Source organism: Diabrotica virgifera, chromosome 10 (genome assembly GCF_917563875.1).
Source record: "Diabrotica virgifera virgifera chromosome 10, PGI_DIABVI_V3a".
NCBI classification, from domain to species: domain Eukaryota; kingdom Metazoa; phylum Arthropoda; class Insecta; order Coleoptera; family Chrysomelidae; genus Diabrotica; species Diabrotica virgifera.
In genome coordinates, this window is record NC_065452.1 from 53981073 (window position 1) to 54053161 (window position 72089).

At 34.1% G+C, this 72089-nt stretch overlaps 3 protein-coding genes across 4 annotated transcripts; 1 reads left to right on the top strand and 2 right to left on the bottom strand.

Moving 5' to 3' along the window:
• Positions 1-18203: 18203 nt before the first annotated feature.
• Positions 18204-22532, bottom strand: LOC126878570 (uncharacterized). 2 transcript variants are annotated; one of them, XM_050641360.1, is made up of 2 exons: positions 22451-22532; positions 18204-18478 (listed from the first exon to the last, which is right to left on the bottom strand). In XM_050641360.1, the coding sequence occupies exons 1-2, from the start codon at positions 22505-22507 to the stop codon at positions 18221-18223; spliced, it is 315 nt and encodes a 104-aa protein (XP_050497317.1). In that variant the 5' UTR covers positions 22508-22532; the 3' UTR covers positions 18204-18220. The 2 variants fall into 2 exon arrangements, with proteins under 2 accessions (XP_050497317.1, XP_050497318.1); XM_050641361.1 differs by lacking the exon at positions 22451-22532 and adding an exon at positions 18534-19378.
• Positions 22533-22635: 103 nt separating this feature from the next.
• Positions 22636-23696, top strand: LOC126878559 (uncharacterized). Its single transcript, XM_050641342.1, has 2 exons — positions 22636-23004; positions 23207-23696. The coding sequence occupies exons 1-2, from the start codon at positions 22910-22912 to the stop codon at positions 23691-23693; spliced, it is 582 nt and encodes a 193-aa protein (XP_050497299.1). The 5' UTR covers positions 22636-22909; the 3' UTR covers positions 23694-23696.
• Positions 23697-28311: 4615 nt separating this feature from the next.
• Positions 28312-28920, bottom strand: LOC126893025 (uncharacterized). The gene has a single exon (XM_050662967.1). The coding sequence runs from the start codon at positions 28918-28920 to the stop codon at positions 28312-28314; it is 609 nt and encodes a 202-aa protein (XP_050518924.1).
• Between the last annotated feature and the right edge of the window lie 43169 nt (positions 28921-72089).

The following is a 72089-nucleotide window of genomic DNA, read 5'->3' on the forward strand; positions in this document are numbered from 1 at the left end:
AGAATCATTCTGGTTAAGCGGTTGAATCCCAATTGATTATCAGTTTCCCCTTCTCCATTCCAATGCCATTTATACCGATGCCACTTACACATCGATTGATTATCTTGGTATCTACATATTCTTTCGATAGAATCGATATCGATAATATTGATATCGATTCGAATGGAGTATCGCTAACCAAAGTGCAATGTAAATGTAACATTGTAACCTATGTGTTGGGCTATTGACCAAAAAAAAACTAAAACCGATTTTTCGAATAACCAGTTTTTTGACAGGATATAACCGCCAAGTTAAACCGTAAGAAAAAAAGTAGAACCGAAAACCGGTGGTTTGTCAACAACCGCCATCCTTAGGCTGTCTTTTAACATTTTAGAGATATATTTAAGTATCTATTAATTAAGTATGTAACGGTAGGTTAGAGCTAGATGTAAGGCACTACCTTAAAAATCTTTTATGGAAGAGTAGTTATGCTTCGGGATTCTGACATTTGTTGACCTCCTCGGGCTCCAGATTTTACGCCACTAGTTTTTGTTTTGTGGAATTACCTACAGAAAAGATGTATATCTTCCAAAGGTGGATACTCTAAACTGAGGCTTACAGCATGGACAAGAGACTCACCTGGAAAACACATATATTATGGAAAAAAAGAAAACATCTTGAGACCACAAATACAAAATATTATTGGTTACTCGGAAGGAAGTCCAAGTTGTTGAGAAATATAATGTACTAGCGTACAATGCCATACTCAAGCCAATTTGGACGTACGGAATACAGATGTATCGATGGTAAGACTCTATGGGACAGAGCTAGAAGTACAGATATACGACGGAGATGCAAGATGTATAACATTAATAACTGGGTAAGAAACAGAAGAATAGAATGGAATGACCACATAAACCGAATGACAACAAATAGGGTAGTCACGACAGCGATAGACGGTTCCCCAATAGGAAGACGATCAGTGGTAAGACCACGAAAACGATGGAACGACAACTTACTAGAGGCACACAGACAGAGTCATATTTATACAAAAAGAAGAAGAAGAAGAATGAATATAGATGTGGGGCACTGATTCAAATCCAACCTAGCAATCATGAACAGATTTCAAAACAAGATGTTACGAGCAATAACTGATGCGCCATGGTTTGTAAGCAACAAAGACATAAGTGCCAACCAGTGGCGGATCCAGAAAGTTGGGGGAGGGTCACGGACCGTGAGGGTGATTTAATTACTTTCTCTGATGCAAGGTCACTTAGTCTTACCCCCGTGCCACCCCTTGGATCCGCCCCTGGTGCCAACTGTGAGTGAAGTGATAATATAAAGGTACGTATAGATATGCGCGCCGAACACTTCGCGCCGTGTGTGGGGTACGCGTTCATGGCGGATTCGTTAGATTAGTACGCGTTAGTACGTGTTTTCAAGTGACACACAAACGGTGCGCATACGATCCAACTTCTGTCGGTGACAAGAACGCAAGGCGCGAAGTGCGCGCCCATATCTATACATACCTTAACAGTTTCTCTCTCTCTCTCTCTCCTGTCGTTTCCCCATTACTGAGGATCGTGATTTCTTCCAATATTCCTAACAATGTTTCTCCATTGGTCTCCTCAGCTGCTCTAAGAGCTTCGCAGAATAAGTTTCCAGCTGAATGCTTTATTTGGTCAGACCATCTAGTTGGTGATCGTCCTCTTGATCTTCTCCCCGGAACGTTTCCAGAAACAAATAATCTCTCCAAACTGTCGTCACCTCTGCGAACCACGTGACCAAAGAATTGCAGAATTCGTTGCAGACATATTGTGGACAGGCTTTTTTTTATATTGAGTTGGTTTAGAATGGAAACGTTTGAGAATACAAGGGCATTCACCAGTCTCATCCTAATATTTTGAGAGATAGATCTGTCTTTCCAAACTTTAGTTAGGCGACTCATCGCATTTTTTGCCATACCAATACATCTCCGAACTTCTGTTTCACAGTTACCATCGTTAGTTATACTAGACCCGCGATAGACAAAGGCGTTTACTATCTGGTATTCCTGTAATATGTTAGTCAGTTGAATAGTGTCAAATCTGTCGACCACCATTATTTTTGTTTTAGCTTTATTGATTTTCAGATCAACTTTATTGCTATCGTACTCAACTCTTCGCAGAAGATCAAACATTTCTTGCTCATTTGCTGCTATAAGTATAGTGTCATCAGCAAATCTTAAATTGGAGATTTTCCAACCAGCTACTGTTACTCCACCGGCCCATCCTTCTAAAACCATCCTCATGACATGTTCACCATAAATGTTTATTAAGTCAGGTGACAACAAGCATCCTTGTCTAACACCTCTCTCGGTCTTGAATTGGTTTGAGAACTTCCGATCTAGTCGTACTGTCGCTATATTAGACTGGTACAGATTTTTAATAAGTGTCACCAGGTGCATTGGTGCGCCCATTTCTATTAAAATTGACCACAGATTTATCCAGCTTACACAATCAAATGCCTTTTGGTAGTCAACAAAGCATATAATCATAGGTCTTGAAATTCTCTAGACTTTTCAATAAGTTGTCTTAGGTTCAGGATTTGTTCCCTTGTACCTTTACCCTTTACAAACCCCGCTTGTTCCTGAGGTATTTGGTAATGTAGATAGGTTTTTAATCTGTTTTTGATGATATGCAACAGTGTGCGGTAGTTTTCACATCTGGTAGTAGTTCCTTTTTTGTGTAGTGGGATATAAATTGAGGTACACCAATCAGATGGCCATTTTCCTGAATTCCAAACAGCGACACAGATAGAATGGATGATATGTAATCCTTTGTCACCTAGTAACTGTAGTATTTCACATGGTATTGAATCAATGCCTGGGGATTTATTTCTCTTTAGTGATTTAATTGCATCTTTGACTTCAGCGAGTAAGACAGTAGGTTCTCTAGGGTAGTCAGAAGGCCACTGGTTTTCTGCTGATACCTCGTTATTTTTATATAGCTCGCCACAGTAGTTTCGCAATGTTTCCAATATTTCATCAGTATCGGTCTTTAAATTACCTTCCTTATCTATTACAGACAACGTTTGAGGTTTAAATTCTCTGGTAAGGAGTTTGATCTTCTGGAATCCGGAGGAAGTCCCTCGGTTCATTTCGACAGCCATGTTCCTCTATCTCTCTGCATATTTGAGAGATGTAATCAGCTTTATCTTTGCGGCACTGTTTTCTGATTTCTCTCGATAACGCTTTGTATTCATCGTTTGTTCCGTATCTAGTTTTATGTTCTTTTCTGCGTTGAGTCACAGTTCACGTATTATAGGATATCCATGACTTACGGCCAGTGAAAACCGCTGCCTCACAGTCTTTTGCAGACTCGATTACCTTATCTTTGAGATAGATCCAAGTGCTCTCAGGGTCACTATCTACTTGGTCTAGAGAAAAAGCATCTTCTAGGTTTTGTTGGAAGTCATTGATTTTTGATGGACTTAGAGACATGACTTTTCTCTGGGGTCTTCTTTTGGGGACTTTAAAACGTAGTCGAACGTTCAATACCAGGAGTTGATGATCGCTTCCACAGTCTGCGCCAGGATATGTTTTACAGTTGATGGACGACGACTTCCATCTTGATCTTATTAGGATGTAGTCTATTTGATTCCATGTTCGTCTATCTGGGCTGCGCCATGTGTATAATCTCCGTGGATGATGTTGATATAACGTGTTTGTAATTATAAGATGTTGTTCTACACAGAACTCCACTAGACGGTCGCCATTCTCATTTCTCTGTCCCAGTCCATTTTTGCCCAGCACTCCTTTAATATTTTCATTAGATGACCCCACTTTGGCGTTAAAATCTCCTAAAATTATGACGAGTTCACGATTCAGAATAGCGCGAACAGTTTCTTCTAGACGACCATAGAACCTGTTGATGTCTTCTTCTTGTGCAGCTGTTGTAGGAGCGTATACCTGGACAAGGTGTAGGGTATTGGTGGATATTCTCATTTTAAGGGATATTATCCTGTCATCAATAGTATTATATCCAATTACGCAGTCGTTAAGTTTAGAGGGTACAATTATTGCGACTCCACTTGCACTTTTGTTATATGGGCCTGAAAAATAGACGACGTTGCCAGCAGTTTTTTTAAAATGCCCTTTTCCTTTCCAGTGAGTTTCTGAGAGTCCCAGTACCGAAAAATTGTGGTCTGCCGTTTCTTTTTCAATTATGTGTAACTTTCCAGGGTTTTGGATCAGTCCCTGGACGTTCCATGTACCAATTCGCTGACATTTTCTTAAATTAAATGAAAATTTGGATTCAGTCGCACAATTTCTGCCAGGTGCCTGGTCCCTCAAACCTTGGCAGCCGGTAGCAAATTTCACACCATCCGACCCGGAACCGAGATGGCGCCGAGCGTGAGTCGGGTCGCTGCACATTCCGTCTTCACTTACCAAAATTGTCATCGTTATGGGAAGAAATTCTCTTGGAAAAATAGTGCAGTGGATTCCCTTTGCCTTCTGCACCGCTGTATATCTGCTTTTTCTTTAGCTATTATTCTCGCCGCATGGTCAGTTTTGAACAGCCAGCTGCCACTGTCAAACCTATCACCATGTCTGGCTACCCTCACTTAGTTTAGCCTGCAGACCAATGCAGTTGCCCGGGATGTGGCACGTGGAGCCATAAGTGAGAGTTGAGTGCCTTATGAGGACCGGTTATCAAAAACAATCTCCCGTCTATGACGTTTGATATGGTCGTTCCAATAAAAGGTGCTACCTCTATAAAACACTCGTACACCCCAACAGTTTCATATAGTGATAAATTTAAGGCGGGTATACATATGCGCTCTGCTCGGTGTGCGAGCCGCTCGCGCGCAGCATATAGATTAGTACGTGTTTTCAAGTGGCACACAAACGGCTCGCACACGGCGCACCACGATCTAACTTCTGTCGGCTTTTCAACAAATGCTTTGCTGGTTCGCAGTACGTATTTGGACGGGTTTGCGAGTGGTTTGTTGGTTTTGGGGCGCCTGAGTTGAATATTTGTTAGTAATGGAGTGGTCGGAAGGAAATATCAAACTTATTGATGTTTACCGTGGAAAATGAAAATGAGATGATGACATTGAATATATTTAAACATGTTAGCTTGCAACCCCCAACTTACAACCTACTTGCAACCAACTTACAACCAACTTGCAACCAACTTGCAACCAATTTGCCACCAACTTGCAACCAACTTGCAACTCAACTTGCAACCAATCGGAATGAAACCAAACACTTCTCGATGAGAATAGGAGAAGCTACTCCCGACGTCGGCCGATATCGGATCTGATCTGATCGGAGAAACACAGATCCAATGTAGGCACCCACATTTAATATTAATTATCTACAATTACTAAATGTTCGTAAGTTTCCTCTGGATCGCGGAAGGTTCGTCAAAATGAAAAATTTTAACGAACATTAACCGCGCCACGAACGCGCGGCGCTCACACGGCGCGGATATGTATCTCCGCCTTAACAATAAAACACTGAAAACTTTTGTTTTAAATATTTACTAGAGAACCACCCGAATATGTTAGCGTTAAACTTATTGGACAATAGTCAACAAAATTACCAGTTCCAAAAATTACCATCAGATTTACCATCCTTCAGTTAAAAATCGCTGATTGTAATATTCATGTAGAGTCAATATTTGTTGAGATATTTCTCTTCGCGCCAATAATGCATCATTATTATCCTCATCACTAATGAGTCCACAAATGTGTTTATGTTTTTTTTTTTGACTGATTTCACAGTAAACGAACAATAAAAAACTATTTGTGTATTTGTTTTACAAATATATTAAAAAATTCCAATTTTGAAAACAAAAACTAAGATTTTTTCGCTCTCGCGCTTTTCTAAGACACATTACAAATACACAGACAAAATATATTCAATTTCACGCTATATTTACCTCATATAAATTTTCTTTTCTAGGGAATTTTCACGAATATAAAATTTTGCACAGGTGTTGCAGGACGTTTCCTATAAGAACTTTATTATCTTTCTCCTTTATAGTGTAGAAATATCCTCCTTCATATATATTGGCTAGTTTTATCACAGCATTTATTAAAACCTAAAATTTACATTGTTTTGACTCAATTAATTTTTTTCAAGACGAACTCTATCAACTGTTAAACGTAACTTATTCATAATGCCTAAATGGACGAATGGCGAATTTTATTTTCAGTCTGCAATAAACATGATTTTCGAGAATAACAAGAAAAATTCTTGTAAAATGTCACTGACCAAAATAAATCAATAAATTAAGGAGAGTGATAAGAAAAGTCAGTAAAAAATTATGGAGAACCGATAAGTACACTCTAAAAAGTTTTTAGTAAATAGGCCGATTTAAATACGGTCAGAAATTGCAACCCTGGTAAGTATAACAGGTGGAGGAAGAGATCTCGCCGACTTCATGTAGAGGAGAAGGATTTGTGTACTTTGTGTGCATCCTGGAGATGGATTCAAGTTAATAGTATAGCAAAGAGTCATGGACACATAATGCGCATAATGTGTCAAGAAAGAAAAAATCCTGACTCCGTAACATCAGAGATTTGACCCGCACAACTGGGAGTGGCTTAATTTGTCAAGCCCAGAACAGAGAGAAACTTGCCATATTGATCGCCAACCTCAATAGAGAAGGCACTTAGGAGGAGAAAAGGGTCATGGCAGACATGGTGTAGGCATTATTTTGAACAATAAGTGCAAGGAACATCTTGAAAGGGTAACCAGATGAAATGATAGGATAATGAGTGTTCAAATGAATGCAGGCAATACCAACATGAACATCATATTATGTGCCTACGCGCTAAAGATAGGGTGTCAAGAAAAGGAAAAAGAAGAATTCAGGAGTACTTTTGATTGCGAGATGCTCTAGCTAGATTCCTGAAGCCGGAAAGTGTTTCATTGGAGGTGATTTGGATGGACTTATTGGTAGAGAAAGAATGGGAATAGAAAGAGTTCATAGGCGTTTTTGGAAGGGAACAAGAAATGGTGCAGGAAATAGTGTGAATGGCTTTACAGTGACATGTGATGTGTCTGTGGTTGATACGTTATTTTTGAAGACTGAACACCAGTATGTTACCGATATTAGCTGAGGAAGGAAAAATCAGATAGATTTTATGATGTATAGAAAAAGTTAGCTAGAACAGGTTACCAACTATAAAGTGATAAAGAATGAGTGTATACCTAAACACCGACCGGATATGGAGATATAGATGAGAAAGAAATGAAAGTAGGATACCAGAAACTAACTTGGTGGAAGTTATAGAATAAAAGAAGAAGGAAAAGGAAGAAAAAGATACGGTAAATGATTGGTGGAAACCAAGAGCAAAATTGTGGTACGAGTGGAAGAGGAAATGCTAGGAAAAACATCGGATAAAGAGCCTTCTAAGCACAAGGAAACTTGCAAAGAAAGAGGCTATAAAAAATGCATGACAGGTCCAAAACAGAGAAAATTCAGGAGATACACAAGTTAACAAAGGGATAAGCAAAGCGGGCTACTGCTAGAAAATATCGTCTACACAGCTATCTGAAGAGTTGGAAACACCCTAGGGGATGAAAATGTTAGAGCATTGGTAAAGCAAGGGAGAAGTCATCAAAAGATTAGACTCATAAGACTGATTAAGGGTATGAATACGAAAGTGTTAAAAACCAACGTACAAATAAAGCAACGATTTTATGAATACCTACTTAAAGTTGCTCAACAAAGAACACCAGAAGAGAGAATGTAATACCGGGGGATAGCGAGAGATGAGATGGTCAAAGCGTTAAATAGGATGAAGAATGGTTGAAGAGTAGTAAGGCAGTAGGACCTGATGGAATGCCTGTAAAGGTTTGGCTGACTCTAGGGCAGGAAGGAGTTGATATTTTGTGACAAATGATGAGTAGGATATATATGAGGATAAAGGTATTCCCATTCTACGGAGCTAGATGTGTGATAGTATCATTGTATAAAGGGGGCATTCAGAGATAGTGAGTATTATAAAGGGATAAAGTTAATGTCATACACAGTGAAAGTTTGGGAGAACTATAGAGAGAAGGTTAAGAAGAGATCCATCGATAGGAAAAAACAGGTTGGGTTTATGTCAGGAAGGAGGACACCAGATGTCTTTCTTGCTTTTAAGCAGTTGATATAAAAACACGGCGAGAAGAAAAGAGAGCTGCATATGGTATTTATAGATCTTAAGATGGCGTACGACATACGGAGAAGAAAAATATGTAGAAACTCATAAAGTTCCCATTCGATATATTATGTGGTGGCATTAGAGAAGACGAAATAGATGGGAACTATTATATTAGAACTAAAAGATCGAAATTAGAGGCATATTATTGCAATCAAATAAGAAATAACAGGAGATATAACTACATAGAAAAAAATTAGGAAGGTAGAAGAGCAATTTACGAAGTTCTTATATTAAATAGGATCTGTAATTATGTTGGATTATATCTTTTGCATAATATTAACCATACCTTCAGTGCATAGGAGAACTGAAAAATTGGGGGTTCGAAAAAAACACTGCAGAGAAAATAGTTGCATTTCTGGATTTCCTGTTTTCTTTTTGAAAATTTCTATTGTTGTTAGCTTGGTAAAATTAAGAATTATTTTAACAAAGTAATATTTTCTGCTATTCGTTGTTGTACTCTAATATTTCTAAAGTACACCAAGTGTTGGTAGTTATTTTAAAACATATAGCTGTATCACACGTTTTAAACTAGTTTTATTACAAATTCGATAAATTCTTTTCCCTTTAAAACCATGTTAAACCTGACACTTTTCATTTAGCAGTGAGATTATGTCTGTTTCCATAAACTTTTCACTTTCGGTGTTAATGAAAGTAAGAAACAGGAAAAATTAAAACATTTCGGAGAAAATGAGTAAGGTGGTCCCTTTGTCCTCTGATTAGATTTGTTTTAAGAAAATGAGATAGGCGCCCTTAAATACGGCTTTAAGTAATAATTCCGTTTTATTCAAAGAAGGAAGGTTTTTCATTTCTCGTTGTTTGCGATTTTTTAATTTAGATAATACAGTAGACACGGAACCTTATTATATTTGTTTGATCTTTGGTAAATATGTACTTTCTCTTTTAATTAATTAACTGGAAGCATATAGAAAGTTTACTAGTTTTATTTAAGCTATCGGACAAAATTGTGGACAGCTTTATATGCGTAGTTTTGTCGCCAATCATGTATGCATACGGCTCTAAAATTAATAATACTAGTGTATATAATCCTTTAATTTCCTTTCATATCATATCCTTTCATTCAAAGGAGCTATTGTCTGATGTATTTTACAGTTTACCCTGTATTGACTGCGACAAACAATACATTGGCTAAACCACTAGACAAGTCAAAGATCGTACTACCTCTCATAAAAGTGATTGTAATGCCCTTCAGCTATACATGTTGTAAATGAAAGCCATAATATGGACTTTGAGTCTGTAAAAATTTTAGCAAATGAAAACAACTATCACAAAAGGACTTTTCTTGAAATGGCGTTTATTTATCAGAATGAACAGACAATTAATAAAAGAACAGGACAAAATCGCGGAAAGCTGTATATGCGTAGTTTTGTCGCTAATCATGTTTGAATACAGCTCTAAAATTAATATTACTTGGAAAATTAATACTACCGAGGAATTGCAAAATATTTGACGAGTTTTGTTTCATGAAAATTTGCAATAGCTTTAAAACTTGTTTGAGGAGTTAAATGCATAAATATATATTCGCGAATTTAGATTTTCCAGTTTCTCTGGTGATTGTGGCTATGGTTGCTGCTAAAAAGTTATAACCGGGATTTTATTGCTTAATCTCGCCAATGTCTAAGCAAATCATGAAGGGGTAATATTGTATTTTTTAACAACTCTCTTTAAAATAGTAAAAAGGGAATCCACGTTTTTCGTTTCATTTATATCGAGAACTATTGATTTTAGCATAAAAATTAGTATTTAATAAAATAAAATAAAATAAATTGAGTTTAGGTGCAGGATTAATATACACAAATATATTATCTACCATTTCAACTACATAAATAACACATATATAGGCGGAGAACATAAAGACTTTGCGTCTGATTTGTCCCGTTTTAAAACCAAGGAAAAAGTTTTCTGTTTGGTTTTAAAACTCGCGTTTGAGCAGTAGAGCTTCACGGTACGATACAATATCGATAATGTTTAAGTATTGATTGTTGTGTTGGTTATGCCAATGAAGTATGGTATCGGTATCGATATGGGCAATACTTTCTTATAAAAAATATCATATTGATATTGATTTCGATACGATATCGATAAAATACTCGATAAAATACCGAGATAAAAAGGATTAAATTAATATAAAAAACTATTATTTATTTATTTACTTATCACTATTTTTATTAAAAAATATCTTAAAATATAAAAGAAACAGGATGAATTACATTGTAAGCTCACAAATATTATTCTTTGAAAAGTTCTTCATTTATCTGTTCACGCAAATGAGTTCTTGGATATTTTATCTTTTAAAGATCATCTTTTATTTGTTAGTACGAGCTCTGCTTCAGAAGAAAGCCGCTCGACTGGTACGGACGTAGCTTGGACCCGCAAAATATCTGGTCCAGGTCTTGGAGATTGCAAGTAGTTTTCAGTTTCCTTTTCAAAAATATCGACATTATCTGATGGTTTTAAAAATAAAATAGCGAAATTAATTATTGATTCATTGGGTTCATCCTCCTTCTCTCTCGCACTAATGGAGTATACATGCTTGTGCGTCTTAATATTATTTTAACTGTATAATAGACATCATGCAGCACTCACGTGGCGTTTTATTTTTTTCTCGGTATCGATATTCTCAATAATATCGGGGCAAGCATATCGACAGTACAAGAATATTGTATTGATTTCAAATAATGAGTATCGTATCGACATTAATATTGCTAAGGTATGTATTTTATCGGTATCGTATTGATATTTGATGCGATATTAATACAATATCAATATTTTTATCGAATATCGTGAAGCTTCTTTTGAGCAGTAAAGTAACTATCCGAAACACCTATAAGTTTTAATTCACGTGGTTCACATTATATCCTGTATGAGGTAATTCATTTATTTCAAATCTCATTTTGTTTGAATTTGGGTTTTAGAATTTCGAATGAAAAGCCATACTATGAGTATTTGCCTATATAGTCTTAATTACACCGAATAACGCTTTAACTGCAATAATTGCGTTTTAGAAGCGTTGATTGGAATAAACAAAATTGTATCATTTATTTGCATGGGACACTCTCGCTCAGAGAGTTAAAAGTGATTGTAGGCATTTGACAGATAACTCCTGCCATATTCCTCTGGTCTCATCCAATCGTTTGCTAGGTACAAATCGTCATGAGAGTTTTGTTTTACCCGATAAATATTATACATGTGCATACGCCATTGAAATGTTCTGTTGGAGGCGAATGCTACGAATTTCTTGGACAGACCATAGGACAAATAATTCAATTAATAATTGAAAAATTTGATCTTCTTCTTCTTAACGTGTCCTATCAAGTCCCCTTGACATCAAAACTTTATCGTCACTATCATGACGAAACTGTCTCTGTCTCCAGCTATTCTAAATAGTTGTTCTGCTTTCTTTATTCCTGTCCACTCCCTGATATTAGTGTTGCCCAAAATCAGTCTTGGTCTTGCAGTCTTTGTCTTGTTCTTGCGTTTTCGCAAGACCAAGACCGCCTAATTTGAGCAAGACCAAGACCAAGACTTACCGTGCAAGATTTGAGCAAGAACAAGACTAAGCCTTCAAGACTCCTGGGTCTTGCAATTAGAACTGAGGGTCGTTTTATGAAGTATATTAGTTCGGGTATATAATTCTTAGGTACTCTATGAGAAGCAAAAAATTTGTAAAATTGGACTTATGCACCTTACGAACAATACCATAAACAAACATACATTCTTCGCTCTAAAATTAATTGTCCAGGTTTTGAGAATAGCCGCCCTCTATTCATAAATTAGTGTATCGAAACTTTTTAAAAATATGTCACCTTAGGCCTTAGCTGATAAAAAATATACCTACCTAATAAGTAGTTCATTTTTTCCTTAATTAGTTTTCTAGGAATTTAAACACCACAACTCATATCGATATATAGAATAATAAGACTATTATGTATATTTTCTCTGCTGAGTCTGAGTGCCGGCTATACCGTGTAACCAAATACCTAAATATTTAGTAACGATACGATATAATGTCTACGAGGCATTCATCAAAGGAATCTTTACAGTGAAATACATGGAAAAAAAAAGGACATTTATAGCAGTTTTTTCTGTAGGTAGTTAAATTAAATTGGTCATTTGTTTTATCAATTGAATGTTCTTTTTTTACTCTTTGGTTGATATACACTACTCCAAGAAATTAATGCACCACCTTAAAAACGAGTCATTTTTGGTGTCTCAAATTTCCTAAACTTGTTCGATTTAAGTGGTTGATAATTTGATTTTTTATTTATTTGATTTTAATGTTTCATAATAATATAATATAGCCTTATTCTGTATAAATATCGCTGTAATAATATTGTTTCTAGAAATTGTCAATGTATACCGGGTGTACCAATCAAAATGTATTTTTTTCTCTCAAAGTCCGCATCACCCTGTGGAATATTCTAGCATTTATAAAATATTGAAATTAAAACCCAACTATAGCCTCATATTTTTTAACATTTTGTTTTTTGATTCATTCACTTATGTTGGATAATAAAAAGTTAGGTATTTTTTAACTAGCCATGTTTTTCATCAATACAGAGTGTTTTTAAATAAGTATGACAAACTTTAAGGGGCAATTCTGCACGAAAAATAATTTGACAGTTTGCGTTATAAATGTATTTTCGCAAATGCTTCGTTTCCGAAATAGGGGGTGTTAAAATTTTTCTTATAAACTGACGATTTATTTATTGCTCTAAAACCGGTTGAGATACGCAAATGAAATTTGGTGGGTTTTAAGAGGTAGTTATTACGCATTTTTGACATACAATTAAGAATTTAATATTCACCATTGGCGGGCACACGGGAAACATGACCCGTTTGTTTAGAATTACCCCTTAAAATTTGCCATACTTATTTAGAAACACCCTGTATTTATGAAAAACATGGCTAGTTGTTAAAATACCTAACTTTACTATTACCCAACATAAGTGGATGAAAAAACAAAATGTTAAAAAATATCAGACTGTAGTTGGGTTTTCATTTTAGTATTTTATAAATGCCAGAATATTTCACAGGATGATGCTAACTTTGAGAAAAAAACACAGTTTGATTGGTACACTCATTAGTACCGATAAGGTATCCGGTACCTATACAACGACAATTTAACTTCTAGCAACAATATTATTACAGCGATATTGTTAACGAATAATATAATATTAAAAAATCACTTAAATCAGACAACAGGTTTAGGAAATTAGAGACATCAAAAATGACCCATTTTAAGGAGGTGCCTTAATTTCTTGGAGAAGTGTATAATTCTCGGTTTGGTATTCGGTACCAAAATGAGAACTGGCATTGACATATGAAGGGCCAGGGGAAAGAACGATGAATGTCTATCTGCATGCATTTTCGGTAAAATGAGAAACAAAGTTACATATTCATTGTTTTTACCCTTGCGTCCAATCTTGTGACGTGATTTTAAGACGATTATCATATTTATTTCCCCTTGTCCATTCACAGGTTGATAGTACTCTTTCTAAGCTAACAGACTGCACAAAAATCTCAAAATGACCAAAAATTGACATTCATCCTTTTTCCTCTGACCCTTCATATTGTGCACATCTGCCACCGGATTGAATGCTTTTCAAATCACACATTGTAAATGGCAAATACTCGAAAAATTACGTAAGTTCCTAATAAACTTTGGTTAGTTGGAACATAGACACGGATCGCTTAGATCTTAGGTTTAAACCCCACCCGGTGTCAGTTGTTTAGATATTTATTAATTTGGTTGGTCTTTACCATGGCTGTGACATTAAAGTTTAAAATTGACCTAGGTACTCTATTACGTATGTTCTAAGATATGTATTAGGCTAATGGGCAACTGCGAGACTTGCAAGACTCTTGCTGCAAGACCAAGACCAAGACTCTCTAAGTCTCGTCTTGGTCTCGCATTTGGGCAACACTACCTAATATTCTTTAACCAAGAGGCCTGCTTTCTACCAGTTCCTCTGCGTCCTTCGATTTTACCCATCATAATTTGATAAGAGAGTTAAAATTAGCCAACGACTCTCCAGTCAGGTCCATCTCCAACAATTAAAATACTTTGGACATGTTATGAGAGTAAAGACGGAAACATGGAAAGATCCATTATACAAGGAAAGGTGGAAGGCCGAAGATTACGAGGAAGAAATTACAGGATCAGAGACAGAGATCTTTGGAGACGGACAATTCTCGACATCACGTCGACTACTACACTCCCTCCGTGGGTCAGGATTGAAGAGAGAGATTATACATGTGTGGGAAATGAAAGGATTTATGAATGAAATCTTATGGGGACCACACAGCGGTCCGCTACGTGGGGCAGTACCGGCTTTAAAACAAGGGACCTTGTTCCCTATATATGTAAGTAATATACGAAAAGAAATATTCACACCTCGTCTATCTGCCATTCTGTGACACGTGTTTCGCTATTGTTAGCTCATCAAACAGAACTTACTGGTAAAGACGAGATAAAGAAAATATCCTTTCGCATATCACTGGCTACCACAAAACCTTACAGTCATTCGCTGACTAGTGCAATCTGCATTATATCAAAGCAACCTACTATTTGGCTTTCTCTGTCCCTTTTCTTTAAACGACACTAAATGAAGCCTGATATTTATCATAAAATATCTAAAAACATCCGTCAAGTATAAATAAATTGGGACTTTAAGGGACTGCTCAGATGCACTAGAAATAAATAAACCAAGATAAGTTAAATGTTACGAGGAGCACTCCCGAATCATGATTTGCAATGCATAAGCTTTATAAATCATGATTTGGAAGTGCTCCTCATAACATCAAGTGTCTTGGTTTGTCTATTTCTGGTGCATCTTAATTCTGATTGTAGTATAAATGGTTTTTTATTTAAATCAGTGGATATTCCTCAAGTTTTGAAGTTATACTTCTTTGGGCATGAGAGTGAATTTTACATTCCCTGGCGCATGCGCACACCGACAGTACGGTATTAGTCGCTACATTTTTTAAGTTATGTTGAAGCGTTTTGCATGTCTGCTCGGATGGGGTCAGGGCTAAGACTAACTACTTGAATACTGGGAGTCCAAATGGGGCTAAAGTAGAAGAAGCAGACACTCAAAACTTCATTACGAACGGCGCATCAGTTTGTTGTTCGGAGAGCTGAGTCGTGGATTCTTTAGGGGGTAGTAAGAGGGTTTACAGAGGACTAACTACCATAACCAAATAAGCAAAGGATACTTACACAGACTTGAGGACTTTCCTACTATTTAAAATATGGCGCTGTTTGGAACAAATCCTCAAATTCACACATTGGGTACTTACTGGACACATTACGGTACTTACGGATACCAATTGGGGGGACATTCATCTGAGATTCCTCTTTTGGGTAAAACTGGGCTATCTTTAACGTCTTTCTTTGGATTCTATGCCATATTCTTTTTCTTCTACACTAAAACTCAATTTCAGTTGCATTAGAAATCTAGTTAATAATTTTCCAAAGGTTAGAGAAAATAAAAATAGGTACATTTTCAAAATATTTATTTTGAACCTCAAAACTTTATTTTTATTCTTTTGAGAAACCATATTCTCAAAGAAATACAACCTTTACATGACTTACAATCACAAAACTTTACAACTTTATCGGGAAGTGTATTTCAAAACAAGGTTTGACCTATATATTTCAAAGTTATTCAGCTGTCAAATGTCACTGTCATTTTATTTAATTTACAAATTACAGTTTTTTTAATCAAAATAATTTTAGACAGCTACAATAGCCAAAACAGGACTTTTAAATATTAAACAAATGTTACAAAAAACTTTTCCCTTTTGAAAGCAAAATATCTTTACATAAAAAAACATTAAAAAATTTACCAACTGTAAATTTTACTATTTACTCGGGATTTATTCACTTTTAGTAACAAAATAAATACAGTACCTTTTAAAACAAATTTCTTTTTCCTAAAGAAACATCTCATTTGTCCACGGGTCACACTTAAACAAAACAAACGAACTTTCCATCTAACAGGTGGGTGTGGCAGGCATTCAATAATACAAAGGGGCTCTGGGAAACTGGAAACTTGAAAACAGGAGCATGAACTGGAACGAGACTATTAAGACCAAATCAGGCATCTCATCGGGACTTCAATACGGGAACAGGAACAGAACACACACTACCATACCGGCTAGGTACAACGCGTCACGCTATTTGCACTGCGTACCCGTATGGTGGCTCCTGGTTTCTGAGCCACCTTGGATAATTAGGGGTTGGTTACCCCCTACCATAAGGGTTGATGAAATAACTCGTATCACCGTAGATGCATTTATTTTATAAGTTAGAGTACTAACGGTAAATAGCTGGTGGTACGTTAGTTCTCAGTAGCTGTGATGTTTTCCCTTTGGGATCTCAAATATTAATGGCTTACTCTTCGCAATGGAATTAGAAGATAATAACTAGTCTTCTCCTGTTTATTGTTTTGGTATATAATGAAAGTAACATTGTTTTGGTTAAAAGCGCTGAGTCGACTCGGTTATAAAAATAATGAATACTATTGTTATTGCAAACCGACCTTGGTCAAACCTAAACTGTTACACTGATATGTGCTAAGAAGATTACTAAGAGATGCCGTGTATCCCAACACACCCGATTTCCACCGTAAAAATCCAACATTATGGAGTGAAACTTTGCACAGGTTTTCTTCAACGGTTATAGAACAAAGGATGAACCATCCACTTGATCCAACATAGCGACAAAAGACAATTTTAAGCCGGTAGGTAGCGGTCTCTGGAGCTCCACTGCTGGCTGGACAAGTTACTAGCTAAGAGATACTTGTGGAACTAACCTGAACTAACCTCTCCGCGCGGCAAAATCCTTCACCGCTGCGAACTTGCTGCGTACTTGTAAGCAAAATTCGCCCTTAATGATGCAACTCTACAAGTTTGGGACTAGGCCAATATGTTTTTTTTTTTAGGGGAAATGGGTACTCTCTCAATATTATAACATATTTTGAAACATTCTAACAGGGTGGGCTTTAAAATATTTCGGACAGGATATAAAATTAATGGTTGGAGTTTTTTCAAAACTCCTTGCGCTACATTGAAAATCGAAATATTTTCAATGTAGAGCAAATAATGGGTGCGTGAAAAGAATATATTATTAGTGTTTTTAGTAAATATATTTATTATAATTTTTGTGTCTTTGGATTTATCTTCCTCGGGAATAAGATATTTTATAATAATAGTAAGTATATTTAAAGTATTCTTGTATAAAATAAAATAAAAATGTATACCATTTTTATTCAGTTGCAATGCGAAGGCAAAACAATCTTACTTTTCAATTAGAATACGGAGCGCAGTTCAGTCCCTTGAATCGCGATTTTCGGCTCTTATTGGAGCCTTCATCGGAAGGAACGTACGCACTGTTCTCCATATTAGTAGTATAGCAGACGGGGTTCTAACTCACTTTGGTAACCTGTCCATCAGGGTCTCCGAAGCTGATGGACAGAAGAGCCTCCTTTGACCTTGGGGGTGTACAAGAATTACAAGAAGTGATCGTCAATGACCAGAGGGTTGTAAGAAGTGGTCGCTTATCTCTACATCTCTTCTTCTTTCCCGAAGAATTGTCACCTTGTCACCTGTCTCACCTGTATTTTCTTTGTCTTAAATGTTATGAAGAAGTAAAAGAAGCGGTCGGCAATGACCAGAGGGCTGTGTATTTGACCACCTTGTATATCGAGTGCAAAACTCATCGCTTATCGCTTCATCTCCTCTTCTTTTAGTTAAATTTGTACAGGGTGATCGAAATTTGAGACTTTAAAATTGTTTTTGTAGGTGTTGGTGAGTAAAAAAAAGAACTTGTGTGACTTGCTTAGTCGTATCCAACCCAGCCTAGCCTAGCCTAGCCAGATAGAAATGTTTTAAATTTGGAACTTAAAGAAAAAGCAACGTACCAAATCTAAAAGTTTATTATACAAGATCGATCAATTTACATTTTTTTTTTTTGAGGAACTGAAAGAAAAAACAACGTACCAAATCTAAAAGTTTATTATACAAGATAGTTTAATTCATAATAGTGATACACAGCTATGTCGTTCCATAAGGTTGTTTTAATATCCATCCAATACGACCACGTCACCTGATCAATGTACCGGGCCCAAATTAAGTCGTCTCTGTGTAGTGGATGGTCATCTGGTATTTGGGCATTGTAATTTTTTCTATAATTAAAATCTTCATCGGACAAAATCTCTTCTTTAATTTTAAGTACACCCACACCAGAAGCTGGTAATGGTCGATGGATTAAGGGCTGAAATAATAAAAAAAATTAATCACTAATAGATGAATATTTCGTACTAGTGTACCTTTTTATGAATCAGGCATAGTTTCATAACAATACATATTAGTGTCCTTGTGAATTTCTAAGGATCTGTCACAAAAACAAAAAAATCTCTTACAATCAAAACATGGTATTGTTCCATATGTTTTTGTATCCCAGAAGATTGTAGGTAGAGTTTGAGGTATTATGGTTTTTTCAGTCTTAAATTTTAATTTTACAAATCGTTTTTGGTCTATGAAAACTGCCTCCCATTTATTTAATTGAGACTAAAATAAAAAGGAGCTTTATTTAAAAACATATTTTATTCAATGTATAAATACCGTACCAGCTGAGCTTCGTGTTGAGTGGCTGTAGATTAATTAAAAAACGATTTACAAAATTTTATAAAATAATAATAATAAATTATTTATCATTGAAACCCCATGGAAGAGTGTCAGGGGATAAATAATTTATTATTCTCTTATCATCGTATGGACTGAGTGCTACCTTTATTTGAGACATTGTATAAACATCATGCTTTTTCGAAATGATTGAATTTTGGTAAATTTCCACTATTACTTTATTAAATAAACTTGCATAATAATCATCATATGACAGTTCTTTTAATGCAGATTTTTTGATTCCTTTAGCCTTTTTTATTTCCGCTTGCTGATTTAAAATTTTCATAGTGTACATTTTCGAACGTAATCCTATGAAGTGTGTCATCAATTCCCCTTGGTTCTCATCTTTCATGAGACCTAATACTTTTTTATTCCGTAATGGAATACTATATACATTATCCTCTTTGTAGTCTGATGTGTCAAATTTGTCAATATCTTCTTTAATATGTTTATATAAATCATCAACAAAAAACTGATATATTAAACTATCTGTATCGGTATATAACAATTTTGCTTGATCTTTAAATTTTTTTATGACATAATTATAATGAAAGTCATATAAAATGGTTTTGGAAATATCCAAAATACACATCCCTATATATATTGGTTTATTAAAATTGACTTTTTGTTTTGTCATTTCAATTATTACAGTCTGTTCATCGAAAATAGTACAACTATGAAAATTAGGTTGTGAGATATAGAAATTTGCTCCATATCTTCCATTATATTTGTTAACAATTTTTATTTCTCTATGTTTTCTTACATTTTCAATACTTTTTCCGTAAGGGGCATTGATAAAAAGTTTAAATAAGTTTTTTTCAAATTCATTTTTGCTTTTCTTTCGCAAGTCAATGTTTAGATCAATATATTTTTTTAACCAAGGGGATTGTTTAAATTTCAAACATCGATGAATTTTTATTATTTTCAAACCTAAGCTAACAATCTGTTTCAAATATATATAATGAATAACATATTTTTTTTTATCGTACAATGTGGTTAATAATTTAGGAATTGTTGAATTAGAAGATGGTGGGATTATGTGTTCAGGACAAAGAGGCAAATCTTTATGTAAATTAAAAAGTTCTTTTGGATATTCGATGTCTATCTCAAGTATGTATCCATATTCTCCATCATTGGGACAATCTAATATGTTTTCCTTATAAATATCAGTCAAATTAATCCATTCAAAGCCTGCATATGGCAACGCGTAACTCATCGCTGTACCATAAAGATTATTAAAATCCCAATATATTAGATAAGAGACTTCTTTATCAGGATTGTATTTATCTTTCATATATTTATTATTAGCTTCTCCATATCTATTACTACATTGTGAAACTCCTCCTCGTTTTGCTTTTTCAAAAAACAAAACCATCTCACTCTCTCTTAATAATTCCAATTCGATATTGGTTACTTTTAACATAGCATCAAAGGCTAATCCTGGTAAAGTATAATAATGAAGACTATCCAATCCATAAGTTTTTAAACACATAGATCGAAAATTCTCAAAAATATCAGTCAAAAGTAGTACGTCTGTTTTTAAATACAATTCTGCATATTCCTGCAGGTTTTTTATCTGAAATCTAGTCCAAACGTTGCAGGCATGTTGATAGTCCTCTTTAGTAATTCCCTCGTTATTGACTTTACTATAAAAATCGTCAATAGATGGAAGACAAGTGACCTGTAACTTCTCCCAACTGTCTAAATACTCATAAGGGAAAATACCCTTTCTTTTAACCAAATTAAACTTCGAATCATCATTAAAATATCTGCGTGTAATATTTTTTTGGTTATCATCTAGATATGAGGAAAGTTGATCTAATGAACAAGACATAAATCTAAAGGAATCAATAAATCTAAAACTAATATTAGTGCCATGGATAAATTTGGTAAATGATATATACCTCTCTTTGTTTATCGGTAATAGTGATAGATGTCCTTTTATATCAGAGTTAAGACTTTTAATTAAAAAATGGGCGTCGTAGCCAGAGAGATTATGAAATGTGACAGGAATTGTGTACGAAGTCCTATAATTACTGGAATTAAAATCTTTCTGTTCTTTATCAGTTAATGTTATAACTTTTTGAAATTTTTGAAATAAATTTTCTCTATATATTTTCCAAGCAATCTCTTCCAGTTCTTTTACAAACCATGTTTGACAATCACGACCCGTATATATTTTAAAATAGGATAAAGAATCATCATAAGAACATTTAAAATAATAAGCTATACTGAAAGCTTCATGCTTTTCAGTGAAACAAGTTTTCAAATTAATATTATTATTACATTTGGTAAGAATACTTTCAAGATCTGCATATATAACGAACGGAACACGTTCTTTGTGATTAAAATTTTTAAATTTCATTATATAATTTTTTTCGGTAGGTAAAACCATTTTAACAGAATTTAGCTTAAAACAATCGTCTAAATGATTTTGTAAATATGTCTCACTACTAAAATGATTAAAACATCGCTCACAAAACCATTTTTTATTTCGAATGTTCCCAATGTTTTTACCACATAATCTTGAAAAATGTTTAATATAAGCAAAATGAAATACCCTCTGTTTTATGTCCTCCTCCTCATCATTATCATCACTTACACTATTCTCCATGGCATTTAATACAAGTAGATTTATACGAGGAGAAAAATTTGTCTGGCTAAATATCAAAGGTAGAATTTCGTTTCTTGTTCCTAATGTAAAGACATTTATAGCAAGTTTATTTAATTTTTCAAATTTTGGAATATCTTTAAGATCAATGGGAAAACTGATGTTATTAAAGTTTAATATTTTACTAAAGTGAGGATAGGATGATGTTCGGTCAACATTTTTTGTGGCAGGATGTAAGGCAGCAACAACGGACCAAAGAAAACAATAAGGATCAGAATTCCTAACATTAATTACACTTCTAGTATTTTTTATAGACTTAGGTAGCTCAACGTATGTTGAAATACCACCAAGTAATGGATCATATTTGTTTATATTAACTTTTAAGTTTAAAATGTGAGATAGTGCCCATCCACTGTCTTTTTCTTGAAAATCTTCAAACTTTCTTAAAACTCGATCTATACAATTGATTTTATACCAATCCTTTATGTTTGTATTTTGATCAATTATTTCATTTTTCGTGGAAAAATGTTTAACAGACGTTTCCCCATCTTGAGGTTTGATGAAAAGTCCATAAAAAATTACATTAACTTTTAACATACATGAAACTAAATTTTTCTTAATTTGAACTGAAAAACTTTTAAAAGCCTTTTCCATAAATAGTTTGGGGTCTTTATATTTTAAATTTATAATAACGCCTGTCTTAACTCTGCTATTAAAACAAGATTCCAAATCCTGCCACAATAACCCTCTATTACTATTTTTTCTAACATGTAATCTGTTTTTAAAATTTTCTACATAGGTTTTAAGGATGGACATGTTCGCCTCTACACAATGAAAATTTCTAATACAGGTAGCCCTATTTTTTATACATTTTTTTAAAAGTAAAATTTGTTTTTTCAAATATTTTATATATTTTTGTAAATCAGTTTTAGTTTTAATTAATCTACTTACTGTTTCAATCTTCTTCACCATTTCAGTGGAAATTTCATCGATCACTTTAGCACTCATGTTGACCAAAACGTTATACAGACCAAACCGTTATACCAATAAAATCCTGTATTTATGCATTTCAGAAAAAAAAATACAGTGACGCATTTCTACAACACGCTATTCAACGTGATTATATTATCGAAAACACATTGAAGGTTAACGCTGACGTTAATACATTTTTAAGTCAAATAGTTCACGAAAATACATTATATGCAGATAAGCACATTTTATTCAAAATAAGCAAAGTTTGTAATAATAAACGTTTTAATGATAAACATGTTTTCTGCATTTCAATAAAGATCAAATAGGTCAATGATATCACTGACGTTAATTTATTTTTTTATTCTTACTACTTAAACTCGTGTAATTTTAAATGAATCCATCAGTTAGTCAGTAAACGAATAACTAAACACTAGCAAAATGACCGGAGTACCTTGTCAATTAGTGATTATTTCCGAGGATCCAGATAACTTACCAATAAAGGACGCCTTTGTTATTGTAAAGCAGTTATTTATGTAAGTATTTTACTTATTTAATTTTTTATTTGTTCTACATGATTTTATTTCGTCTGACTGTTTAATTTTTTTTTATTATGAATATTTTATTGGAGCATTATAAGTTATTCCAGATCATTACATTTGTAAATTTTATGTTCTGATTTGATTTCTGATTTTCTTTGAAAGACTGTTGGTTGATTCTGTTTTTTTTTTATTTCAGATATGGTGTAGAGGATGTGTCACTTAAGGGAGATAAAATATTTGTCAAACTATCGTACTCACCTAATAATAAGACATTAAAAAAGAAGTTTGGATACCTTCCAATAAGGTATATGAGAATTAAAATAGACAACGAGGAGGAGTTCCATGTACTGGAAGATATCTGCAAAAGATACCGCTTCAACCTTCTGGACGATGAGGTGGAGGAATTTGAAAGGTACCAAGAAAAAAAACAGCTGGTGGGTATAAAGCGACCATTTCTTTCTCCTCCTCCTCCTCGTCCTCCTTCTCATTTTGGTCACTCTTCTCTTCTACCAATGACTCCAACGAATTCAACTGCTCCACCAACGAATTGGGCAACAACATCAGCAGAATCACCAGCAAAAAAACAAAAACGAAAAATGACGAGGACGACGACATCACAAAACCCAGAGGAGGTACTAGATCTTGACGAACTTAATATAGATCATTTCCTGAGTCAGAAATAGAAAAATTGGAAAAAAGTATGTAGATTTATTAAATAAAATGCGTTTTTAATTATTATCTCTTTTATTTCTCATTTACACCTTTTACTTGATTAAAAAATAGTGATCAATCTTTTTGCGATATCGACCATCATTTATGTCGCTATCTTTGAAAATGGATAAGAATCCGTAATTTTCATTCCAACATATTGAACATATTTTTTTTAAATCTTCAAAAGTCATATCTGTTCCAACGTGATCGTTGTAAATGTGTTTTAGATTTAAATCGTCTTGTTTAAATACAATTAAAATATTTGCATTGTCTCTTATAAGATGCTTAGGTATTTTTGCATAACTCTGACTCAAATAAAATGGATCCACCTGAGAATGTCGAGACATGCTAAAATATTCCCGAATAACATCTTGGTTGTCACACGCAACATCATCAAAGATAAAAATGGAATTGGGCTTCGCTTCAGATGGGTGCATTATATCAGTACTTCCACTGTAAGTATAATATCCTATTCCTTTAATTGGTTCTAATAAAGTTTCTAAATATTTGTACTTTGGTTGCATTAATGATTTTGAGTAAATATACACATTTTCAAATTTTACTCCATTAGCATGTTCCAATAAACTTATCATCACATTGGTCTTACCACAATTTGAAGGACCAACTATAAGACATCTAATAGTTGAAGGAAACAAAACTCCATGCTTTTTAAATTTATTCTCAATTGGCTCCAATAAATTATTCTCCACATCAAGCGTAGTCTTTTGTTTTACAAGCTTCATGTCTGGTATCAATTTGAAAATAAATGTGTTGTGCATCTATTAATAAAAGACCATTTTTAATTTTTATTATTTATTATCAACATTTTCTACAATATTTATACCAATAATGAATATTAAATACATTGTTTAGAGCACATTGCAAATTTTCATTGGTATGTTGAAAACACGTATGAGCTTTAAAAATATGTTTCATAGTTTCATCTGAAAGTATATTAGGTTCATCTTCTACACAATCAATGCGGTTTTCCATGAATTGTTCCAAATATTTCTTTGTTTCATGATTTCTCACCAATATTGTTTCATCCAGTATGTTGTCGTGTAAAAATTTTGAGATGTCTTCATATTTTAGATGAGTATCACAATGCCACGATTGCCAACTTAAACCATGGTTTTGAACAAATTGTTGTTCGATACATTTCATATACGATTTATTTACCATAGCTTCTGTTACTGGTAACACAACCATTCTGTGTATCATCTTTTCTGTAGTAGGATCTAAAATAGCAATTTCCCTGCAAAGAAAGACATCTTCCGCAGGAAAAGAGAAACCTTGGATATCTACAATGAACATGTTTTCACTCTCGATATTCTTTAACAACCAACAAAATCTTGCAAGTGGAATGTCTTTTAAATATTTTTCTATCCCCACTTCTTATATTACATCACTTTTATTTATCCAAGAGTTGTGAGAATCGTCAAAACCTAGCCACTTGACAAAAACTTTGTTTCCTTTTTTCTTCAATATTTTTTCTACTAAATAACTATCTTTGTGTTTAACTTTCTGCAATTGCTCTTTATAAAATCCTCCTAGAATTTCTTCACCTCTATAATCTTTTAACAAGTATGTAATAGGGTTCCCAAGTTTTATTTTATAAACAATGAAAATTTCATTAGACCAATTTGGATTGTATTTCTTGTCAAAAACTCCTCGATATTTTGAAATGCGTACATGATCACCGATATGAAATTTTTGACTTTCCAAATCAACCATTTTAATGTGATTGTATACAGTATTCAACAATAATTTTTCATGTTTCTTTTTAACATCAACCGGTTTCATGCCTATTGTTGTGTGAACTTTGTTATTGTATTCATTAACAACTTGATGTAAATTATTAATCCATTTGTAGTTACCATTGAAACTAAACTGTTTCCAAATCTTTGATTTAATCGTGCGAATAACTCGCTCAGCAATCGCAGCCTTTTTCTCACTGTATACATTGTAATGATTAATGTTATATTTTTTCAACAATGTTTTCATATATGGATTAAAAAATTCCGTTCCCATATCTGTTTGAAGATTATTTGGTGTTTGTTCTTTAAACACATGCTCCATACATTTAGCTACTTCGACACCTGATTTATTTTTCAGAGGTAAAGCCCATAAAAATTTTGAGAAACAATTTATTACAACCAAGATATATTTGAAATCTCTGTTTGTATTTGAATACTTTTGCATATCAATCAAGTCAGCTTGGAATAAATCATTAAGAGATTTTATAATAATTCTTCGTCTTTTAAAGTTAATTCTTGCAGGTTTGTGTAACTCATTAACAATATCTCTTTTAACAGACATGATATTTATTCTATAATGTTTGCCTCTTTTAGTTCTTCAATAATTGAATTTATTTCATTTGTATGTCCTGTATGCCCAGCTAACTGTGATGATAGTAATAACCTCAATCTAGCTACAAGTTCGTTTGGATCATCCCAGTGGACGTAATCTATTTTATTGTTGTTTACTTCCATAAGTAGTCCTTTACCTTCTGTTATTGGTGCAATTATTTTTTTATATTTTTTTAATTTACTACCATCTATCTGTTTACTTGATAAATAATGTCTTCTGTGAGCATTCGTAGCTACAACTATTTTTGCATAGTTATTTACATCTTGATCTGTAAAATTAGCTGGGTGTTTCTTAAACAAAAGCTCATATAATCCAGACGTACCTTTATATCTTTTGTTTTTTAAAAGAACATCAGCACCATCTATGTTGATTTCGGAATTCCCAATCAGCAGCTTTTCAGATGTTTCATCAAATCTAACTCCATATTTATGATCAAATTCTTTATTTAAAAAATCAGCCTGCATCTCTGTAATATATTTCCTAGGTAATGGATCATACTGATCCAAAAAAAGTGTACGTTCCTGGTTAGCTTCAAATCGAGTTTCAGAGTTTTTATCATTTTTAATCTGTTCTTTTATATCATCCACTTCAATGTTTTCTAATATAGAGTTTTTAATATCACTTGTTTCATAAATTTCATCATCATCCACTTCAATGTTGTCTCCTTCTGCTTCATCAATTTCATCATCCACTTCAATGTTGTCTTCTTTGATTTCATCATCCACTTCAATGTTGTCTTCTTTGATTTCATCATCCACTTCAATGTTGTCTTCTTTGATGTCATCATCATTTTTAATGTACCTTAAAGGTTCATATTTGGTTGTTTCATTTTCAGAACCTGAATTCTTATTCAACTTGGTCTCAATATTTTTTAAGTGTTTTGTAATTGGATTAAATAAATCTTCTTGGATTATTTGTCCTTGCTTTAGTTGTCTCAATTTACTTTGAATGTTTTTTCGTTTAGTTATAAGTTGTCTCTTTATATCCTTATTCATTGTAGGGCTCGCAACCTCTGAACAGCTTTGAATCAGGTCTCGAACAGGTCTCGATCAGGTCTCGAACAGGTCTCGATCAGGTCTCGATCAGGTCTCGAACAGGTCTCGATCAGGTCTCGATCAGGTCTTGAACAGCTTTGATCAGGTTTTGATCAGGTCTTGATCAGGTCTTGAACAGGTTTGATCAGGTTTTGATCAGGTCTTGAACAGGTTTGAACAGGTTTGAACAGGTTTCAAACTGGTCTAAATATATTTGTTCGATATCAGAACAGTTATGAAATTATTTATTGTGTACATGGTGTTAAATAAGTATTACACAAAAAAAAAAAAAAGTAAATATTTTTATTGAGAAACAATTATTTATACAAATGAATACATTTTTAATGCCCTATAACGGATCCTTGAGATTCCATAAGAACGATGATGATGATTAGGAACGTAGGTAAAGTTTAGTTTATGTTGGGGTTTAACCGTTCCATTTTTATAAAGATATTCTATAGCACTTATATCATCGTTGCTCAGTTCTTGAGGACGGCGTTCTAGATATAATTTATTCATTATCGAATTGTAGTTTCGGTTATCGGTTAGCCCTAAATAGTGACCAATTTGGTGCGTTAAAACCAATTGCAAATTAAAACCTGGTGTCTCAAAGTCGTTTAGTTTTAAGTTCCATAAAACATTTTTTAATATATGTATTTCCCCACATGGAATTTGATTATTCAACGTAGGAACTATTGTATGGGCTATTTCATTTCTAACATTTTGAATGTCAAAAAATAACTTACATTCCTCGGCTGGTAAACATAAACCTGTTATTCTATGGGTATGCGTATCAAATAAAATTGATAGCTTTGGTGCTTCTTCTGCTGTACAATTAACTTGCTTAAACTTAATTCCACTTGCATTGCTCCATGTATTGATAGCTTTATGGACTACTCTAGTAATTGAAGAGTCTGCATTTAAAGTACACCATGTTATTCGTTGCCTATTAATAATAAATGGTTCTCTAAAAACGTTAAACGCAAAACACACATTTAACAATGCGACGAACCAAAATATTTTGTGTAGTAACATCTTTGATGGATTTTATTCATTTAACTGTTTATGAGATTGTTACCGGCTTTTATATCATAAAATTGTAGTGTCAGCAAAAAAAAACAATATTTTTTTTTTAAACTTTTTATTTAAAAAATTACATATTTATTTCACAATAGATAAAATACAGTTAAAACATTTGAACTACATTAGTTAGCGGATTATAATTAACAATACGGTCATGTATAATTATACAATAAGCTGCTGTATTAACTGGTATATTCTTATTGGTTTCAATTTCTATTCTCATATCAACACTTCCCGACTTAACTGATTCATTTTGTCTGCTGCAGTCAATAACAAATATGGGGGCAAAAGAACCAAATTGCTCCAAACTAAGACATGGATCTCCAACTTTATAATAGTACGACTGTTGAAATTGTGCATACATTTCATATGCAATGGCATACTGTTTCTTATCAAAGTTCAAGTTCAAATTGTCATACGGGTACATTTCAGAATGTAGAAATAGTTTTAAGTTTGTAATATTACAATGATCGAAATGGCTCGCATCTTCTTTTATGGCATTCTTTTTGGCAGTCTGTAAAGCAAACAAAACAAATCGTGGTCTTTCTAGTAGACTAGTAGTTTTTACGTTCCAGTTAAATTTCATTGTTTGTGGTAGTAGCGGAATTTCATGATATTCCCAACTTCTGTATGCAAGTTCTAAATTAGATCCATTTTCAATAAATTTGTATAAACGTAACTTTTCCGAATCTGACACTTGAATATGCGGCATTTTCCATATAAATTTAAATATTTCAATTTTTGGTTTTGCATTTTCCATTGTAGACGTCACTGCATTTAAATCTGTTGAACTTCTTATCAATACAAGTTCCTGGCGGATGTTAACCAGGATTCGAGTATAATCTTCTGAAAAACCAAGTAACAGTTTGAGTGGAATACACGCACTAAAATTTCCTTTTGCGTCAGTTGTTATTGATGATGGTTTTTCATAGTTCCAGCCTATACTTTTGTATCGGTTAGATTCACTTTGCGTAAACGAAACATAGTTTTTTATTGTCGTTGTTATACCTAAATTTCTCACTCTATCTATTACACAGCCTCCAATTTCATATCGTATCTCATCAAATAAATACATCAAACCATTATTAACAAAACGCAAAGTAGTGCTTTCTTTCCCATCATCCGTTAGACGCCCTTCAATATACAGATAACTCTCAGAAGGTAAGGTGTATATATCTTGAGTCTGAATAGGTATCCTTATTTCATCACAATGGTTAAAAGTTGCGTTGGCATAGGGTAAATGACTATGCATTTCTCGACTCACAACTGAGTTATCAACCAATACATGACCTCCAATATTCAAAATGTTAAAACTCATATTCGCTCTTTTTACAAGTACACCTCAAGAAAATCCTAAGTATTCTAGTATTTATAAAAAATCTAATTCTGCACCAAGTATTTCTTATGCTTTTCTTTTTTCCTGACGTTGTTGTTGTTGTTTTTTATTCTAAATCCCAGTGAGGTTAAAAATACTTTGTTTTCAGTTGTCAACTGTTTGAGCGTCTGCTTATCACTAATATTATTGTCAAAACTTTTAGTATTATATACACTGTTCACACCTGGATTAGAGTTATAAATTACAACCATTATTATATTTTTTTTAAATGTAGTCTTAACGTAATAACTTCTCGTGTGAAATTAACAAGATTACCATCCTGGTCAACTATTTTAATGAAAATTTCATCAATATATCTATTTGTGACAGGTAGATAAATTACTTTTTTTGGAATTTCAACAATTTTGTATCCCGGTAAGACATTTGGATAAAACATGTGAATGATATGACCTTGATTTTCATTGACGTATGAATTAGTGATTAGATTACATTCCACACAAATAGAATTAACCTTTGTGATATGCACAGGATTCTCGGCTACGTGAGTCTTTGAAGGTGAAAGCCGTTTTGATGTAAATCCCAATAAGGAGGCAATTGTATGTGGTTTTTCAAAATGAATTACTTTGTTGCTTTTTATTTCACATTTGAGTGTATTGTTATTAATTCTCATTTCCAGACTTGTAGGTTGTTCACTATGATGATGTTTTTTAGCCACACTTTTTACTACGTTTCCTTGCAGTGGTTTCTGTATTATATTTTTATCAATTTCTGTATCATCTTTACCTGGTGTTTGATCTAATTTTAATTCTAATTCAGTTATTTTTTCAGTTAAATATTTTGAAAGATCATCAACTTCATAAGCACCATGTGGAATCGTTATATCGTGACCATTTATATAAAACTTGTTGTTTGTTTGGTCTATATTTGGAATTGTATTGTATGTCATAAAATCAATTAAACCCAGTACATACTGTTCATTTTCGTTTAAAATAATTGGTGGATAAATTTTTGTTGATAACACCGATTCTCTTCCAGATAACACAAAAGTGAACGACATGTTCAAACGGAGATCATACAGTAAATAAAAATTATTCTTTTAAAACAGGTATTTATTTAAAAAATCTAAACACAATTGTCCACAATTTACAGTGTTATAAGATTGATAAATTTTATGATTATATACAATGTGACAATAGCCATTTGAATTAAAGTATGATATAGCTTCCATAGGCGGTCTCAAGTTTCCAAAACTATCAAAATACACAACTTTAGATTTGTTCTTCTTGTACGCTGTCCAATGAGTTCCAGGACCGTCTTTATTATCTAAATTAATAATTCCACTCTCATGTTGCCAAATTTTTTTCGGAAACGCGTTTCTCATAAATACACCTCTGAAATATGGAATTTTCATTAATTTTGCGTATTTTTGTAACTCTACATTTGTCAAAGCATGTTTTGGAATATTTATTTGATCCGCCTTCTTCATAAAAAAATACCCATTCCACTTTTATATGGTTTCAAGTATAAACCTTTTCCAATTGCTAATGCTTCCATTTTACGATTATGACGTTGTTTTTCAAGTAAATCTTCTTTAGCTGCTTTTGCATCGTTTATCGTCTTCACGATGGCGGAGGTGCCACCGGCAATAGTGCCCAAAGCGCTTAATCCTGCAAATATGGGTATTAAAGGTAATATACCTCCAGTTTTCGGAACCTGAATTACTCGACCACGTGGTTTTTTTATGTTCTTGTAAGATTTCACAATTCGCAATGCTTGTTGAATAGCTTCCCTTAACGTTCTTGGTTTGCTTTCCAATAGTTTCTTTCTAATGTCTCGAATTACTTTAACTAAACTGAAATACTTTTGTTTTGGAATTTTAGAACCTTTTTTCTTAGAGACCTTCCTTTTAGAGGTCTTTCTTGTCTTTTTCTTACTAGCATTCATGTTAACAGTTTCTAATGAACTAACTGTATTGTGCATTTGATCTGATTTTATATTCAAATTTCATGTTACTGTCCTACGGGTATATAATAAGCGTATTCAGCGACATTTTGTCAGTCAGTAATTAATATGTGTCTCGAGGTGTACACGCTTAACCCGGAAGATTTCTATTCAAGACTTTCAACTTTTAACAATTGGAAGGGGAAGAAATCAGAAGTAGAGTTAGCTGCTTGTGGATTTTACTTTCTTCAAGTAGAAGATATAGTTAAGTGTTTCAAATGTGGTGTAGAAATATACAAATGGGAATCAAATGACAATATAATCGGAGATCACAAAAAATTCAGTCCTGATTGTACTTTTGTAAAAAGAGTGTATCCTATTTTTCTTAAAATCAACAACAATAAAGAAAATTTTGAGTGAGGCCTGTACCTGTAAAACATAAAATTATGCCTGTACCTGTGAAGTATAAATGTCCAAAGTGTGGAGGAGAGACTGATATACCTAATTTAAATTGTATAAATTGTGAGTACATAAAATTATTGAAATCGAAATCTGGTGCTAAGAATATACCAAGTAGTATGTTTGGGGAAATGTGAGGTTATTTGTTTAAAGAATAGAAAAAATATATATATAAACACTTATCTTAGACTATTTATTTACTAATTTGTAAGTCGTTGATGAAGATGTTAAACGCTGCCATTAATAAACTACCTTTTGAGCTGCACATCCCTGGTGGATATAGGTTTTGTGGACCAGGAACCAAATTGCATAAACGATTAGCAAGAGGAGATAGGGGAATAAATGGGTTAGATGAAGCGTGTCGTGAACATGATATTGCATACTCTCAAAATAAAGAGTTATCAAAACGACATGAAGCTGATAAGATTCTAGCTGAAAAAGCTCTTGAACAGTTTCGATCAAAAAATACAGCATTTTCTGAAAAGTTGGCAGCACTTGGTGTAGCTGGAGCAATGAAAGCAAAAGTGAAATTAGGTATGGGTCTTAGTTCTGTTAATTATAAAGCTGTAACAAAAAGTTGTACTAAAGAATTAAATAAATCTAAAGATATGTTAGAAAAACTAGCTGCAAGTATAAACCACTGTACCTTATTACTACAGGGATTAACTATTTCAAAATCAAGAAAACGCACACAAAATGTCAAGCATAGAAATAAGCAGAAAATACAACAAAAGCTATTAAATCACAAAAGAGCAAAACAACAAATTTTAGATGATATGAATGTAGACATTTCAAATGAGTTCGCTAATGACTCTATAAACAGAGGAGACACAAGAGAAAAACGAAAAATAAATGATGAAAATATCGTTATTGATGCTAAAAAACAAAAAACTGATGTAAACGAAATATTGAACAATACCCCTAAACGAAAACGTGATGATAATGATACTACGTATAACCAACCAAATAAAAAAATAAAATACAATGTATAGTTTGATACCAACTCATTTATTAGTAGCATCATGTCTTTGAGTGAGTATAGACATAAAGTTGCACAGTTTCAAGAGAAAGTCATTGAGTTACAAAAAGATATTAAAGTATATCAGGATTTAAGAAAAATTATTAAACAATTAGAGAACCTACATATTAGTGATAGAACATATCCACTAGGACATATTCAACCATGGACGATAACAAAACCACCAGCGGAAACATAGTTCACCTTTTTGACCTGTAAAAATGTAAATTTTATAAACAATGAAAACTTATTTACATCAAAGTTCACCTTTTTGACCTGGAAAAATGCATACTTATTTACATCAGTTGTTCACCTTTTTGACCCGTAAAAATGCAGTTATCATTTATATTGACGTCAATCAGTAAAACAAGATGATTTTGAAAATTATAATTAGCTACATTTTGCAGAATAAAAATCTATTTACGTACGACTTAACCTTTTTGATATAAAAATGCAGTTACACTATATAAATTGAATCCGATGTGTGAATTGCATTATATCTACCACAACTGAACATAATGGGTCTTGAAAACGTTGTAGTACAGTTCCACCATCAGCAGCAGGTTAATGCCGCTGACCGATTAAACGAGGAGGAACGGAGCAGGTATGCAGGTGTCGTTCCTACAGTTCAACCACCACAGGGGCGTCGCCGGATAATAGAGTTGCACAACGACAGAGACTTTCCAATTGGGACAAGAGAGCGGCAGTTACCTTTTCCGTTGGTGGAGCTGCATAGGGTTAATTTTAGTTAAGTATATTGTATAGTTTGTATTGTTTCTAATTAATAAATATTTATAGTTATTTTTTGTTTTTCTTTTCTACCATTAACTTCCCTCAAACTTTTAGATTTGGTACGTTGCTTTTTCTTTAAGTTCCAAATTTAAAACATTTCTATCTGGCTAGGCTAGGCTAGGCTGGGTTGGATACGACTAAGCAAGTCACACAAGTTCTTTTTTTTACTCACCAACACCTACAAAAACAATTTTAAAGTCTCAAATTTCGATCACCCTGTACAAATTTAACTAAAAGAAGAGGAGATGAAGCGATAAGCGATGAGTTTTGCACTCGATATACAAGGTGGTCAAATACACAGCCCTCTGGTCATTGCCGACCGCTTCTTTTACTTCTTCATAACATTTAAGACAAAGAAAATACAGGTGAGACAGGTGACAAGGTGACAATTCTTCGGGAAAGAAGAAGAGATGTAGAGATAAGCGACCACTTCTTACAACCCTCTGGTCATTGACGATCACTTCTTGTAATTCTTGTACACCCCCAAGGTCAAAGGAGGCTCTTCTGTCCATCAGCTTCGGAGACCCTGATGGACAGGTTACCAAAGTGAGTTAGAACCCCGTCTGCTATACTACTCATATTTTAACTGATTCGTATCGAGAGGTTTTCCCACCCATTGCAACTGAAGTGATGATAGTAGGTGGCTAGCGCCATCTGGCATTGAAAGACGAAGTAGTTTTCAATCCTAATAGTAAATTATTAATATTGGAAATATTAAAAATATTACTAAAAGATTTTTAAATTGAAAACTTATTGGTACACTTTCCTGGTGACACCTCCAAGACTTCTACAATTTGCAAGTCAAATGGATGCTGCAGTGAAGACGAGAGGGAAGGAATTCTACACTATGCAATTCACATCCCCCGTCTGCAGCTGGTAAAGTTCCAACGGAAAAATGCACCTAGTTACTCTACGGAGTAATACGACTATAAAATAAAAATGTATACCATTTTTATTCAGTTGCAATGCAACTACTTCGTCGTATTCTTGTATACTTCACTTGGTCTATTAAATTTGTCAGTATGTATGAGAAATCTTGTAACCTGTGAAAGCAAAGGGAGCATAGTGGTAAAGCGTGTGACCGGAGATCGAGAGGTCGCCGGTTCGAATCCGTGTGTTTTCTATTTTTTTTATTTTTGGTATTGTTTTAATAAAAAAATTTGGAAAGTAGTAAGTAAAAATTAGTTTAATCTTTAAATAAAATACAAATAACCTGTTGAAAGTATATTTATTTCGTTGAAATCATATAATAGAAGTATAGCTTCTTACGTGCGTACAAAATACACACACATTCTTTATTTTGATAGTAGCTTAAAATAATGTATAATTTCATATTTAAAAAAAATTGTGTCTGTGGTTAATACCTCAACCGGAACAAAATCAATATCCTTCTAACTTCTAAATAACATTTTGTTCACACCAATAGAGGTATATTTTATTTGAATTAAAATTATTTTGGTTTCTTCCCAAAATATAAAATATTATTTTTAAGTGAAATGGCCTTTATAAAAACAAAATTTCCCTTTTGGTTTCAGGGTAATAAAAGTATAATCCCTTCAAATTCGCTGTTTTTATTAATTACTGTTGTAATCGGCAGTAATGACTTACCTCCAAACACCAGAAGGGACCAACAAAAATAATAGCCGAGTGATGGCAGGAAATATTTACTAAACGACTTTCGTTAGGTTATAAATAATCATTTGATAGTGTAAATGTTTCCTGAGTGGTGAGGGTTTTATTTGGACATACTAGAAGAAGTATTGGTATTTATATTGGTTTCAGGTTATTTCCCCAGGAATTAGAGACCGCTGTGGATAACGTTCATTTAATTTCTCCTTCATTTCATTTGTGTTTAATTTTCTCTGGTGTTTCGTTATGTATGTACAAGTCGTCAGAAATATCTGAAACTGTCAAGGTCAGACCGATTGAAAACTTTGGTTACGCGACGTTGTCAGATCAATCGGGTTTCAAAGGTTTTTCGGTTTTTTATTTATTCTGTTTCACAGTAAAATTTCCTTTTGCTTCTTTCTGCGTAAATTTCAAATTATTGAGTATAATTTCACGGGATTTTGCACTTAGTTTCCTATTTTTACGGCACTTGTAATATTCATGTTTATTTAAAAAATATTAAATATATTCTAAATAAACAACTATTTGACGACTTTATCGGGAAATGTCGCAAAACCACTGAGTTCGTGCACAATTCATTTTAAATGGATGTTTACTATTTGCACCAATGCATTCAATAGAAGTTCCCTCCTTGATTTTCTGTCTGAGTGCTCGTCGCGGTTTCCGATATTTCGGTACAATAATTGTAGCTTACGAAATAAATGCAACGCTTAGTAGAGTCGTTGACAACTGCCTTTTTAGGCCTATTCAGAACCTATAAAATAAATAACCACCTAAAAATATTGATTTGGAAATTTATTTTTTTCCTAATAAATCAAATAAAATACTGGAGTTTTTTTTTATTAAACACAAGCTGTGTTTATACTACTACAATCTGGTCAACAGTTGACCAATTATCAGTTCTTCTTTAACTCAAATTACTAAATATATTATGCATAATCTAAGATCTTAACCCTATGTTGTCCTCTTATTTCTTTTAAGAAGTTTAAAGCACTTTAAAGCTAGCACACAATACAACATTATGCTCTGCTTTTACGCTATCACTTTACACTAACTCAAATGGATTTCTTCGTTTGAGTTTTCTTTCTAACCCAGTATTATCGAGGAGCTGGATGGCCTCGATGTTTACATGACTATGGAGCCGTTGTTCGTGACTAACTGCCATCTTCTTGATAACACTGTCTACATCTTCCATCTCAAGGTCCTTGTGAAGGTCGACATTTCGGATATACCAAGAATCATCAACGATGTTCCTTAACACTTTATTTTGGAATCTCTGGATAATCTGGATATTACTTGAATTAGCACAGCCCCAGAGTTGGCAACCATACGTCCATACTGGTCTCAGTATTTGTTTGTACAGAAGTATTTTGTTATCTGTGGACAATGCAGAGTTTCTTCCCATCAGTCAATACATTTTTTTGTAACGGATACCTAATTCTTCCCTTTTCTTTTTAATGTAGACTTTCCAGCGAAGTTTTGCATCAAGTGTGATATGTACCTAAATATTTTGCAGAAGATGCTTATGGTATTTGGGCATTATTTATTGTAATTGGAATGTTTTCGATTTTTTTATTTGTAAAATTTACGTGAAAAGATTTAGATTCATTTAATTTGATTTTCCATTTTTTAGTCCAGTTATGTATTTTGTTAATTGCCAACTGTAATTATTCTACTGCTTCTTCGCTGGTATCACCTACTTCTAGGATAGCAGTATCTTCTGAAAATGTGGCTACAGTATCATTTTCCATTTCAGATATATCATAATATGTGTATAACAGGTAGATGACAGGACCTAATACGCTTCCTTGAGGGACTCCTGCTCTGATTTCTTTTAGACCAGTGTACACGTCTTCTTGCTTAATTCTGAAATATCTGTCAGATATATATGACTGCAAAATTTCTGAATATTGTTTAGGCATAAGAATTTTGAGTTTGTAGACTTAATCTTCATGCGATACTTTGTCGAAGTTCTTAGCTACGTCTAAAAAGATTGTAGAACAAACTTTCTTTTCTTGTAATGATTTTTCAATTATGTTAGTAATTCTGTGTACCTGATCAATCGTAGAATGTTTATTTCTGAAGCCAAATTGGTGGTTTGGAATATATTTTTTCTCTTCTATTATTGGTTTCATTCTTTTTAGCAGAAGTTTTTCAAAATCTTTGACATTACTGGTAAAAGTGATGACGGTCTATATGGAGACACTTTATTTGGTAATTTTCTTGGTTTTGGAATCATTATAACTTCAGCTATTTTCCATAAATTTGGAACATATCTTAATTTGAATGCAGCATTGATGATGTTGGTCAATTTGAGTATGGCTTTACGAGGCAGATTTTTTAGAAATTCTGGAGTAAAGTACCTACTGAAACTCATTTGGTAACAGATATAGGATGAAAAAAATTGTAGGTTAAATTTTCTTGAACTGTCAATGCGTTGATTTCATCCAACTGTTTGGAAGCAAATAAATGCGATTTAGAAGCTGATTACTCTACCTCTCTAATCTACAGCTCTTAGGGTACGCACATGTAGATGTCGAAACAAACCTTGATTTTCTTATGAGATCGCACATACCAAGGATGTGTCACCCGTTCACCCTCGTGACCTATCATCACGGTTTCCAGCGATGTCTCTGCCACAACAAAATACCTAGTTTGTTTTACATCGCGATCGAGCTGTTGATCGCGTGGTAAATTACTGAATAAATATACTGAAATGTATCCAGGTTCATTCTCTTATATGTAAACATAAAATCTGTCTGGATACTGCCTCTTTTGATTTATAGGATGAGCCGAAAACTGGCGATTTGAAGAATTACAAATAATCCACCACTTTTCACTTGAACTGCCGTCACTACTATTGCTTATGTATATAATTTTATAATGTTAAAAAGCTAACTTTCACAGAACACGTGTCGGTTACCTCAAAAACTGCAAAGAATACTGAGAGGAAGGTATTTTCGGTATGTTCCGCCCAACATCGATGTAAACCTCGACCGCAACCTACACCGCGCAGATCTATGTATCTTCGGCATGTTCTTACCTTTACAAAGCTATTCAACAACATATATATGAGACTGGTCACTTACCAAAACACTGGCAATCCATATTCATTACAGTTCCCAAAAAAGTCAGAGCTAGGAAATGTGAAGAACATAATATATTAAATAACTTAAGGAGCCATATACTTAGAGTACTCCTTATACCTACACTAAATTAGAAGAAAACCTAAATGAAGTTCAATTATTTGGATACAGAGCAGGATTTCGAACGAGGGAAGCACTTTTCAGTTTGCTGCAAGTTCTGCTGCAGCAAGCCAGAGATATCAACTGCTATGTGTTTGCATATTTCATTGATTTCGAGAAGACATCTGACAAACGCACGGGAAACTAATCGATATCCTTAAAACATCAGGACTCGATGGTAAAGATATACGACTGATCTCAAAATTTATCATCATCATCATAAGTGGCTCGACAATCCGTTGTGGATCTTGGCCTGCTCACAAAGAAGTCGCCACTCCTGTCGATTCCTGACAACTTCCCTCCATCTTCTGACCCCTAGAATCTTTAGGTCTTCTTCCACATCATAAATCCATCTTCTTCGTGGTCGTCCTCTACTTCTTGCGCCCTCTGGTTTTGAAAATGTTTATTCGTGATCTGACATCCTAGCAATGTGTCCAGCCCATCTAAGTCTCTGCACTTTAACGAATTTCACAATATCTGGATCGGTGTATAACTGATACAGTTCAAAGTTGTATCTTCGACGCCATAGCCCATTTTCATTTACTGCCCCAAAAATCTTTCTAAGAATTTTTCTCTCAAAAATACCAAGAAGTCCTTCATCACTTTGAGATAGGGTCCACGTTTCAGCTCCATATATCAAAAGCGGTCTTATTAAGGTCTTGTATATATTGAGCTTTACTGCACGTTTTATATTTTTATTTTTTAAATGTTTATGGAGACCGTGAACAGTTCTGTTTGCTATTGCTATGCGTCTTTTTATTTCATCGCTTGTCGTGTTTATTGAGTTTACTAGCGATCCAAGATATGTGAATTCCTTGATTGGCTCAAAGGTGTGATTGTTAATTTGAATTCTCTGTTGGATATTTCGGGAGGTTAAACCAACATATATTTGGTTTTTTCCTCGTTTACCACAAGTCCTAATTTACTTGCCGCGCCCTCAAGCCTTGTAAAACACTGCACCATGTCTCTCATACTTCTGCCCACTATAACTGTTATCAGCGAATGCGAGAATTTGCGTCGATCTATTAAAAATAGTTCCATTCATTCTAAAGGCTGTATGACACTATGCATTTTCTTGTATCGTTTCTGATATCGTTTCTGATATGTCAAAAAAATGCATAGTGTCATACACAGATACAAGAAACGATACAAGAATTTGTGTCAGGCACAGATTCTTGTACAAGAACTGCGCCAATTTCTGCGCAAAGAGCAAAAACGTAAAACCTGCTGGTAAAACATGTAAATGTCATAATGGCGGCTGAAAATGAGATCATATGATTTATGTCTTGATGAATTTATTTGTTTTTGCAGGTATTATTTATAAATCTTTTATTGATACTTAATATACCGTTTGGTATGGACTACTGTTCTACTAATAACCATATTTAGCTCCTATTAGTAAAGTTCAAACTATGTATAACTTTGGGTTTCATGTTGCATAATTTTTTAATAGAGGAAAATACAATAGTTCCTGATTTGGATCAAACTGAAGATAATTCTAATGCAAATATTTTAGCACAAATATCAAACAAAATAAAAAACACAAATAATCAACAGTCAACGTAAAAAAATCTGGTTAACATTAAAATGTTAAATTTATGTTTTTAAAAGTTTATAAATTTTATAAAATCCTTAAAATCAGCTGTAGACGCAGAAGTACTATACCAATGTAACGTGACACAGGGTGACAAACAAAATTTCGACCAATCACGTGCCGAATTTCATACAATTTTCGATACAAGAACTTGCATAGTGTCATACAGGGCACAAATGTACGTACAAGAAACGATACAAGAAATGTATATCAGAAACGATATTAGAAATGATACAAGAAAATGCATAGTGTCATACAGCCTTAATATACAGGGTGTAACAAAAATACAGGTCATAAATTTAATCACATATTCTGGGACCAAAAATAGTTTGATTCAACCTAACTTACCTTAGTACAAATGTGCATATAAAAAAATTTACAACCCTTTGAAGTTACAAAATGAAAATCGATTTTTTCCAATATATCGAAAACTATTAGATATTTTTTATTGAAAATGGACATGTGGTATTCTTATGGCAGTAGTATCTTAAGAAAAAATTATACTAAAATTTGGACACCCCATAAAAATTTTATGGGGGTTTTGTTCCTTTAAACCCCCCAAACTTTTGTGCACGTTCCAATTAAATTATTATTGTAGTACCATTAGTTAAACACAATGTTTCTAAAACTTTTTTGGCTCTTAATTCTTTCTCGAAAAGTCAGTATTTATCAAGATATTTTGAATATTTGTCAAATCCACCACATATTTGTATATGGTTAAGTACGATTATGGAGACTTGGTAATAATATGGACATTTATTTATGATTTACATTTTCAGGTCTCGATAAAAGGTGCCTTCTCGAAAAAATACAAAGAGGCAAAAAAGTTTTAAAAACACTAATGGCACCGCAGTAATATTTTAATTGGAACGTACACAAACATTTGGGGGGTTTAAAAGAACAAAACACCCATAAAATTTTTATGTAAACATATTAAAAAATAAGCATCAACTCGATAAAAACTGCCTTATCGAAAAAATACTAAGAGGCAAAAAAGTTTTAAGAATATTGAATTTAACTAATGGTACCGCAATAATAATTTAATTGAGACGAACACAAAAGTTTGGGGGAGTTTAAGGGAAAAAAACCCCCATAAAAATGTTATGGGGTGCACAAATTTCACTATAATTTTTTAGTTCCTGAAGATGTTCCTGCCATAAGAATGCCACATGTCCATTTTCAATAAAAAATCTTTAATAGTTTTCGATATATTCGAAAAAATCGATTTTCATTTTGTAACTTCAAAGGGCTGTAACTTTTTTTATGTACATATTACTAAGGTAAGTTAGGTTCGTTCGAACTATTTTTGGTCCCAGAATATGTGATTTAATTTATGACCTGTATTTTTGTTACACCCTGTATAATTGTTTGACTGTCTTTTCCAAGGCAATATTAAAGAGGAGACACGCCAGCGCGTCTCCCTGTCTTAGACCATTATTAACGTCAAAGAACGTAGAGTTTTCTCCTTGAATTCTAACGCACGAGCTTACGTTTTGCATTGTTAGTTGGGTCAACTTAACTAACTTAGGTGGGATCCCAAAGTCCATCATTGCATTATATAATGCACTTCTTTTAACACTGTCATAGGCTGCTTTGAAGTCGACGAAGAGATGGTGGGTATCTATGTTACATTCTAGTGACTTTTCTAGAATCTGCCTATGTGCTTGAATTTGATGTATAGTTGACTTTCCAGCAGTAAATCCGCATTGGTATTGACCTACAATGTCCTTTGTAAAATGTTTAAGTCTTTCAAACAATACATTGCCGAAGATTTTATATGCAGATACTAATAAAGTAATGCCTCCATAGTTTTTACAATTCAGTTGATCACCTTTTTTATACAACGGACATATTACTCCCTTTAGCCACTCTTCTGGTAGCAATTCATTCTGCCATATAAGAACTATCACTTTATGGATTGCTGAAAAAAGTTGATGAACACCTTTTTTAAACATTTCCGAACAGATTTCGTCGATTCGTGGGGCTTTATTGTCTCTGAGTTTTAGGATGGCATTTGACACTTCTTCTCTTGTTGGGTCTTCACTGTGAAGATGTAGATTTTGTTGATTTTCTATGTTGTAACCTCGTTTAATATCGTTTATATTTAGATGTTCGCTGAAATGTTGTGCCCATCTGTTAAAGAACTGAGTTTTTGTTGTGTAGAATTTCACCGTTAGTATCTCTACAAATTTTTAATCGTGGTTTAAATTCTAGACAGCTATTATTTAAGGATTTGTAGTATTTTCTTGTTTCATTTTTATCAAATAAACTTTGTATCTCATTGAGAGTATTCTGTTCGTATTTCCTCTTCTTACGTCGATGGATACGTTTTTCCTCTCTTCTAAGACGTCTATATTCTTCTTTTTTTTTCTCCGTGTACAACCTGCGTCGATGGTTTTTTGATATGCTACATTCTTTCTATTTGTGGCCATTTCACACTCATGATGAAACCAATGGTTTCGGTTTTCTGGCCTTGTTTTGCCCAATATTTCAACCGATTTATATATAGAAAACTATTTAGTGTATACCTACACTAAATTAGAAGAAAACCTAAATGAAGTTCAATTATTTGGATTCAGAGCAGGACTTGGAACGAGGGAAGCACTTTTCAGTTTGCTGCAAGTTCTGCTGCAGCAAGCCAGGGATATCAACTGCTATGTGTTTGCATATTTCATTGATTTTGAGAAGACATCTGACAAACGCGCGGGAAACTAATCGATATCCTTAAAACATCAGGACTCGATGGTAAGGATATACGACTGATCTCAAAATTTATATCTCCAATAAAAAGCAACAGCGTGATTCTAAAATGAACTGTTCCTGATTTTCACAGGCTAAAGAGAAATTAAGTAGGGTTGCATAATATCACCAGCATTATTTAACATATACTCGAAAACCATCTTTAAGGAAGTCTTGGACGAATCAATAGATGGTATTGCAATAAATGGCCAACTTATAAAGAATATTATATAGGCAGACGATACAGTATTGCTGACAGATAGTACACAAAGGCTCCCCAGAATAATTTTTGGAACGAGTCGAGAAAGTATGCTATTTGGGCTGCAATATTAAGGATACATGGGATCATAGCTACGAAATAACTCGTATTGAAAACAGTCTAAGAACAGAACAAGTGGGTCGCAGTGGAGGTGGATGTGTAGGTCGCGGTCGATGTCGATATCCATGTAAAACAAACACATTGTAGTGAATAGAAGAGAACAGAGCAGGTTAGTCGCGGTGGAGGTTTAGCGCGATGCCATCTAGGAGGTTTATATCGATGGTTTTGAAAATAAAATGAGTTTGTTTTACATAAAAGTCTACTGCGCGGTCTACAAGGATGCTTCCCTGTGATTTATCCGTTCGAAGCCAAGTTGTCATCAGGGCCGCGTTTAGGTCAATTGACGCCCTAGGCAATTCTCTAGTAGCCGCACTTCAACCATGTACCATTTTTGCGAAAAAAAATTGCAGAAATTTGCAAAAACACTAAAAATGGATTTAAACTACGATGTGTATATACCTATAACAGAAAAAATTGTCATTCCAGTTCGATCACATCAGAGATGTCTTTTCAAAAAACACTTTTCAAAAAAAAATTTTTCTTGACAAAATCGACAAATTGCACGTTCTTGCGTCATACTTGATGACAAATTATTTTTAATTCATGACATTTTCGAAAATGAACTTTCAGAGGACACGTTGGCACCTGGATGCACAAGTAAATGTGCAAAGCAATGTAAAATTAGGGGAAATATCTTTCAATCCACTTAGTGCAGTCACTGAAAGTTTTCACCTCCGATATCGTTGAACCTCCATCAATTTTCATGAAAATTGGTGACTAGTTAGAGGATACCTCACGGAACAAAGGCGATATGATGGCAACTTGCGCTATTACCATGGTGGTGAATGCCACCCCTTCTCGAGGATGAAAATTATTTTTTTTTAATAATTCCATAAATCGATAGAGAGACAAATTCTAAGCAAAATTTGTTATATAAAGTTATTAATATAAATCAATACTTTTTGAGTTATTAAAGATCAAAGATTTTATTTTTTCCTAAAAAATGCATATTTTAAAGCTGTTTTTCACGTAGAACTCAATTCTGTAAGCTTTTACCAAAAAGTTATTATTATCGAAATTGAAGCTAATAAAAAGGTGAATACACTTCTTGCTTAAAGAACTAAGCTAGTGTTAATTCAAATTGAGTTATGGTTAATTGAATGTATATTTTTTTAGACGAGTACTCAAATCTAATTCTTCCTCCTCTATCCTTTATCCTTCGTAAGGATGTGGTGACGTTATGGTATTTGACGAATAGTTGCTATCCATTCTTCTCTCTCCTGGGCGCGGTGTGTTGCCTCAGACAGAGAGTAACCGGTGGCGCATTTTATTTGGTCTGACCATCGGAGTGGCGATCTTCCTCGAGTTCTTTTACCCTCTACCTTGCCTTCAACGACCAACCTCTCCATGCCTTCTCTTCGTCTGGTAATGTGTCCAAAGTACCTCAATATATTTTGGTTGATGATGGTGGTAAGCCTAGTGTTGATGTCGAGTTCTGATAATATTGAGATATTTGTGCGATGTGCTGTCCAGGGTATGCGCATCATTCTACGATATACCCACATTTCAAAGGCCATTATACGTCGTGAGTCGGACTTTTTAATGGTCCAAGTTTCTGAAGCATAGGTAGCGATAGGAAAGATATGCGTCCGTACCAGGCGCAGTTTCGTGTTCCTGGTTATGGCCGTATCTTTCCATATTTTAGTGAGTTTGACCGTTGCTGATCTGGCCATTGTAAGGCGTCGGCATATTTCTTCTTTGCATCCACCATTGTTTGTGATAACAGAACCTAAGTAATTGAAACGGCTTACCACTTCAAACCCCGCTACGTTTCGTATTTCCGGCTGGTTATTTCTAATTCGATCGATTATCATTACCTTTGTCTTCTATACATTAATTTTAAGTCCATATTCACGACTAATAGTATCTAGTCTGTACATGATATATTCAAGTTCATTTGTTGATGATGCTAGTATTAAAGTGTCGTCAGCATAGCGGAGATTGCTGATTTTTCGGCCTCCGACTGATATTCCTCCTAGCCATCCGTCAAATACAATGCGCATGATGTGTTCGCTATATATATTGAATAACGTGGGAGAGATAATACATCCTTGACGAACACCGGCTTTTAGTTTAAAATTATCGGAGTATGTGTTATTGACTCTTACGTTTGCTGTGTTGTTGATATACAGTTGTTTCAGCAGGTATATTAGATGTTCGGGGGTACCCATGTCTCTCAGTATTCCCCACATTTTATGCCACTTTACATTATCGAACGCTTTCGAGTAGTTGACGAAGCACAAATATGTTTCTAGATTAAACTCTCTAGATTTTTCTATAATTTGTCTGAGATTAAGAATTTGTTCTCGTGTGCCTCTTCCAGGGACATCCACATTGTTCTTGTGGGATCTGTGGTAATAGTTTTGATTTTAATCTCTCGTTAATTATAGTTAGAAGGACTTTACTTGCGTGGGAGATCAGGGCTATAGTGCGGTGGTTATTACAATCAGTTGGTGAGCCTTTCTTATAAATGGGTATGAAAGTAAGCTTACACCAATCATCTGGCCATTTTCCTGTGTTCCAGATTTCATTACACAGTTTGAACATCACTTCGACTCCTATGTCTCTTATTTCTTTAAGTGCTTCCGCCGTGATCCCGTCTTCTCCTTGAGATTTTCTAGTTTTCAATTTTCTTATCGCGGTTTCTATTTCCGATTTTAAAATATGTGGTTCCTTTTCGTCATTTATTTCTTCTGGATTCACGTCTTCGTGGTCACTATGAAACAGCATTTCACAGTATTGTTTCCATGTCGCTGCTATGCCCTCTGCATTGGTGATGATCGTTCCCAAGTTATCTTTAATGACCTGCGTTTGTGGTTTAAACTCTGTAGTTAAGTATTTCACTTTGGCAAACAGTTCTCTAGATTCTTGACGGTCGGAGTGTTCTTCTAGTTGTTTGCATATTTCTTTAATGTGATTATTTTGGTCTCTTCTACTTGATGATTTTATGCGTCTGTTTACATCTGCTATTTTGTTTTCAGTTTCTGTTGGATTTGCAGCGTTGTTTCTAATATTTCTTCGTTCTTCTACTAGGTTCAGTGTCTCATCAGTGATCCAGTGTTTTTCTTTCCGTTGGGTTTCTTTGGGGTTTGTAATATTTATTGCGTCTATAATCCACGTCTTTGTATGTTCCCATGTTTGATTGGGATCGCCAGTAATGTTTGGTGTGTTACTATGTCTTAGTGTTTCTTTGTATTTTCCAGGCTCTTTAGGAATATATTTAATTGTTCTAGTTGTTTCAATTTTCTTACAAAATTTGTTACGGAATTCGGATTGTAACAGTTTATGGTCTGATCCGCAATCCGCCGCTGGTTTTGTCTTTACATTTACTACCAAACTTTTCCATCGTTTGCTGACAAGAATATAATCTATTTGATTTTTATATCTTCCCCCTGGTGAAGTCCAAGTTGATAGTCTTCGCGGGTAATGTTTAAACATGGTGTTCATGATACTAAGTTCAGTGTCGATGAAAAATTGTAATAGCCTTTCTCCTCTCTCATTTCGTTCGCCTATTCCAAACCCACCAACTGTTCCTTTCAGCAGCTCTTCTGATGTTGTTTTGCCTATTTTTGCGTTCCAGTCACCCAATATTATGACTGGCTCTTTTTTTGGGTATGTTAGCGGTGTTACTGTTTATTAACTGGTACATCTCTTCTACTTCTTCATCTGTCCCGTCGCATGTTGGCATATATACTTGTAGTACATGAACCTTTGTTGGCTGTCTATCAAGAGTAATTTTAATTAGGCGCTCATTTATTGGGAGATACTCATATACACATTTTGCGAGGTTCTTCCGTACCAGTATTGCTACGCCATTTTGACCAGTTTTTTTGGCTCCCGACATGAATATTTTATAGTAGTTGGATTCCCAGTGTCCTTGGCCTTCCCAGTGTGTTTCTGAAACTCCACATCTGTCTAATTTTTCTCTAATAAGCTCTCGTTCTAAGATATGTAGTTTTCCTGGTTCTAGCAAACCTCGGACGTTCCATGTGGCTATACGGTGTTTTGTGCGTAATTTTAATTTTGGGTTTCCAGTCACCAATTTCGCAGATGTAGCCTGGTTGTCCACATCCATCTGCCCGGTCGTCCATTTCACACCCGTCGACCCAGAATCGACGTGGCGCCGGTTGCTTGCCGGATCGCATAGCACTATATTACTTTCTTTGTCATTCCATAACGTGCTCTGGAATATGTAATCAAGTGGTTCTCCGTTTGCCTGCTTGATCTTTATGCCGTTGACACATTGTTGGTTCATCCGCCTTCAGAGCCGATTTCTTAACTCCAGGGCAAAAGTGTGCCATAAACACTTACTAACTCATCCGCCCGAAGCCGTTGGTCAGTAAGTGGGGAATTGCTTATTCCGGCAATCATTCGGTTTATCTGTAACCCTAGACAAGGGGCCCTTACAGGGTGCTATTAGCCGGGCCAGCTAAACCCTGGTTTTTTATAGAGTTGTTACTCCCCTCCCCTCCTCTTTTATCCGGGCTTGGGACCGGCTGCATCATGTGTGAAGCTACTCAGTTCACCCCACACCTAACACAAGCAGAGTTCAAATCTAAGTATTCAAGCTTAAATAATGGGAAAAAGATGCATTTTATGAGGTATATTTTATACCTACTAACCACTTGTCAAAGTACTTCGGAGTACCTATCAAATGAGCTCCAGTAGAAGTCAATATCTTCACAATTAAGCAAGTTATGATGAAAATAAGAGAACGCTTTAGAACTTTTTAGGAAAAAGTAAAAAATAAAATATACGCCAGTTCCACAAAAATTAAAATTTATAGTAATCCTTAGAAGAATTTCTTTATATTAGCATAAATAATGATTCAACAATTTTGACTGGTTTAGAAGGCATATTTAAAAAAAAGATATAATTTTAAAAAATTAGAATTTTTAAAATTATCGTAATTTTCATTTTCTTTTGATAATAACTCCAAAAATACTCAATATAGGTAAAAAGTGATATATTATGTATAACCAAATTTTAGTTTTCTCTGTATCAACTATTTTAACTTTATATAATGATACCGGGTGGTGAATTGGAAACTCGATGTAAAATTCTTAACTGTTGAATTCCTGCTTCCCTAATTATTTTACATCAAAAGACATTAGAAACTATTTGTAGAGTATTCAAATTTATATTGAAAACAACTGTTAAAATTGTTCTACGAATTAAACATATTCCAAAATTTTGTAAAAATGTAATACATTTTTCAGTTTTTCAGCCCAAAATTAGGCCACACACAGTGCAATAATGTGTCACACTGAAGTAATTGTTTTCACATTTTTGAACTATCAATATTTTTATTTTATCATTTATAATTTAAAAACAATACAGTTAATAAGATACCACCAGTTGCGGAGAAAGTACCTATTAATAATAAAGATTTTTATCCAGTGAATGGTGTGAGCACTGTCAGTTAAATAGTAACGTGTGATCTAACTTTTACACACATACTTACTGTGGCAAATGTATTATATTTTTTAAAATTTTGAAATGCGTTTAAATCGTAGAACAATTTTAACTGTTGATTTTAATAGATTTCAATCCTCTACAAATATTCTCTCATGACTTTAGATGTAAAATAATTAGGGAAGCAGGAATTCAACAGTTTAGAATTTAACATTGAGTTTCCTATGGCCCGTTTTACGATTCACCACCCGGTATAAAAGTATAGGGTATATAACTATAGGTTAAAAATTAACCGAGATAGAAACGTTTAAAACTTAAATTTTGCTGCGAGAACCATGTAACCGGGATCATTTAACCTTTTATGGTTAAAAAAGTAAGGGGTTTTAAAAGATTAAATTCAACGTGGTTTAATAGTCAATAAAATTAAATTTCAAATGGTGTTAAGGCAAACCTCATATCGTAAAAATTAACGGAGGTATTTAAAAAAAACAACAACTTTTTTGGAAAAATTCTTAAATGATAAATTTTGAAAAATATTTGGTGCATAAATTTTAATGCTACCAACTTGTTCGGGGGCTCATTTGATAGATATTTCTAAGTACTTTGACAAGTTATTGTTTAATAAGGTTATGTTATAAAATGCACCATTTTCTCGTTATTTAAGATTAAATACTTAGATTTGGGTACTCGCCAAAAAAAAATATACATTCAATTACCTATAACTCACTTTTAGTTAACATTAAAAGGTCTTTTCAGTAAGGAGTTTATTTCATTTTTTATTAGATTCAATTTTGGTAGTAATAACCTTTTTGTAAAATCTTCTAATTTTTGAGTTATTTATGAAAAATCGGTTAAAAACATGCATTTTTCTCAGAGAAATTAAAATCTTTGATCTTTAATAACTCAAAAAGTTTTGATTTATTTTAATAACTTTATGTAACAAATTTTGCTTAGAATTTGCCCCTCTATTGAATTCTGGGGATATTTTTAATAAAATAATTTTCACTCTCGAGAAAAGGTGGCATCCACCCCCAGGGTAAAAGCGCAAGTTGACACCATGTCACCTTTGTTCCTTGTGATATCTTCTAACCACTCACCAATTTTCATGCAAATCGATGGAGGTTCAACGAAGTCAGAAGTAGTAGCTCATATCCACCTTCAGTGACTGCACTAACTCCCTTTAAATATTAAGATATGTCAATCGGTGATTTTATTGTGGTATCCAAATGCATTCCGAATGCATTCATGCATGAATCATGTATCTTGGTCGTCTTTATTGTGTACCGGATTTTCAGCTTCTTTAATAATTTCTTCATTGCTTAATTTTGGCAAATCTGTTAATAACACGAAAACGTTGATAAATAAGTCGATAAGATTCCAGATGTCTATTCAGGTCTCTTATCCGAGTGTCGATTATAATAAGTATAGAATGTATGGATCTCATCACTAGCTGCAAAGTTTAGTTAATTATCGGCCCCCTCGTCAAATTGAATTTTTCTCTTTCTCTTTCTTTTTTCTTTATAAGTATGTTTTATTTGGGCACAATTTTTTGGCTTTCTTGCGGTAAAGTAATTTGAAAGAGCCTTCATACTCTTTAATGACAGAACCCAGATCCATAATTTTATATACAAATATTTTTTGTACAGTATTTGTGCCGCCCTAGGCAACTGCCTATATTGGCTAATGGATAAAGCAGCCCTGGTTGTCATTAACTGCGCTATCTGAGTTGATACTTTTTATAATATAATCCCTTTTTTGTATTAAGTTTATTTTTGAATTTCTAAAATAATTAAATTCAGTAAATTTTTGAAATATGAAGGAGGATCTGATTATTAACAGCTGACATTTCATCACTATCATCACTTGACTGACACAACATCGCAAAAGCACAGTATTTTTGTCATTCAAATTTTATTAAACTACTTCACTTGATAGTGGTTCTAGCTCGACTGACAGCGCAGACGACCCACTTGTTCTGTTCTTACCCTTAGGCAGATTATCTGCAACTTGTCTTTAAGTATCAATATGTGGGTCTAGGACGTTTCATCGCCGCCGGTTCATCGCCGCCGTTTCGATGCCGCCAGTTCATCGCCGGCCGATTCATCGCCGGCCGATTCATCGCCGGCTGGTTCATCGCCAGTCAGTTAATCGTTAACTGATATAATTCCGAATTTTCTACCAATTTTCGACAGTTACATTTATTATTTATTTTTAGTAATCATTAGGAATTCTAGTAAATGCGAGATATGACCATTCCCGTTGCCATACTTAATCTTTTAATAGACTTTTAAACTTTTATAATATAAAATATAATTTAACACTACAAATTTAATATTATTTAGTATCAAATTTAGGGGAAGTAGAAATAGAACAGTAAATTAATATAATAATATTTTTATCTTTTTATTTGCCATACATTTTGAACTGAATTTAACGTCGTCGTGTCGTGTCATCTCCCATAATACAAAATCAACTGACTAACTAGCGATGAAACGGCCGGCGATGAAACGGATGGCGATGAAATGGACTGGCGATGAACCGGCGGCATCGAAACGGCGGCAATGAACCGGCGGCGATGAAACGTCCCATTCCGTCAATATGTGCATAAGAATTTTTAAATTACCTCTTTAGTATCCTCCTCTATGGAATAAAAATATGGAATCTTACAGAAGATGCCATAAAACGACTAGAGAGAGGCATTTGAAATGTGGTGCTACATACGTATGTTAAGAGTCTCGTATGTACACCACACAACTAACATAACTATTCTCCAGAGGCTCAGAACAGATAAAGAAATTATTAAAACCGTAAAGAATAGAGAATCGCTTACTTCGGCTACATTATGCGTAATAATAAATACCGAGTTATAAAGTTGCTTCTATCTACAAGTCAAGATCTAAGGCAAGAGAGGCCCTGGATGTAAAAGTATATCCTGGCTGGCCAATTTTAGGAAATGGACTGGTCTTAATCTATTTCGAGATGCTGTTAATAGAATAAGATGGATCAATATGGTAGCCAACATTACTAGAATATGCAACTTTAGAACAACCTTGTTCATTCTTAAGAGCTCCGAACAAAAAATGCGTGATATAACGGCTTGAGGCTTTTGAAATGTGGTTCTAAACGAACACCAAAAATACCGTGGATGGCTAAGCAGACGAATGGAGCAGTTCTCAACAAAGCAGAAGCTATTCTTCTGGAAAAATCGAATATATCGGAAAAATGTGTCCCCCTTTAATCTAAAATTGACCGAACGTTGCGTTTTTCAAAAATGTAGTCATAGTTCTTGATAGTGCCCGTTTCGTTTTATACAGCCATTTCGTATACAACCATTACATATATTTCGTAATATACAGCTACCCTGTATATTATTATGATCCAGTGCGGTCATTTTATTTAAGGCTTACTGGTCATCCCTATCTAAGATCATTAAAAAATATATGATTGTAAATGCACAACCTGAGATACCATGTAATACCTAATCCATATTTTTAACAGTTGTGAGTACATCTCTGTAAAAACCATTCCTTTTAACGAGGATACGCCCAAGCTATGTATGCAGTGAAGTGCAAATAGAGACACATGTGCACCTTCGGTTACGTACCCCGCTGGGAAAAGTTTTATAGTGACATTTTCCGTATAAAGTGAGTGAAAGATAAGACATTTCATTAATGTTTTATTTTGATTGCTTTTCTTAGATCGTAATGTCTGATCTGTATAAAAATGCTAATAAACTTGTTTCGACTGTTACAAAATTACTACAAAGTAATTAGTTTCTTATGTTGCGTGATAGTATCAGGTACAATAAGACTAATACTTTTTTCTGTCTATATTTTTGCAACATGTTTATAATGGTACCATATATGCGGTAATAAATTGCTTTCTTATCAAGTTAATTACATTTTTTAATATAGACCAGGGCGCATCTGTAAAAATATTAGTACATTTGGACGTTGAGAGGTGACTCATATTTTTTTGCTAATATTTGAGTTATCCTCCCACTCAAAAAGGTCCGGAACTTTGTTTAAATAATCAAAATGTCAAAAAATGAAGGAAAAATTCGATTTTTCCCTTTGTTTTTTGAGTATAACTTTAAAACTAATTATTTCCGAGAAAAGTTGTACTAGCATAAAAGTTGCGTAATTAAATTTACAACAATATGTGATTCATTAAAATTTTTAAAAATTGTCACCCTTGTTGCAAAATAGAATTGCGGAAAAACGATAAAATAACAAGTTTTCGCATTTTACGTTTTTCAACCATTTATGCTACACCTGGAACCTTCATATTTTACCCATATAAACTTTATGATATAAGAAAACAATACTGTGAATTTCATTAAGATCGGTTCGACAGATTTTGCAAAATAAATTTTGCAATCCAGCTTTCGCAAAAAAATTCATTTTTTCAAAATGTTGCACGACTGAAAATAAAGCGGACAACAAGTTAATTTTTTTTACATATAGAAGAATACTGTACCTTTCATTTGCAATTTACAAAATTTAAATCGGTTAACCACTACGGCGTCAGGAATTTTTTAAATAATCATTATTTTTTGGTGCTACGCGCAGGAAAGCGGATAGTTTGCTCTGATTGGGCATTCCAATGACCTTTGATAATGATTTATACATTCTAATTTCTAGTATATTTCGATATAAATAAATAAATTTGTTTATTGCAAAATAAAAACACATACTCTGTCCTTTGAAATAACACTTTTTTTGGCAAAAAGTTTTTTTGTTCATATATTTTAAGTTACAGAATAAAAGTTTATTATTTTTAAACATATGCAATTATTTAAACAATATTTCACAAACAATAATCAAATTAGTTTTATTTTTGTGGAAATAAAATATTAAAATACAACAAAATATAGAGTAAGAAAATAATATATTAGATAAAGATTGGAAGAAATTTTGGTGGAAATCAACTTGTGTGAATCGTACACCGCTGTCCTGCGCGTAGCACCAAAAATTAATGTTTATTTAAAAAAATTCCTGACGCCGTGGTAGCTAATGGATTTTAATTTTAAAAATTGCAAATGAAAGGTACAGTATTCTTCAAACGTAAAAAAATCAACTTGCTATCAGCTTTATTTTTAGTCCTGCAACATTTTGAAAAAAGGAATTTTTTTGCGAATGCTGGATTGCAAAATTGGATCAAGAAACTAGATGGAAAGGACAAAGGGCGAAAGAACTAGGTGAAGGTTACAAATTGTGGTATGCAGGGAGTAGTAACACTAGAAGTTGAGTTGGTATAATTGCTGATAGTGAAATGAAAGATACCGTAGTGGAAGTTGTAAGAACGAGTGATAGAATGATGTCAGTGAAATTTGTAATTTATAAAGAGGTATTGAATGTGTGTGTGTATGCTTCTCAAACAGGTCTCGGTGAGAATGAAAGAAGAGCTTTCTATGACCAATTAGGAGACGTCCTGAGTGATATTCCGTCAGAGGAGAACGTTATAATAGTAGGTGATTTCAATGCACATGTAGTCCAAGCCAAGGCAGGATACGAAGCAATACATGGAGGATTAGGCTTTGGAACTAGAAATGAAGCTGGAGATGACATGCTTGAATTAGCAACAGCATTGGATATGGCGATTGTTAACACATTCTTTAAAAAGAGAGAAACACAACTTATTGCCTACAAAAGTGGACAACATCAATCCCAAATAGACTACCTCATCTTAAGGAAAGAAGACATACGTGAATGCAAGGACTGCAAGGTAATAGTTAGTGACACAGTAAGCCAACAACATAAGCTGCTTGTTCTGGACATCGAAGTAAAAAGCGAAACTAAATAAAAATATCGGAGAGGACCACACAAAATCAAGTGGTGGATGCTAAAAATGAGAAAGAAGGTCTATCCAGGAGAAGAATAGTAGAGAAGATATGTTGGAACATGAAAGGAAGCCCTAATACAATTTGGAGAAAAATGGCCAGTAGTATTAGAGAGACTGCTATTGAAATACTTGGGAACACGTCAGGAAAAAAGTTTGAGGATAAAGAGACTTGGTGGTGGTCAAACGAAGTACAAGGAAAAATAAAAGAGAAGGGAAAATTATACAAAAATTGGCAAGAAACCAGATCCGACACAGATCTTCAAAACTATAAGGTGGCGAAAAAGGAAGGGAAAGTAGCAGTAGCAAAAGCCAAAGCAGAAGCGTACATATTCAAACCTATACGATCAACTTGATACCAGGGAAGGCGAAACGAAGATATATAAAATAGCCAAACAGAAATCAAAGAAAGCAAAAAATTTTAACCAGAATAGATGTATCCGAGATGAAAATAATAAAATACTAGTTCACGAAAGGGATGTCAAAAAGAGATGGAGGAAGTACTTTGACAGCTTATTAAATGAAGAATTTGACAGACAGCCTGTAGAGTCAACGGAGACAGTAGCAGCAATGGTCACCAAAATAACAAACGACGAAGTAGCTCAAGCGGTTCAAAAAATAAAGAAAGGAAAAGCGGTCGGACCAGATGATATTCCTGGGGAAGTATGGGGAGCATTGGGAGAGACAGGAACAAGGTGGCTAGCAGGTCTATTTAATAGAATTATGGAGAAGCAGTATACTAGTACCTGTTTACAAAAACAAGGCAGATATATAACAATGTAGAATCTACAGGGCTATAAAATTGCTTAGCCACACCAAGAACATATGGGAAAGAGTAATTGAGGCAAGCTCTGGAGGAAGAAGGTTTAAAACTTAATAGGACAAAAACAGAGTATTTGGAGTGTTCATTTAAAGATGGAGTTACTACAAATAAAATGGTACCTTTGGATGGTGAACTGATTATAAAAAGCAACAGTTTTAAGTACCTGGGATCGGTATTACAGAGTAATGGAGAAATAGATGGAGATGCATGCAGTAGAATTAGGGCTGGATGGATGAAGTGGAAAGAAGCGAGTGGTGTGTTGTGTGACAGAAAAATTCCAATGAAGCTGAAGGGAAAATTCTATAAAACAGCCATAAGACTGGCTATGATGTACCGAACTGAATGTTGGGTAGCGAAAAAGAAAGAGGAACAACGAATGCATGTGGCGGAAATGAGAATGCTTAGATGGATGAGTGGAGTGACAAAGATGGATAAAATTAGTAATAAGTATATTAGGGGAAGTATAGGTGTGGCACCAATTGATGCCAAAATGAAAGAGCATAGGTTAAGATGGTTTGGTCATTTTATTTTTATTTAGCGTATGGCAATTTGATACACAACATTATCACACATATGTTATAGTCTAACATCTAATGTATTAATATATTCAATCGACGCTGGTGTTGCAGAGGCGAAGTCCAGAGGATCTCCATCATACTTTCTCCGAGGGCATTCGGCAATCATATGCTGGATGGTCTGTTTCTCGGCGCCGCAGTCGCACTCAGCAGAGGTTCTCATTTTCCATTTATAAAGGGAATCTGCGCAGACTCCATGACCCGTTCTTATCCTGTTAAGAGTTGACCATGATTTTCGGGGGAGGTCAAAACCTGGTGGAGTTTCTGTGATGCATGGTGTGTTTCTCATTATTAGGTTCGGTCTGTCGCTCTGCATGTTCTTCCACTGGGAGTTCATTTGGAAATTGTTGGAACTCAAGTTTATTGCATCTCTAGTCGGAGGTTTTCTGGAGCGCAATCGATGTGAGTTAGCGTCGGCGACATATGTGTGTATAGGTAACTGCGGGTTGTTAAGCAGCTTTTGGAATTCTCTAAGCAGAGCATGCTGACGACGAAGGTAAGGTGGAGGTATGTGGCTCAGAAGTGGAAGCCACTCCACAGTTGTAGACTTGATCGTTCCAGATATGAGACGCATGGCGACATTGAGCTGAGCATCTATAATTTTTGTGTGAACGCTGTTCAGCCAAACAGGGGAGCAGTATTCAGCTGCGGAGTATACGAGTCCAAGGGCTGAACACCGAAGTGTACTTGCTGTTGAGCCCCATGTAGTCCCGCAAAGCTTCTGTATGGTGTTGTTACGGATTCTCAGCTTTGCTGCGGTGTTCTCAAGATGTTTCTTAAAGGAGAGTGTTCTGTCCAGGGTGACGCCGAGGTACTTGGGATTATAGTTGTGCGTGAGCAGTTGGTTATCAATGTACACTTTAAGTTTCGTGTGGGCCATATTGTTGTTCAGGTGAAAACAGCTAACCTCGGTTTTTTTGGGGTTAGGTTTAAGTCTCCATTGTTTAAAGTACTTAACCAGGCGTTCCAGATCTTCCGTTAGGATTGCCTCGGAGTTTTGTATTAAGGAGTTTTGAGTTGCAAGTGCCCAGTCGTCTGCATATCCAAATTTTTTAGCTCTGGTAGGGGGCATATCAGCTATATACAAACTAAATAGCAGCGGTGCAAGTACGGAGCCCTGGGGGAGGCCGTTGTTAAGCGTTCTCTGTGTGCTCACTGTAGTTCCCATGGTTACACGAAAGTTTCTACTGCTCAGCATAGTATTTATGAGTCGGGCGGTTGCTTTGCAGGGGATTATTTTCAGGAGCTTATAGATGAGGCCATCTTTCCAAACCGTGTCATATGCAGCCGATAAATCGATGAATGCCACAGACGTCTTCAGTTTTCTTTGGTAACCTGCCTCTATGTAGGTAGTTATAGAGAGCACTTGGTCAGTGGTGCTTCGTTGAGGCCTGAATCCTGCTTGTTGAATTGGTATTTTTTGAAGTAGCTTTGGGCCGATTCTGTTCAGGACCAGTCTTTCGAGGAACTTGTAAGCTGAACTGAGTAAAGCGATGGGGCGGTAACTCGCTGGGTTGTCTGTTGGTTTTCCAGGTTTTAGAATGGCTATGATTTTTGTTTGTTTAAAGATGTTTGGTAGGTTACCTGTTTTGAGTATATCTGTATAGAATTTAGACAACCAGGTTTTTGCAAATTTCCCACAATGGATCAGGAATTCGGGAGGTATACCATCTGTACCAGGAGCTTTGTTAGGTTTAATGTCTTTGATGGCGTTTGAGACTCCCTCTGAGTGAACGGTGCGGAGTACTCTGTATCTGATGGACAGGCAGCTTTTAGATGTTTAAGCTCCCTTAGTAGTGGTAAACTTTTTATCACATGCTCCTCTGGAGGTGGCAACTATATGTGATGCAATTTTATTAGGGTTGAAGTCGTGGATTTGTCGTATTGCCAGTTTGTCACTTCCGAGTTTTCTTAGGAGCGACCACGCTTTACGGCTAGACTTTTTGAAATCTAACGATTCGACTACATTTGTCCATTTCTTCCTTCTTGCTACATCAAGGCTCAGGAGAAGATCGTCCGCAATGTCACTTTCACCGGTTTCAAGATATTCTTCGTAGAGGTTTTGGCTTTCCTCACTCCATCCTGGTATGTATTGCTTACGATGGCCCCTGGGAATGTGTTTCTTTGCTGTAGCAATTATTGCCCCTCTAAACCTTTCATAATTTTTGTATGTTGGTGGAATCCATCGTAGGATTTTATCGAGTTCGTTGGTAAAGGCGGGCCAGTTACCTTTGTTAAAGTTCCAGCGTGGTCGTGGAATGGTTGTGACTAGTGGGATTTGGATACCAATCTCAATAATGATCGGCCTGTGCTGGCTATGCGGGAAGTCATGAAGTACTCTTCTCTTGGTTGGTAAGGGGTAGCTTTTCTGGTTTTTGCTCACAAAACATAAATCTGGATTGTACTCTTGTTTCCATGCCGCCGATTTAAAAGTGCCCCGGTCTTTGGCATCGAAGACGTGATGCAGGTGGTTACTCTCTGCCCAGTCTAGCAGTGTCTCCCCGTTTTCATCGTTATTTCTGTATTTCCATTCTTGATGATGGCTGTTAAAATCACCTAAATAGATGGCGGGATGGGGCCTTATGTCTATGACGTGGCTTGGCCATGTAATACTTGGGGGTTCCATTTCACCTACTTTGGTAACGGTCAAATGTATATTATCTTGCATGGTGGAAGATATGAGGTGAGCGTCGAGGTTTGGTCATATTCAACGTCGAGACGTTAATCACCCAATACGAAGAAAAGCTGAAGTGCAGATTCCTGGAAGGAGTAGGAGAGGGAGACCAAAGAAGACCTGGGGGAGACGATAAGGCAGGACATGTTGGTAAAGGGGATTAACATTGATATGACCCAAGATAAAATTGTGTGGAGAAATGCAATTAGGGAAGCCGACCCCGCATAGGGATAAGGCAAAGAGAATGATGATGATGACGCTGGTTTGCAAAATTTATTTTGGACAATCTATTGAACCGATCTCAATGAAATGAGATGTTTTAACTATAGCATAAAGTTTGTCTGGCTAAAATATGAAGGTCCTAAGTGTAGCATAAATGGTTGAAAAACGTAAAATACAAATACTTGTTTTTTATGGCCTTTTTTGCAATTACTGCTATTTTGCAACAACGGTGACAATTTTTAAAATTTAATTTTATATTGTAGCCAATTCTATATTGTAGGCAATTTAATTACTCAAGTTTTATATCAGTACATCTTTTCTCGGAAGTGAATAGTTTGAAAGTTATAATCAAAAAACGAAGAAAAAAATCGAATTCCACGAAATTTCTGCAAAAAAATATGAGTCACCTCTCAACGTCCACCTCAAAACAGATGCGCCCTGAACTAATATTAGATCTGCCAAATTTAGTTTAAGTATTATATTTTCATCACAATTTCAAAATCGTTCATTTGAACTTGTTCTCTGCTTCTTGTTACTTTATTCATCTGTAAACTACTGCACTGTTCTGATATGTCATTTTTCTTTAGATGGTGGATTAGTTATAACACTTTTTGTAATTTTCAAAAACACTAATAACCCAACTGTTTTCTTTACAAGGTTCTGTGAACATGGTCGCTGTTCAACCCGGAAGCCTGCTGAGTTTAATTTTAATATTTAAATACTAATATTAAGGTATCTGCTCTTGGCCGCCACATTAAAACCTTCTTTGCCCATCTTTTGTCTCTCTGTCTTGCAACGTGTCCTGACCATTTCCACTTCAACTTCGTAATGCGTTTTAAGATGTCTTCTACTCCAGTTCATCGATATATCTCATCATTTCGTATTCTATCTCTCAAAGTTAGGCCAAGCATGGATCTTTCCATTGTTCGTTGTGCTGCTTGTTATTTTGTTATTGATGCTTTAGTCAATGTTAGTGTTTCAGCTCCATAAATGAGTCCCGGAAGTACGCACTGGTTAAATGCTTTTATTTTTAGCTTTATTGGGACATTTTCCTTGAACAGGTCTCTTAGTTTGCCATACGCTGCCCATCCTAAAGCTATTTTATCTAATAATAGAAGCATAGTGATCAATGAAAGAATCCTGGTAGGAAAAAGAACCTTCTGGAAATACAATTACTTCCTCAAAGATAAGAAACTTTCCATAATACTAAACTGCAATTTTTTTTACTATAGTGGAGGCAAAGAAAGTATGCTAACATCTATTCCTATTCCAGTCGAAGTGTACTTTCTAAACATATCAGACATGTTTTCTGTCTTATTGGACAGCTGTCTTAACTCAAACTTCAGCGCGTATATTCTTTCTAACATATTTTAATGTTAAGTATAAATGAAGCTTGAAAATTATGTTAATTTACTATTTCTACTATAATGATCAAAGTTTAAAATAGCTCGTGTTTGTTATATGTGTTACAACTGTTACATTTTCTAAAAGTTTAGGAAAAGCAACAAAAACAAACAAGTCGTAAGTACATTTTCAAGTTTCGCGAACTTGGTTCAAATCTCATTTCTGTGTAAATAGATTTACATATTTGCAAAATTATGGCTCTGAAATTTTTCACTTACAAGTTTTACCGCATGCCAGCATTAAAGAAAAGCATTTAACAGAAGACAAATGTAATGCTACAACTTCAAGCTGGTTCGGAAAATATTTTTCCTTTGTGGCATTTTTTATACAAACTTATGTATTAGGCCTAAAACACAATTAATTATAATGATTAGATTAGATTAGATTCTTTTTGACTTTTCGATTTCCAATTCAGAAATCGACTTCACCAAAATTCTTAAATAAAGTTGTGAAAATTGTCCATCATTGTACATCAATGTGAAAAGTGTACTAGTAATTCTTTTTTTTTATTTATTGAGAAATTCGCATCAACCCGAAGGTTATTAGCGAGGAGCAGATTTACAATATTAAATATTATATATTTACAAAATTAATAGCTTTTAAATAGTTTAACATATTTGTGAACGAACAATTTGCACCAAGTGCTTTCTCTAAGTTTGTTGGAACACCGTAAGTTCTTCTTGATGTGGAGAAAACTGGACAGTCTACAATTATATGTTTTACCGAGAGTTTAACGTTACACCGATCACATTTCGGTTCAGGTTCTTTTGTTATTAAGAACTTGTGTGTGGCACTAGTATGACCTAACCTAAGGCGGGTTATTGTCACTTGATCCCTTCTTTTGGTTGGGAAACATGTCCATGGTTTAATGTTCGGTTTAATATTCCAAAGATTGGACACTGAAAATTGCCACCGGTTTTGCCACTCACTAAGCCAAGCCGCACACTAAAGAAACATGAAACGAAAAACATGAAACATGAAACGAAAAACATGTTTCATGAAACTAAAACACTGCTACACAAATCTCAAAGTCCGCCTACCAATGAAGCGAGTGTGATTCATGCTCATGACACATTTTTATTTTCGGAGAGTTTCATAAATGGCCGGACGTATATTTGTTTAGCAGTGGTTTATTTCCATGAAACGTAATTTACGTTTCATGTTTCTTTGATGTGCGGTCGGGCTTAGGATACGCGATTTGATAACACTTGAAACATCACTAGTTGTCACATATTTCACGATAGTAGAGTCAACTGAGTTGACGGCTTCACGCGCACACTTATCTGCTTCTTCATTGCTACTCCAGGGAGATAAGGTTTTTGTCGGGACACTTGAGCAGCCAGGTTGCAAATGGGTTTTTTGGGTACTACATACCTAATACATTATACATACAAAAATGCCCGTCACAGTTCGGACGAGAATTTTAGTTATTAACAAACAAGGGTCAAAAATGGCAGTTTTTTCGTTTAAATCGCTACAGGTAAAAATATGATAATTAAATATCTTATCTAGGGTATTCTGCTTTTAGTAGATGAGCCAATGTTTAAAATTGCAATTTTTTTAATTTTGGTCCGATCATTTGTTGTTTCGAAAATTGCAAAATAATGCTAAAATTTCGAAAATAAAAAATTTGCTATAACTTTCGCGAAAGTGACCTTACGACTTTTATATTTCACAAAAAGTTGAGTCAAAGAGTCCATATACTGCACAAAAAGTTATAAGACGATTCGTCAATTAGTTTAAATTTTATTCAATTTGTTTATCCCAAAGAGCTTTTTTTGTAATGTTATTGTTCAGAAAATAATAGTTATATAGAAATTCTGTGAAAACCACATGAAAGAACAATAGTCTTGTTTTCAAATTATTGAAGAAAATCATTAAAAAGTAATTTTTGTCACTACGAAAACATTTTACTAAAGTAAAGTCATTTTTGGCATGAAAACAATTTAAATAGCTTTGTTAATATTGACTGTAGAGTAAATTTACCTTGGAATTTCAAAAGCTGGTATTTTTACACAAATTTTCAAAAAAAAACTTTTCGCCTATGTTAATTACGGTCAAAGTTAGCCACTTTTATTATTTAATTCACAGTTACTTCAATATACATAAAATTCTCCTGTAACAGTGTTAGTTACCATACTACTCCGAAACGGCTTGGCCGATTTTTATGAAATATTACAAGTGTATCCTATGGGACTGAGAATAGGTTTTAATCTATTTTTCATATCCATAAGTTATAAGGGGGTTGCCCCCTGACATTTTTTTTTAGTTTTTTGGACAATATTGTCTATCTTAATTTTATACGATGTAGGATTAAAAAATACATACAACCCTTAATTTACACTTTTCCATCACCAACCCCTATTTGTTAATACCCCTCTATATATTTACATCTATAAAATTCTCCTGTCACATTGTTAGTTGTCATACTCCTCCGAGACCGCTTGACCGATTTTTATGAAATTATATATATATGTATATTCGGTAGGTCTTAGAATCGGTCGTAATCTATTTTTCATATCCCTGAGTGATAAGGGGAACTCCCCCTAACATTTTGAAATGTTAGGTGGGGATTTACGTACATAACGTACTCTACAAAACTACGAGTACATACAATTTAAAAAAATTATGATCAAAATCCATCAACAAGCTCTGGAGATATTAATCGCAGCAGATGTTTGAAGAATCAGTTTCATTTTTTGAGTGCACGGATTTTAATAATTCATTTCCACCGACCACAAATCGATTTCGTTAGAACGTTATTTTTAAAGCTTTATTAACAACTCTGTTGAAGTTTAAAGTTTACTCAAACTTTTACACATAAACTATATACCTTCAACTTAGAAATGGCGCTAGTTGGGTTGCTTAATTGTTATAAACAAAGTCAATTAAATAAAAAAAGTGGCTAACTTTGACTGTAAGTAACCTAGGCAAAAAGTGTTTTTTTGAAAATTCGCATAAAAATACCATCTTTTCAAATCCCAAAGTAGTTTTAATCTACAGCCAATATTAACAAAGTTATTCAAATGGTTTATGAACTAAAAATGACCCTACTTTAGTAAAATGTTTTCGGAATGATAAAAATGACTTTTTAATGATTTTTTTCAAATACTTTGAAATCATGACTTTTCTTCTTTCATGTACTTTTCACAGAATTGCTATTACGTTACTATTTTCTGAACAATATTATTGTGAAGAAAAAGCTCGTTGAGATAAACAAATTGAATAAAATTTAAACTAATTGACGAATCATCTTAAAATTTTTTGTGCATTATATGGACTGTTTGTCTCAACTTTTCGTGCAATATGAAAGTCTTAAGGTTATTTTCACAAAAGTTATAGCAATTTTTTCATTTTCGAAATTTTAGCCTTATTTTGCAATTTCTGTAGCAACAAATGATCAAACCGAAATTAAAAAACTGCCATTTTAAACCTTGGCTCATCTACTACGAGAATAACAGTATAAATAAGATATTTAATTACCCTATTTTTACCCGTAGCGATTTAAACGAAAAAACTGCCATTTTTGACACTTACTTGTTAATAAATAAATTTCTCGTCCGAACTGAGACGGGCATTTTTGTAATTAGGTATATAGTACCCAAAAAACCCATTTGCAACCTGGCTGCTCAAGTGTCCCGAACATGGTATATTTTTGCCTTATTTCCCTGGAGTATGCCTCTAATACCAATATGTGACGGGATCCAGGTGAAGATTACCTCCTTATTACGATTTTGTATCTCGATCAGATTTTGTTTTATTTTTCCCAGAATGTAATTCTCTGGGTATATTTTTCCTTTGGATTGTAGTGAGTTTAGTGAATCAGTCAAAATGATGTATTTCTGATTTGGTGAGGATATAATATATGTCAGTGCCCCGTATATGGCATATAATTCTGCATTAAAAGTACTGTAGTGTATTGGCAACTTATATTTTTGGCACACATTCGAAGATATAACTGCTGCTCCCACGCCATCTGTTGATTTTGAAGCATCTGTATATATTTGAGAGAAGTTTGTATACTTTGATAATAAGTTTTGCAGATTTTGATGTATTATACTATGGTTAGTAGTATGTTTGTCCAATGAAGTTAATGTGGTAATTATTTTTGTTACTCCCAAAGTCCATGGCGTAGCAGGTTCAAAACTAACGGGATAGCAAGGAGGTAAGGTGGTGTTAAAAGATGAGAGATCCATTTTGATTCGGTGGTAGAAAGGTTTGTGTAGACGTGGTTTATTGGAGAAAAATGTTGATAATCGGTTAAGGTGATCATATTTGAAAGTGTGGTTATTAGGATTTGCATTTGATTTAATTGCATAGGTTAACTTTAAGTACATTCTTCTGTAATATAGTGATGGTTCAGCTGCTTCACAATACAGGCTTTCTATTGGTGTGGTTCTGAAAGCTCCCAAGGCAATGCGGAGTGCAGTGTTGTGGATTGAATCTAAAATTTTAAGGGAAGATCTAATTTAGATCTGATTAGAGTTCTGTAGAGAGAGAGAGAGAGAGAGCATAGTTTGTCTATCTGCTCCCCAGTCTTTTTTTGACAATGATTTAATGATATTAAGTCTTCCTTGGCATTCGATTGCCAGTTTCTTAATATGTTCTTTCCAATTTAGATGTTGGTCGAATGTCATTCCTAAAAATTTTACAGTATTTTTCCGAACTAAAGGATTGTTATATAGTGAGAGTGAAGGGTGATTAGGGCAGCTTTTCTTTGAGAATAATATAAATTATGTTTTTTCTGTAGAAAATTGAAACCCACAACTTTGCGACCATTTCTCTAGTTGATGTAAGAACGTTTGTAGCATATTCGTGATGTTTTCCATATTTTGACTTCTCGCATAGATAACAAGGTCGTCTGCGTATAAGAGACCTTTCAGTGGTGAGTTCATATTGATTAGGATATCATTTATTGCTACTAAAAAAGTGTAGTGCTTAACACTGTTCCTTGTGGAATACCATTCTCTAGTTTTATTTTTGGTGATAGCATACCATTAATTTTAAATTGGAATGATCGATTGGTTAGGAAATTGTTAATGAACGCTAGGCAGTGTCCCCTGATATTTAAATTATGCAGTTTCTTGACTATTAGATGTTTCCAAATGACATCATGGGCTCCCTTGATGTCAAAAAATATAGCGATGCATTTTTGATTGGCAGCAAAAGCTTCAAGTACGTCATTTTCTAATGCTAAAATATTGTCTATTGTTGATCGATTTCTACGAAAACCACTTTGATTTGGAATGATTAGGTTTCGATTCTCAAGAGTCCATAAATGCCTTTTATTTACAATTTTTTCCATTAATTTACCCATAGCACATGTCAAAGATATTGGTATATATGAATTTGGATTACTTTTTGGATTGTTTGGTTTTAAAATTGGTATAATAATAGATTCTGACCATTTTGGTGGAAATTTATGTTGAGTCCAGATTAAATTAAATAACCTTAGTAAGTACTGGTGAGCGTTTGAAGGTAAATTTTTTATAAATTTTACCGGAATATCATCAGGTCCCGCTGCCGAATCTTTAAATGAGTTAAGGGCATCGTTGTATTCTTCCATTACAAAAGGAGAGTTTATAGGACTTTTATCTATCTCATCGAAGTTAATTAGATTACGTTATTCATGTTGCTTAAGTGTGATAAAGCTCTGGTTATACTGGGTATTACTAGATCTGTGTTTATAAGTGTTAGTCATTTCTTCTGCGATTTCGTTGTCGGAGGTAATAACCTTATCTTGAATATTTAGTGAGTTGATTTTTAAATTCAAACTTTTTCCCGATATTCGTTTTATCTTCTTCCATATGTCACTCATAGGAGTAGAGCTGTTTATTCTAGAAACATAATCAATCCACGATTGACGTTTAGCTGTCTTTATTGTCAATCTAGTTATGGCTCGATTTCTCTTATATTCTAGTTGGTTTTCAAGTGATTTATTTCTTTTATATTTATTAAAGGCAGTTTTACTTTCTCTAATGACTTTTTTACAAGACTCGTTCCACCATGGAACTGGTGTTGAATGTTTCGTTGGAGCTGTTTTACCGATTGAGTTTTTAGCTGCCTTAATAATTATTTGGGTCAAGTTGTCTAGAGATCCTTCGACATGAATTATTGTTGTCGAGCACTTGTTTATATATGATTCTATCTGTTCGGCAAAATGCTTCCAATCAGCTTTATCTGTTTTCCATTTGGGAGAGAAATGGGTTGTGCGTTTATGTTGACTGTTTTCTATAATTAATGGATAATGGTCACTGTTGTATGTGTACAGCATTGGATACCAAGACAAATGTGGGTAAAGATCACTGTCACATATTGTTAGATCAAGTGGGGTAGCTTCTCCAGTTCTTATATTAAATCTAGTCGGGCTTCCGTCATTTAAGAGAGACAAGTTAAGATGATCTATAATTTCTTCAATTGCTGTACCCCGTTGATCTTTATATGCTGATGCCTAGATGTGATTATATGCGTTTAGGTCGCCCAAAATGATTCGAGGAGTAGGGATTTGTTTAAAAAGATCTCTAGTTCGTTTCTGGAGATTACTGCTCCAGGAGGTAGAGATATATTGCAAATTTTTATATTAGTTTTCCCAATAACGGTAACAGCAATGGCCTCTAAGTTAGCATTTAGAGGTATTCTTATCGAGTCATATGAATTATTAATTAAAATTGATACACCGCCACTAGCAATGTTTTGGTTAAGTCTTATTTGATTATGACAAACATAGTTTCTTAAGTTTATATTTTAATTTGGTTTAAAATTGGTCTCTTGTAAACATACAAAATCTGGATTTTGTTCTGAAAGAATGATCTGTAGCATAGGTAAATTATTGAAATAGCCATTTATATTCCACTGTATTAATTTGTTAAATTCCATTTTAATTTATTAAATTTATTTATTGATTTGTTTGTGAGGAGTCACTTTCTGTATCGGATACTAGGTCCTGTGGGATTTGCATCTGTAAGTGTTTTAGAAGGATTTTCCTTAATTTGGTATTTCGGGTCTTTGTAGATCTGTCTTGAGTATAGGGATATATTTTGTTTAACATATCGATGAGAGCTGTAAAGTTATCTGTATAATTTTCAACGGTAATAAGTGGATCGGGTTAACTCTTGATGTTTCCGAATAGGTCTGTTATCTGAACATAGCTTAGAATAAACGGTGGCGACTGCTGGTTTATGAATGCTTCTAGAGATTTTCCTTTATTTTGTTTTTTCTTTTTCTTGGGATTAAGTGCTATTTCTGCTGGATTGGTAAACATCAGTTTATCAGTGGTATCATTAGGGGGAGGGGAAGGACTTTAGGTATCGTCAATCGTTCTTTTTGAACTGTTTTTTGAAGACTCAATATTCATATGTAAGGTAGTTGATTCGCTCTCAGTTTCTTTGAGGTTCAGTTGATTATTTGTAGTTGGGGTAGCTGCTGTTTGAATTCAAACAGGTGCTGGTGTGTTGGTTGATATTTCTGGAGGATTTATATTGGGATTTTTTCTGCTGTGATTGGAGCAATAGGATTTGGTTATAGATTGATAGGTGCTGGTATGCTGGTTGATATTTCTGGAGGAGTAGATGTTGGGTTTTTTTTCTGGTGTGGTCGGAGCGATAGAATTTGAGTTTGGATTGATAGGGTTTTTGCAGTTAGTTGCCGTATGACCATTTTGTTTACAGTTGTAACATGTTAAGTTGCCACTCGATAAGAATATTCTGTATGAAGTATTATCGTAGTTGATTAAAAACGATTCTGGAATTGTGAGGTCTGTTGGGCTGATAAAGATTTCCCTTCTAAAGCTCATTATATGACTAAATTCAGGTAAAGGTCCACCAATTTTTAAAAAAGACATTGTAGATTGAATAACAAGTCCCATGGACCCAAGTTCTTGAATTAATACATCATGAGGAATTGTTGGGCAAACACCAGAGAGAATAATTCTTTCGGAAGGGGTTATACAGGGTGTTTCATTGGGAAACGGAAATACTTTAATTGTAAATAGAGGTCACCGAGGTGGTTCTAGGTATACTACATTTTTTGCCCTACCGACTTTTATAACCGAGTTACAGGGTGTTTTATCGATTTTGCCAATTTCTTTCCTAAGCCATAACTTTAGAACCACCTGTATATTTTTTTGATATTTGGTACACATGTGTCTCATCCAAAACTAAAACGACCGACATTCTAAGCACAAGAAAAATCCAGGTCCGGATTAACAAAAAATTATAAAGTAATTGTGACCTTAAAAAAACACCCTGTATATTAGGCCTGCTAACCTTCCTATATAATAGCCCTTTGCCAACACACTAACTTTTCCTCCAACATTTCTTTCCTCTCCTCTACTAACTTATCAGCAAAGAGTATTGACGAAGGAGCCTTTTCCTTTACCTTCTCTGTCAGTACATACATAGTAAGATTAAACAGGTAGGGACTAATGTCTAATTCAAACATATACAAATTCCCGGGAACAGTAGGTAATACATAACAGAGGAAGAATGGAAGAATATCTCAATAACAGACTAGAGGGCACAACAAAATTATTTCACTCACTCAACAGAGGACTTCCCAACGGAAATGAAACATTAAGAAAAACGAAGTGCCAATATACGAAACAATATATAGACCAATGTTGACATTATCAGATTTAACTACATTTTGTGATTATTAATAACAATAATAACCATATATGTAGATCATTTTGATGTATATATTAGTAAACATCATTTTTTTCTTTAGCCCATTTCTATCCAACTTTGAATTTATTCCTTCCCCAAATCTTCCATATCTTTCTGTCCTTGGCTGCGCTTTTCCAGTGAGTTGCTGCAGCTTTTACAATATCGTCCTTCCATCGCATCTGAGGTCTTCCTCTTCCTCTTCTTCCTGTCCACGGTCTCCAGTTTTGTATTTCAGCATTCCATCTTTTATCTTCCTATCTCGCATTTTTGCCTGAAAATCTCCACTTTAACCCTATTATATGTTCTGCTAAATTTTTTACTTTCGTTTTCTCTCTTATCCATTTGTTTGATTTTCTGTTTTGCTGTTTTATTCCCAACATGGATCTTTCCATTTTTTTTTGAGTTATTTCTATTCTGTTTATGTTGGCCTTTGTTAATGTTCATGTTTCTGAGCCATACATCTGAGCAGGAAGGATGCACTGATCAAATACACGGGTTTTTAGATACTGTAGTATCTTTGTGCTTTTTAGTATCCATCTTAACTTTCCAAACTCCTCCCACGCCAATCTGATTCTTCTTTGTATTTCAATTGTTTGGTTCTCTTTATTAGCATTAATTATTTGACCCAGGTAAATATATTCGTTAGCAACCTTAATATTTACGTTATTTGCTCTTTCTATCACCCATATCTCGACAATATCGAGCGCGTTTTCATAGTCCACAAAAGCCAAACATAAATCTAGGTTGTATCCGTTTGCTTTCTCTATCAATATTTTCATAGAGAAGAGATGATCTATGGTACTAAACCCTTTTCTGAAACCTGCTTGTTCAACTGGCTGATTAGTAAACATGATTAAATTAAAAACATAAAATATAAAATTCCCATAAAGTAAAACACAAATCACAATTCGTGTTGGTATTTTTTTGACGCAACTGTATAACGCCCTTATCCAAATATTTTCTTTCAATTCGATGCTTTTCTAATTAGATCTTGAAATTGCTAAAATCCAATGTCACGAAAAAATTAAATTTCATCCGGAAAGTGCCACCTGGGACGCCTTATACTTTGCGAATAATTTGATACGTTTTTAAAACATGTACCAGCTGAACGTTTATCAATGACTGATAGAATAATTAATTATTTATTTGTCAAATGAAAAGCTAATTCTTCCGAGATTTTTGAAAGCACCTGACAATAAAATTAGAAAATCTAAATGTAAATTTGGAGTGTGTTTGTCAAGCACCGATCTTAAATTAAACTTTCGATTTAATTGATCATTTTGAGAGATGATTAAAAACGAATGAGTGAGTATTTCATTTGACAAAGACATTAGTTTTACATATTTAACTATAAGATAACATATCTTTAATTTATAGGCAGTGAATTGTGTATGTGCCGAATAAAATAATAGAGTCGAGTACACAGTACGATGCAAAAGTACGGACATATTTCTGGACTAACCCGTGTTGAGCTACACTCAAGAAACAAAGGTGACATGGTACCACCTTGCGCCTTTATTCTGAGGGTGGATACCGCCCCTTCTCGGGGGTGAAAATTATTTTATAAAAAATAACTGCACAAATCTATAAAAGAAAAAATTATAAGCAAAATTTATTATATAAAGTTATTAAAATAAGTCAATACTTTTTAAGTTATTAAACATCAAAAATTTTAATTATTCGTGAAAAAAATGCATGTTTTGAAGCGGTTTTTCGTAAAGCACTGAAAAACTGTAAGTTTTTACAAAGAGTTAATAGTAGTTTAATTCGTATAGCTTATATTCTAAGAATAAACTCTTAAATCACGCGCCTTTCGATTATTGAGCTACAACCCCTTCGCAAGAAAACCGTCCCATATTCCCGGTTTAAGAGAGAGTTGTACTTAAAATAATTTAAATTAATTATTTGGCGACTAGATATCGTTTAATAATTTATGAACCCGCAAAATATACGCATCTCAATTATTGATTTGCCATTTTCTTTCTATAGTGCAGTCACTGAATGTAAAAATCAACTATGACCTTCGATTTCGGTAAATCTCCATTCATTTTCACGAAAATTGGTGAGCGGATAGAGGATACGTCAAGAAAGAAAATTAACAATAACAACTTAGCCGGGGGTATATGTGACCCCTTCACGGGGGGTGAAAATTACTTTATTAAAAATAACCCCACAAATCAAGAGAGGGACAAATTCTAAGCAAAATTTGTTATATAATGTTATTAAAATAAATCAATACTTTTTGAGTTATTAAAGATCAAATATTTTAATTTTTGTGAAAGAAAATGCATGCTTTAAAGCGATTTTTCATAATTAACTTAAAAACTGTAAGTTTTTACAAAAAAGTTTTCATCGCCAAAATTGAAGCTAATAATAATTATAATAAATTGCTGACTTGAAAAACCCTTTAATGTAAATTTAAAGTAAGTTATAGGTAATTAAATGTATAGTTTTTTCTGCGACTATTCAAATCTAAGGATTCAAGCTTAAATAACTGGAAAGAGATGCATTTTATAACACTTACTAAATACTTCTCAAAGTACATACTTAGAAATACCTATCAAATGAGCTCCAGAAAAAGTTGATAGCATCAAAATTTATACTCCAAAAATTTTTACAAAAAAAAATGAATTTTTTTGAATCACTCTGTTAATTTTTATGATATCAGGCACATCCAACTACTTGAAAGGTAATTTCAAGAGCTATAAAACTGTATTACATTTAGACCCGATACCCGATAGTTGATTTTTACCTTCAGTGACTGCACTATAGAAAGAAAATAGCAATTCAATAATTGAGATGCGTATATTTTGCGAGCTCATAAATTATTAAACGATATGTAGTCGCCAAATAATTAATTTAAATTATTTTAAGTACAACTCTCTCTTAAGCCGGGAATATGGGATGGTTTTCTTGCGAAGGGGTTGTAGCTCTATAATCGAAAGGTGCGTAATTTGAGGGTTTATTCTTAGAATATAAGCTATACGAATTAAACTACTATTAACTTTTTTGTAAAAACTTACACTTTTTCAGTGATTTACGAAAAACCTCTTCAAAACATGCATTTTTTCACGAATAATTAAAATTTTTTATCTTTAATAACTTAAAAAGTATTGACTTATTTTAATAACT

Coding starts and splice junctions, on each gene's coding strand:
- LOC126878570 (XM_050641360.1), bottom strand. CDS start 22,507: ATGAGTGCTAAAGTGATCGATGAAATTTCCACTGAAATGGTGAAGAAG. Junction 18,479..22,450: donor TGGTGAAGAAGATTGAAACA/GTAAGTAGATTA, acceptor TTATTATTTCAG/CCCTTAATCCATCGACCATT.
- LOC126878559 (XM_050641342.1), top strand. CDS start 22,910: ATGACCGGAGTACCTTGTCAATTAGTGATTATTTCCGAGGATCCAGAT. Junction 23,005..23,206: donor ATTGTAAAGCAGTTATTTAT/GTAAGTATTTTA, acceptor TTTTTATTTCAG/ATATGGTGTAGAGGATGTGT.
- LOC126893025 (XM_050662967.1), bottom strand. CDS start 28,920: ATGCCGCATATTCAAGTGTCAGATTCGGAAAAGTTACGTTTATACAAA.